Source organism: Bombus affinis, chromosome 16, assembly GCF_024516045.1.
Source record: "Bombus affinis isolate iyBomAffi1 chromosome 16, iyBomAffi1.2, whole genome shotgun sequence".
Lineage (NCBI taxonomy): Eukaryota > Metazoa > Arthropoda > Insecta > Hymenoptera > Apidae > Bombus > Bombus affinis.
Window position 1 is genome coordinate 96457 of NC_066359.1, and position 55124 is coordinate 151580.

The following is a 55124-nucleotide window of genomic DNA, read 5'->3' on the forward strand; positions in this document are numbered from 1 at the left end:
TTTATTTAAGGTCGAAATTCTGACCCCTCACACTTTGCTTTCAATCGATACTTATCTAAAAAAAAAGTTGCGATACAACCTTCAATGTGCGTCATCATCTGGAATCGTATGTATTGCATAAATGTAAGTTAAATCGGTAAAAATAGCTCAATCCAAGGTACATGTGTCTACATTAATTCTATTCTATCCATACGTAATAATATAGTGTCAGGAGTGGGATGTTAGACGCTCTACGTCAGTTGCAAATGTTCATTATCCAAGTATACCAATTCTCATTGCTGAGTTACACACGTACGAAGAGGAAGTGCAGAGGTACTTGGATCCGGGAAATATTTCCGTAGAAATAAAAACTGGACTCCAAAGTGTTTCATCGTTTCGAAGAAGTAAAGTCGCGTTCAACAGTAAGTAGTAATATTCAAATATTTTATTTTTTGACAAGAAAATTAAAGATTCAGAATTTTTTTGTAAAGTAAATATGAGATGGAAAAGTTCGGACCAATATTCTCTCGAATTGTTAATAAATGTATTAACGTTATCGATTCAAGCTCTTGAATTCTGGAATCATTTATAATTAATAATTAAGTGAAATAATAATAATAATTAATAATTAAGTGAAAAGGATAATTGATGAATTTGTTAGTCGATTATGTTAAATGTAGGAATAGTCCTACATATAGATATAGATCTACAATAATCATAAGAACTTTGAATTGTCTAAATTGTGTATTATTATGCTTAAAATAAAGTAAATTTTATCTTTACTCGTCGACACCTTATGCTGCAGCGAAATCTTAGAACTTTGTATTATAATGTTTGGAAACCAGATCGATTTCTTTGTGTGTTAAAGGTTTTAAGATTGCCGCCCTCTCTTGAATCACGCTCTCAGCTGTTCAACTCTCAGTTGTGAGTCTTTTACTATAGAGGAAGAGACGGTGCGGTTCGGACAATCAGGTTTAAAATTTAATTAATAAACGGTGGTCTGTCACCATCGCATGACATCTCTTTGAAAACTTCAAGATTTATGACAGAATATTTGCTATTGAACGATGAAAAAAGGAAATGAAAGAGGCTAAATATTTATTAATCGTTTTAATATATGAAATATCAAATTAGTTTTTTGCTTAATTTTTCATTCAAGATACAACTTTTTACCAACCTTTTCTACGATCCTATAAAATAATACAATCTCAAAATGATCTGATGTATTCATCTGCGTATATAAAAATGGTTTATTAGTTAGTTATTCAGAACTACCACAGATAAAATCTATTTCCATGTTTAATTGACCCCGACTATGTGAAGCTCATTAAATTTTTTCCTTCATTAAATATCTTATCTCAGATGCAAATGTCAGAAGTATATTGAAAATTAGAAACGAGCAATTTTTAATTTAATTACAATGCTGTTCCCAAATATAAATTTGGCTAGACTATTTTGAAACGAGGTTGTACAACAATAGAAGATATTTTGGAATCACTATGCACTCCAATTTGCTTGAATAAGTATATCATTTTTCTTGGAATTATTTCATTCTTAAGTTGTAACGAGAAATAATCTTTTATTTTTACTTCGTATTTTGTAATTTACTAATCTCTCAAATAGCTTCGAATTACAATATATTATGTCAATATCAGAAATAACGACCACCTTTATCATCCTACAAAAATTTGAAAATAATCTAATTCGTTCACATAAATGGTTCATTGATTAATCATTGTTTGCATTATATTGTATAAATCATTTTCTTATGAACTATCGGATTAAAATCTTGAAAATATATTAAAAACTAGAAATGTGCAGCATTTTATTGAATTGATGGTGTGCATTATTGGTTTTGCCATTATTTGAATGAAACATTTGAAAAATAGCTATTTAATTAACATGTTTTATTTGATTACAAGTTATGTAATATTTAACATAATATCTAATACTTTAATTAATATTAAAAATTTCATTCGTATGTTATTTGATTTCAGGAAGTAGATTAAAATAATTGATTCAGTTGAAAATAATTTACTTTATCTTGATATGAAATAAGATCATTTTCTCTATGTCATCTCTATGATAAAAATAATTAAATAATTGAAACGATTCATTATTTGAAATTGTTACTCTTTATTTCTTTAAACTAGGTATATAATAAAGCCAGCAGAAGTGTACGGATAAGAAATGTACAGATCCAAATGGCTTTTATTCTGAATGAAAATTTGATTATCATTATAATTATGTTTCTATTCTGTTTCTATTCACTTACAATGATTTGTACACAAATAGTATAATATTATAACAATAATAATATATAATAATCTGTAACAAATAGCTTTTCTCCAATAATAATATAAAAAATGAACTGAATTATAATTCATATATTATAAATTCTACTTATATATACTTATAAAAACATACTTATAAATTCTATACGCTAGCCTTTTATATTTTCTTATGAATTTTGTTTAATAAACAGATGTACTATTCGGTAATTATTCAGATTTTATCTTGAAATATACTGTCAAGATCAACATGCTGAGTAATTTTGCCCAATATATATGTATAACCTGTTTGGTCTTAGTTTCAGAGATATACACAAAACTATTTTCAATACTACATACATAATATATATTGTATTTTGCAGACCATGTTTGGGTTAGGTTTGGGCTATACCATTTAATTTGACCATGGCAACATAAACACAGGTATTTCTCTTCCAGTCCATTTTCCACATTGGTTTCAAACAAAATTCGATATTGTATCAAGACCAAACTCATTTTATTTCTCACCAATCACCTTGCCATGAAGTTATATGAATTCTGAGATATACATAAAATAGCAACTATGAAAAATTGGTAGATTTTTTTATTTGCCGGAAAATAATTCGTGACATCTTGAGTTGTATTAAATGCAATAATGAAGTGAATTTTGATCGAGAAAAGTTAATGTTTAGATGTTATAATACATATTATACCAAAAGTCGAAATAGAAAACATAAAGACAAGTGTTATCTAAAAATTAATACCCATAAGGATATTTAGTTTCATAATACACATTTTTCCAATACAAAATAATGCTTCCACCACCTCCACAAAAATCATAATAAACGAATTATGTTTTGCCTCAAATATATTTACCGATTGGGAGAACTTTTGTAGTGAATAATTTGCTTCATGGGTAGAAAAACACTTTGTGCATATGGAAGGTAATAACAAAATTGTCGAAGGGGATGAATGAGCAATGGATTTTTGAAGGAATTCAACACTCAAATGTGCAAGTATTTATTTTACCAATTCCTGACCGAAATTCCAGCTCTTTGTTTGTCATCACTACAGATATTTGGTGGTGAAACATAGAATGATCTTTGTTGATTCAGACAGTGATACTCATACGCAGAAACCAATTTAAACCAATATTCCCGATCACGAAATTCGAAACTAACATTACATTAGTTACATAGTAGAACTTTTATTTTGTCGGCGATATACTTGTGACAACCAAATTATTGCATTTTTAACATAATGATTGAAATATCTCCAGTTACATAGTATTAATAATAAAATGAAGTAATTAACCTGATAATTTTAAATTACCATTACCCTATTTATTAGTAAATCCAAATATAATCCAAATTTAATTGAAATCTAATTGTAAGTTAACCCCATAATAAATACATGTTGTGTATCTCTGTAATTGAGACTGAATAGCGGTTACACTCGAAAGTTTATAGACGAAAGTTACTTAGAATGTTGGCATTGGGAATATATTTCATATTTCGTATATCACAATATTACATCAAAATCGGTGAAGTTCTAAAATGATTTCCTTCTGCAACAATACAAACACTCGACCATACGTAAAGTGAATATCTGTCCACTCGATATTAGAATAGGCAATCCTGCTGTTTTAACTATCAATCATTTAGACGTAAAGTGGTTTACTATGATATCAGCTGGTCCAATATCACAGTGACTTGCTCTACTGTAACGTTTACTTATAGTAAGAAAAAATGTTGACATTGCTCATAATTCTACAGCTACTTATGTGTATATATGTATGTTAAACTTTTTGACTAGTAAAGATTTACTAGCCAAAAGTAAGTTTTTCATTGAAAATTTGAAACAATATAAGTTTAATATTGTTACAAAAGTTTTCATTTATTGGTTAGGAAAATTGCGATTATTGTAATTAAATATTCGAAATTATAAAACTTTTGTTTTCTGAACTTATCTTATGTAATCTCGTCCAATAGTTTCGGAATCGTCATTCAGAGAATCTATCAAACGTTATTAATTTAACATATTCAATATTGAGAATTTCATCAGGTACAACTGAGAAGGCTAGAACTGGCTAAGAATAGTCTCTTGTATCCGTATTACATGAATACTGATATTGTAGATTCTGCCGTGTGTTGTTCTTTCGGATGAAACATAATATGATTTCAAAATTAAATTTTAAGGTTGCTTGAAAATCAATTTATTTTTTAAATAGCAATAAATATTTTGTACAAACATTAAATTCATTCATTTGTTGCTAGAGATTTATTTTCCACTTTAGGAAATAAATTATTCGTTATTTCATGATACTTATTTGTTATTTAATTTTGATGCAAATTCGTGATTTGTAAAAATTATTCTCTACGATTAATATCTGACAGGGATGGATAGGATTTAATTTATTAAGTAATAATTTATCCACAAAACTGAAAAGAAGTGATCGCACATCGCTCGAACGTAGTGCACGTATCAAGCTAAAATCAACTAATAAGAATAAAATGTGCACAGTGGCTTACGAAAGTGTTCGAATACCCTTCAAAATATAATAATTTTTTAAAAAATGAACCTGAATTTTTTTTGAGAGATTAGTTAATTAGGTGGCGTATAGAAAGAAATGTTGGAAAAGAATGTAATCGAACAGAATTGCGAAGAAAAAAGTAAAAAACACTTTTTACAAATTTTTTATCTGGGCATGTAATGGAAATTTAAACAACACGTTCTAAAGAGTTATGTCATTTGTCGAAAAATTCATCGAAGTTGGTTAACGTTGCTACAAACGATTAAACACGACGAAAATCGTAGTTTTCCACGACCTTTTTTAACGAGACTTTTTCGGCCTATAACTGTGATAAATCTACATTTTTGTTCATCTTTCGATAACTGTTGCTGTTTTTGCACCAACTGATTTCGATCAAATTTTCAGTACGTATATAAATGATATAATTCTTCAAAATATGTTGTATAATTTTCATTACAGAGGCAGATAAAAAAATTGTAACAAATTTCATTTACTATTCTCTTTCTGATTTCGAACAACTGCAATTTATTCATAATTTCTTTGCAAGTCTTCAGTTAATTAATCCTTCTGATCTCTCAAAAAAATTCAAATCATTTGGCCTAGTTTCAAAAAATTATTCTGTTTTGAAAGGTGTTTAAATACTTTCGTGAGTTACTGTATATTTTTAACAAATGATATCTTACTATGCAAAACTAAAAGAAATAAAAAAAACGGGATGCATGCGCTTTACTCAGAAATATAGGGTAGACATTCTGATATTTTTAAATAATTGATATAGTTACCAAATTTGCAAGTAAGTAACATTTAGAAATACCGTAGAATGAAACACATATATCTTGTCTTTTTTTTAAATCATTTTTTTAGTTTTGCGTAGTCGGATATCATTTTATTTTAATATTTATTTTATTTAATCCTTCTTGATACCTTCGAAAACCTATAAGTGAATCTGTTATAATGAAAAAGAAAATAAACACTTTCCCTCCCGGAGATCAGAAATATCGCCTGTCATTTTGTTTTCCTCAATATGTTGTGTAACCTACAACACTTCCGTGACAGGTACGAATCTCTTGAGACCTGTAAATCGAATTTGAAACCACAATCGGTGAAGTTGCGTTTAAGTTGTAGGGGCACACACATACAAACATATATATATATATATAATGATCATCAGAATTACTAAAAATTAGGATTTCCGATGATTTCTATCCTATATAATAAATTTATTGATAGATGGACCTATTTACAGTGGTTTAAACAGAAAATGATGATTATCTAATATAAACTTAATGCAGTAATATAATATAACTACGATAGCAAAATGGGTAACTCACAACTCACAATAATTAACAACCCATAAAAACTCGACAATTAATGATTAACCAATTCGCAATTCGCACGCAACTCTCTCTCGGCTCAACTCTCTCGACTCAACTGATGACTTGCAACTAACTAACTCCTCGCAACTAGACTCTCAATTAACACCAGGTTTACGGGTGTTTCGTATATGCCTATCTCTACGGGACCCGTCAAATTGACGGGTAAACGAAAATACGCATTTTTCATTAAAAAATCGATTTATTCAAATTAAGTCTCAAAGGAAAAATATTAGATTTCACGTTTAAATAAATTATTAATAAATAAAAAGTCTCTTTTTTAAATTATCACTAAAAAAATAACAATAACGTTAACGGTACAGGGTAATAATATCTATTGAACACATTTTTTGCAAATATACTGAATGTTGTTTGTGCATTTTCCGCATACGATCTTTTTGCAATATAAACAATAATTATTACTTATATTTTTTTTGCAATAATCCATTTGGCAACTTTTTCGCACCTCTGACGTTGAAGGTGACAGAAATGAAGCGTCTGATCTTTGGCAAATGTTGTCCTTGCTTCCTCCAGTTAATTCCTTGGCTAAACAAAAAATGAATTCCTTTCTGGATATTTCCGATCTGGTACACTCTTTATATAGTATCCAAGCGTTTATCGCTGCCAAATCGAAAATATTGAAAAATACTTGAAGGGGCCATCGAAAACTCCATGCTTTCACGCTATATTTGCGTGCCATTTGGTCAACACCATGCTTTGTTTTATTGTCAAAAGGAATTGTTTCTTGAACACGTTTATAATTATCTTCTATTCGTACACCTGTATGTTTGATGCTTAGAAGGAGGACTTTTACTTTAGGTTTACTTTTATACACAGGAAGTGTGCAGTTTTCTGATTTATATAAATTTGAGGAAAACAATGTCATTTTGTCCTTTTTTCTCTTGAGCATTGAGTTTCATCTTTCCCCATATAAGGGAAACCATTCAAAATATATTTTGTTTGGACGTCAACTGCTAACCAAAACTTAATGCCAAATTTATGCGGCTTATTCGGTATATATTACGTAAACCTGCATCGGGCTTTCGTTGGAAATAATTGTTCATCTATTGAGATATTTTCATATGGCTTGTAACAGGCCTGTTTGTAATCTGTTGTAAATTTATCTGTTTGTAATCTTTCGGAGGCTTTCAATGATCTCGCTTCATATGCGTCCCAGGTATATATAATTCCTAGAAAACTACGCAACTCAGCAACTGTGATCGTCCAGTCCTTTTTCAAAACTCGATGCGCCTCGGTTTCAGTGCAATCGTTTCCGTGTTCCATTATGTGTCTGTCAATTATCAATTCGAAAGCACTAGTTACATAACCCGACATAATATTTTTCTTAGCATAGCCAGTAGGCTCTGCGATATCCTTGAATATCATACGAACGGGCGTCCTATCCCTAGATTCGCCTGTTTTCAGTTTTATGCACTATGTCCCGTCAATTGCAATTTCAATTTCACCTATTACATTTTGGGATATGCTTGGAATGCTCGTCCTTTCATCCTCGGAGTCAGAACTAAAAAGAATACGCATCCTTTTCTTGTTACGACACACTTTCAAGAAGTGTTCCTCTTCACTCTACGAAGATCCTTCTATCTCTTCACTTTCAATGTATTCAAAGCTTTCACTGTCAGCTTCGCTTTGGCCTAATTCATACTGATTTTCTTCGGATGTATCCTCAGAACAATCTTCATTGATGTTGACATTTTGTTCAATATCTTATTATGTCTCTTGAATTTACTTATGATTGCTAGAAAAGGGGGATTGTTCAAAATAAGAAAATACTGTGCCCAAATTCAATTATCCTATTGTAAATACTTACAATAAGTGGAGACAATAATGGGAAATGTCTACGATAACTGAAACTTTTGCACACTATCTTTGAAAAACGGATTGTTTATGAAATCAGCTAAGCCGTCAATTTGAGGGGTCTCGTAGAGATAGATATACTACATACAGATTTCAAAAATTAGAAAGCCTAAGAAAAAATAATGTTGTGCATAAATTCTTTAGATGAAATGATTAATTTACGATGCAAAATGGTTAAAATTAATGCTATGGTTTTTGAGATATTTCATTTCGAAGTTCGAAATCCATCAAATTGATGGGTCCCGTAAAACTAGTGTTAATGTTATTGTTATTTTTTTAGTGATAATTTAAAAAAGAGACTTTTTATTTATTAATAATTTATTTAAACGTGACGCCTAATATTGTTCCTTTCAGATTTAATTTGAATAAATCGATTTTTTAAAGAAAAATGCGTATTTTCGTTTACCCATCAATTTGACGGGTCCTCGTAGAGATAGGTATATACAAAACGCCCGTAAACCTAGTGTTAACAACGACGATTAATCGTTCTTTTCCCTCAAGCATCTTTTGTCGTCTTTTCATACCCCCACCACGCATGCGTTCCGTAACCGCCTGCGATTATGGTCACGTACACTTTCTTCCAAGTAACTATTTAACTGAAGGACTGAGGATATCCATGGATGATCCATTAGGCCCATTGAAATTTCTCGATCCTTTCGGCCTGTCGGTCGAACACGCTTTCTCGCAACATTGTATATATTTCGTCGGGTCTTTCTTAAATAATCTTTCCACCATACTACATATATGCATATGCATACATTAAAGCACAGCACTATAATCGCATTAGCTGCAATTATTTCGGTACTTATATGTTCTCAGTGATTTACAACAATTTTTTCGAACGTGAAATAATATTTCGGTGCTGTTGTTATAATAATTAATCATTTGCTCTGTTAAAATTATATATTATCTTGCACATATTTTTTTGAAAATATTTAATTTAGTACATTTGAAGAAGCAATGTCAGTAATTGTTTTTCTTTCTTTTCAGTAAATTGGCAACAAAGACGAAGCCTGTATCTTCTTCCTAAGTTTTTGATAATCAGCAAGTAGAAAAAATATTCCAACATGAACAACCTGGGTCATACGCCGCTCACTGTACCAAATTACTCGTATATCTTCGACTTCGAAAAAAACTTCGATTTCTGGGATACTCAAATGTGGTTTAAGGACCAGTTTCCGAACTGTTTTTATTACTGTGGTATCTATGTCGCTCTAATTTTTGCTGGGAAACATTACATGTCAAATAGGCCAAAATACGAATTGAGAGGCATGCTTATTTTGTGGAGTGCACTGCTTGCAATATACTCCATTTTTGGGTTTCTTAGAATCATGCCGGGTATGTTTCATGTATTAAGGCATCATGGATTTTACCACAGCATCTGTATACCTAGGTAATATCAGTTTTATATTCTACTTCTTAAAATATTTTCAACAGAATATGTAATAACTTGAAAATTATTTATTAATTAAATATCATCTATGAAATATAAATTATGTAAATATAAATTCTCATATTTGAAAACATTATCCAAATAAAAATTAAATTTTGAATATTTATTCAAAGCATTATGCATGAAATGAATTTATAAAAAAAGTTTTAAAGAATGTAACTTGCATTTATTAATTCATCATTCGATTGAATTTGTTTTCGTTATTAAATTCTCATACCAGAATGATGCAATTATTAGAGTTTGGTCGTATTTACATATGCAAAATGTAGCAAATTATGTAGGTGGGTCCAGACTTTAAGACAATGATAATTATATGTCATGAACACCACAGCGACATACTACTCTCTCGGTTTAGCGAAGATTGACACAAGAAAGTTGCCGCAAAATTGACCTAGACTTTGAAATTCATGCTCAAAAGGACAAATATTTTTTGCTTGGGTACTATTTTACTTGTCATGAGGATCAACTTTACAAAATAAGCATGGTCGCATTTTAATCGTTCATTTGGAGAATGATGATGTTCTACTTGTTCTTACTGACATTATTAACAATATGTTTATTTCACAGGTAGAAAGTAGTGTAATATTAATGAGAAAACAGGAATTTAAGGTAGCAACTTCGTGGTTTCACATTATTCTAAAATTACAGCGTGAAAAATGCCTTTCAAACGAGAGATGAATGGTGCAGAAGAGAGTACGACTTCATATCGTTATTTTGCTGGTAGTCACGTAAAGGCCACATGAAGATTAATTACGTTTCTTTAAAATAAAATCACATTTCTTTATGCATTAATCGATGCATTACAGGAGATATGCGTTACATTTGTCTCTTTGTTTGGAAAGTGTAGTTTATTAAAATATGTCTTGAACTAATCGTTTTTTGGCATGAGCAAGTTAATATTTTCATATAGTATATAACGTGGTGTATCGACCAACGTATAAAGAAATTTAATTTTATAAAAAAAAAAAAACATATTTGATCTTTATGTGTACTATACGTGTTCTACTGCAGAATACTAATAACACCAAATAGTACCCTATTCGACATCATGTAACTGCTGTATGAAGAGATTTTCTCATGCATTAAGTAATTTTAAAATAATGCGAGATCATAAAGTTGGCTTTCTTGTATTTATGATGCGCTATCTCACGTGCTAAGTAATAATAACTCCCTGTTTCCTTAATATCACGTTATTTACTTCTTCCCTAATTATAATATGAATGAAATGTAGACATAATGTAGCCAATGTAGTAGCCAATAGAACTTTATCATTTTTCAAGAGAACGGTTGATTTGCGACATTGGTACTTTTGCAAGGCTAGCATCTGTGATAAAAAAAATTGACTTTTGACCTCGACTTGTTTATGGTCAAAATCGAGGTCAGAACTGCGGTAACTTTTTTACGTCAACTACCATTAAACTGAGAATATAGAATCACGGTGTGGTGATCCTAACAGATAATTTTGACTCACCCTAAACAAAACAATTGATTGAGGCCTTTTTAGCAACTTATACAGTGCACACAAAAAGTTACGAAACTAATGTTATTAAAAATACAACTTTTAAAATAAATGAAATTTTATTATTACTCAACGTATATTTCTTCCTTTTCTATATAAATTTCAGATCGGTCATTCAACCGAAAATTTGGAAGGCATATATGTAGTCCCTTTTTGAAATTATAATATATTCAGAGTAACTGTCACATTCGTCTGAAATGATTCTATATCGTCAAAATGCTATCCTTTCAGTATCACCTTCAGTTTTGCCATGATCGATTTTTAAGCAAAAAAGTTGTGGTACAGGAGAAACCATTCTCGTAATGGATATATGTTTTGCCTGACTTTTTTTCTTTCTCTTTCTTTTTTAAAGGTGATCAAGTACTTCAATGTAAAATGATCTAGTTGTAGTCTGGCTGAGGGGAGCGGGGGGGGGGGGTGGTCACAAATTCACAATAAATCAATCCTCTTGAATCAAAAAATGCGATCGACATTATTTTCGCTTTTGACTTTGTAGCCCTCATTTACATCGGTCGCATATTTAGAATGCCCTTCAGTTGTATGATGGGCTGCCTGGGATTATTTTCCCGTTTCCTAAGTTGATGATGCCACGGAAAGGGTAGCGTTTGGATACTGTAGAAACAATTCTGAAAAATGTGACAAGAAAGGGATGTATGTTGAATAATAGATAATAAAACTTCATTTACTTTAAAAACTGTTTTTTTTAATAATATTAGTCCGAAACTTTTTATATGTAAATGCATACAGAATTTAATTTTATGCTAAAAGTATCTGTATATGCCCAATTCGCCATGCGATAGCATACGTATCTAACAAGGGATTCGTAATATATTTGACACATATTTTCTTTACACGGGAAAATCCATGTCGAAGGAGCAAAAATATCTTACAAAATTGAGATTGAAAACATATTTCACGGAATATTCCAGAAATTATTACGTTTAGAAGGATAGTTTAAACGTAAGAATTGTCTTCAAGCAAGGAAATCAGTTAAACAGTTTTAATCTGTAATTTAATTTTATCTGTAAATTTTCTTTAATACTGGAAATTCGCGTCTTTTTGTTAATTTTTATTGCAAAATATTGTTCGATGCTCTGGAAAATTGAGGAACTTTAAAGAAATGTATAAAATATGCATGAAATAAATACAGCCACTTCCAACACAAAAGTAAATTGTTTGTAATATGAAAAATACGCAACATCAGACAGATATTAAGAAACATACTATGTAACTTCAATTTATATATCATGTTCATAACATATAACGATATTTCCAAAATATTATATCATAATAGAAATGTAATTATATTCTTTCCAGCCATCTTACTCAAGATCCAGTTTTCGGTTTTTGGTCGTGGACCTTTGCCCTATCGAAGCTGGTAGAATTTGGCGACACAGCCTTCATTGTATTACGAAAGCAACCATTGATTTTTCTACATTGGTACCATCACGTAACAGTCCTTCTTTATACATGGTTCTCTTATGCAGAGGCCACAGGAAATGGCAAGTGGTTTGGCTTGGTAAACTCTTTCGTTCATGCCTGGATGTACTCCTATTATGCTCTGAAAGCAATGCGATTCAATATACCAAAATGGGTCGCCATGTTTGTTACTACGCTACAGCTATCACAAATGGTTGTGGGTTGCATTTTAACTGCATCAGCTTACTACTATGTACACAGTGCCCAAGTTGAATGTCACGTTACACCTTTGAACATCAAACTTGCTATGTTGATGTACCTCAGCTATTTCATTTTATTTGCCAGATTCTTCCAGCAGGCTTATTTATCTAACAAACACATAAACAAAATTGGAAAGAAGGATTAGCCTAATAAATCTGCAAGTTATAATAAGCTGAAGTTTATGTAGAGCAGGTGAACAATTTTTTAAATCTTTTTTACGGATGATTTTCAGTGACATGTCTTAAGAAAAACTTTATCAAAATCTCATGTGATGGATATGGACGTCAAGAAATAATTTGATGAATATAGTTTTCTCAAGCTTTTGTGAAGACAAAGTTGTAAAAATTGATTGTGAAAGAATGAAAATGGAAAAATAGAATTAAAGTAAATCTCGCACACTAAATCAGGAATAAATTTTTAATATCTTAACGATATTATCGTTAACTATAGTACGAATGAATTAATAAAACTCGCCCTGGAAACACACATATCCCTAGTTTCTTTACTTATGAAACGATTTCCAAAGAAATTTTTTGGTCTCTTTTATTTGTAATGTTTCCTTCCGATAACGTGACAAAACCTTACTGGAACAAGAACGGAAGCGATATAATATTTGAAAATGTAATGTGTAAATATTCGGGTAATATTAACGTATCTAATATTGAATAGTTTAATAGTAAAAAAATATATTAAACACAGATTCGCCGGCAAACCTGATATACTTTTATAATAATGAATTATAGGGTTGACATATTTATTGTCATACGTATAAAACTATGAAACTATATGTCGAAGATGAAAGAACACCGGAACCGTCCCTTTGGAATTTTGGGAAAATCCTGTAACATTGTAATCTAGATTCTATCATAGCTGTAATTAAACAATTGTAGTCATTCAGTCCGATTGTAATTATTCGAAACTTGTGATAGTGAGCTTGGGCTCGAGGTGACAACCAGTCGCCGAACGTAGCCGCGGTCAAGGGATGAACGTTTTGCCTAACAAAGACATGGAGTAATTCTATAGCTCTTCTTAAAAGAAATAGTTGTAGCGGCACGCGACAGTAAACATTCCAACGGTTTCTGTCTCGTGGCTCGCCACACGCAGACTCTATCCTTCGGGTAAGATGATTGTCAGACGTCAACGCATCTCCACAGTATATGTTTAGCTAGCCTGAGTACCCGTTATAGATCTTAAGTTTCAGTTATCTAAATTCCATCAAACAGACAAGCCTTTGACGAGTCTTTGTCCCAACTAAGGGAAGATAGGAGAAATCTATTTTTCCACGAACAACGCTTCCCGCTAGCAACTATCCTTCAATGGCGGCTCAATCCTTCTTTAACCACCAACATGGAAATTGACCAATTAACAACAATGTCAATTTTCCTTACTTTCCGAACGAAGGCTTTCCTTGACGAAGGAGGACTTGGACTTTGGAAGAAAGCGCATTTGGTTATCCCGTTGACCGCGGATTCGTTATTGAATCTAGGATCATTGTTATTAGCTTCTCGAGTATCTAATTATCGCGATTTCTTGTCAAATTCTGTAATAATCATATTTGCACTAGTAAATATCTCCTCTATTGCATAACGACAACGTCTAATCCAAATGAGGATTCGTTTAATGCTCCTAACCCTAACCCTAATCTTAACGCCAACCCGACATCAGAAGTGGGATCAGTGCCGGTTATAACAGTGCTAGAGCTTATGACCATCGTGCGCGAGTTAATTCAGTCGCTAGTGCAAAAATCGGGTGTGAAACCTAACAATTTTTCGTTACCACATTTTAACCCTTAAAATCGCGTGCTCCGACCCCGCTGCATGGGACGCAGCTGTCAATCCGATTATGGAGGGAAATCCTTTACAAAGCAGTGCCCTAAAAGGAAACTATAATTTCAATAATAAGCGTCGAGTCGACTTCTACGTAGTAGAAGCGTCAACTGGTAGATTAAGTCATCCTGGTGAGTCGTTTCCATTTTACTCCGATTCTGGAGCGGAGTGTCCACTAATTACAGAATCTGTAGCCTCGAGATTTTCTGGCAAAAGAACGATTGACATAGTAGTAAAGCGAGGAGTAGAAAATACCTGTATTAAACGTACACCTTTCATTTTGTCCATTGTGTGTATGATGATTGTGTGTGTAATGATTTTTACATTGGAGATAATTTTTCATGCCCTTGCTAGTTATTTAAAATATGATATCGCGATTAGTCGTGAAATTTTAAGTCAAGGTTTTTACGTAACAGTAACGTCAATTTCCCTCACCCTCCGAACGAAGACTTTTTTCTACGAATCCGATGATCTCGGATAAAAAAAAAGTGACAAAAAGTGAAAAATAGTGAAAAATAGTGCTCGTATTACTCTCGCTATAAACAAAAATAAAAACAAATAAAAAAATAGAAGACAAAGATAATGAAATCGAAATCAAGGAGGCGGAACCCGCCATAAACCCAACAAAACGAGGGATTAAAAGAAAAATATCAAATCAAAAGATAACCAAAGACAGTAACAGCAGCATAAGACTTTCCGCACAAAAAACGCGGAAACTCAACCCTCCACCAAACCTGGTAAACAGGAACAAAAAAACATATAATAACCAAGAAAGCATAACCCAAGAAGAAAACGATACACAAGAAGCGTACTGCGAAAAAAACGAAAACATGAAGCAAACAAGAAGCTGTCCGCCAACGGCAATACCAACAAAAAATAAATTTGAAGTCCTGCAAGCATAAGAATCCAGTTTATCTCAACTGCAGGACCATCCAAAATCAATATTAACGAAAAAAACAGAAATTCAAAATACGATTGTGGAAAGCATTAAAAAAAGAATGAAATATTACGAAACAAAGCAAACAGGCAGTGTATTTTCGAGCTATCGCGGGGAGACGCGGTCGTTAGAATACGCGTCAACGGGAGTCGTAAATTCCCGTTACGATTAGAATAATCGACACCACGAATAGTTCGATCCCCGTATTTCGGTTAGGATAATAGGGGTAGTTGTTGTGGTATAACACTGTGATTCACAGAGTTATAAAAAAAATATATTTCCAAGACTTTATACAATCACACAAAGTAGTAACGCCGTTGTTTGAGATACAGATAACGAGGAGAAGGATTATTCTTGGATGAGAGCGAGAGCCATAGGAGAGCTGTCGGACTTCAGAATACTGTGAGAGCCATAGGAGACTCTAGGCCGTGTAGGCACTCTGAGAGTTGCAGGAGAACTCTGAGAGATATAGGAACGGTGAGAGTTGTAGGAAATGCAGGAACTCTAGGCACCGTGAGAGCCGAAGAAATACTCTAAAGTTTATTCTGATGTCAGTACGGAGGAAAGCTCGGTATGGGTGTGCCCTTTGAACGAAGAACGCGGATTCGTTGCTTACATTTTTAGTTAGGAAAGTGAGGGCAATAATCCGCGATGTCGATTGGTTAGGACCAATGTTAGGAAGGAAGAGAGGAGGAAGAAACCTCCTACCAACTTGGGTTCTAGGCGACATTGTTTATAGGGAAACTCAGATTTTCCGTTAGGTAGATCTCCGCTTTTTTCGTTAGGCTACTACCCGCTTTCTTCGTAATTCTTAAGAGCACGTAATAAACCCAAGGACCTTTCTAAAAACCGGCCGAAAACACTTCGAGAATTAGAAAGTCTTTTCGGGCAGCAGATTGACTTAAACCATGTGTGCGAACAATGCAGTTAGGATTTCAACTTTATGGTGGGTCCTTAGGCCTATGGAGGTTTCGAAGGACGGCACGTAGACCGTTGGTTATCAAGCCGCGCGGGATGGCGTGCAGATGTGTTGCGCGGCAGAACAGGCAGGCTACGCCTCTGGTTGCAACACCAGAAATCAGAAACAAAAGCAAAGACGTACGGACAATCATCCCTCCCACCGCACCAATAAAACAGGCAACATCATAAGCGCAGCCCAAGCAAACAGACAAACCCAAAGGCCTATCACCACCGACAAGGGGACTTATCACAGAAGGGACAGGCACATAAGGGACTGCCCACCAGCCACGCCGTTGAAGACCATGCGGACGCTCCCGCAACGGCAAAAGGGGACAGCCCCCCGCCCAATTAACGTAACCCGACAAGATCAGAAAGATACTATCGCTCTCATGGAAAATTCTCTTAAAATCAAGAATTTCCACATTAAAAGGATACACACAGGTAAGCACGTACTACACCTACAAAGTTTAAACGATTATATCAAAGCGAAAAAAATATTGACCGCAGCCAACACAGTATACTACACGTACACACGCAAATCGCTAAAACTCCACACTTATTTACTAAAAGGGCTAAGCAATAGCTTTACAGAAGCAGAAATACTGGAAGACCTAAAAGCCCTAAAAATAGAAGAAATTCAATTCACAAAAGTGTCACGATTCACGACAAGAAAATCAAACGAGAACAATATATTGCTCCCAATCTACATAATTCAAGTATCCCCCGATAGCAATGTTGGGAAACTGTTAAAAATAAATCGACTGAACTACCTCAAAGTATCGTGGGAAAAAATAAAAAAGAACGACATTACCCAATGCCACAAATGCCAGCGAATAGGCCACACAGCGCAAAACTATAGGCAAGACGCAGTAAGCAAAGAAAAAATCTACTGCGTAAATTGCAAAAACTTCGGGCATCCCGCATCATACAAAGGATGTCCAAAACTCGCTGAGATACGTAAAAAGTTCAACGAAAAAATCATCGAAGCGAAAAAAACAAAAACCGAACGGATCTCCTAAATAAGTCGTAAATACGTCCCCGAGCTAAAGTTCGCGGACGTAGTAAAACAAGGAACAAGCGTAAGCCAGGCAATCGAGAAACCTCCACAATTAACAAATATAGCTCCGCGCGTAAATCAAAACCCCAACCCAACGGTAAACATACCCCAACTAAGCATAATAAACGTCATTGAAGACTTCAAAAAAATCATACTAAAAGCACTAAACAATCAACAAACACAACTAAATGAGATGAAAAAAAGCATTAAAAACGCATGAAGAAAGAATCGACTCCAACTTCAGCATTACCGAAAATATAAACGACGAATAGTCAAATCCCATTCATCCACAAATTACAGCAAAAGACAAATCAGATAAAAGTTAAACATCTGAAAATAATTTCAATAAATGCTAATTCTCTAATTTCAGACCAAAAAAGATACAGCATGCTAACCCTAATAAAGAAAGATACCCCCGACATAGTACTTATCTCAGAAACAAAACTGAACAATAGACACAAAGTACACTTCAAAAACTACTCTATAATAAGGCATGGCAGATCAAACGCTACCCAAGGAGGAGGAACTGCAATCCTCATAAAAAGCCCTCTGAAGTTCAAAACAATCCAAAACGACAAAATAACAAGTTTCAAAATCCTAGAAACAACGATCATAAAAATAAAAATAAACAATAAGGAAAACTTGCTTACCACTGCAGCCTACGCAGCCTACGGAAACCAGAAACAATTTAACGACAAATTCGACGATCTCTTGGAACTATTACGGCTCGACAAACAGGAATACTACCATACTATAGCCGCTGACCTTAATGCTAAACATACAAGCTGGAAAAACGAACTAAACAACGCGAGAGAAAACTTCATTAGAAACTGGCTAGACAATAAAAGCATACACTACAAAACAAACCTTTACAGCTCCGAGCTACCCTTTTACCCAAATGGACACTCATACCTGAACATATGCCTAGCAGACGCCCGATTAAAATTCCAAAATTTACGACCAAATAGCACTCTCAGAACTCTAGACTACGACAGCGACCATAACGCCATAGTATTTCAGATAAGCAAGAACACATCTGACTGCCTAACACTCGAAACACAGACCGAAACACCCAGGTACAACTACAAAAAGACAGACTGGAGAAAGTTCCAAAACCTACTCGAACAGAACTGCAACTTGAAAATCTATAACAATGTCAACCTAGCAGACAGACAAATCGACTCAGTCATATACGAAATAGAAAAACATATACAAATCGCCCTACAAGAATCCGTACCGACGCTAAAAGAAAAAGATTCCTGCGAGCTTTATGTAAACTATAAAATAAAAAAACTACAACGAGATAAAAGCTACATACTATCCAAATTAAACAACCTAAGATACAACTACTCTTACGACAAAAGAGAAGACATAGAATTCCTAAAGTACCTGTTATACAAAATAAAATCACAGCTAAAACAAGAATTCGCAAACTCTGTAAATCAATACTGGACAAACAAAATAAAAAATATCTCCAAAAAAGACTCTGCTAGCATGTTCCCGCATATAAATCAAATTTACAGACCAAAGGAATAAAACTCCATCCCGCCCCTCAAACTGCTCCCAGAAAAAGTCACCCTCATCCAAGAAGCAGGTATACACAGAGGGCAATTTCATAATATCAAAAACAACGGAAAAACTAGATATTATCGGCACCCACTTTTCCAAAACACATACACAAAACGATCACATGGGCCAAGAACAATTAAACAGAATTATCATCGCCGAAATAAACTGAAAAATAAAATAAAACAAGACATTACGCTAAACAAAACAATATGCACATTCTCAAACGAAAACACATCGGACAACCCCAAACAGCCAGATCCAGAAATAAACTACTTTACAAACTACAACCAACTAAGTATAATCTTCTCCACGCTCAACAACAAAAAGTCCTCCGACTTCGATGGCATCCCAAACGTCTCGCTCAAACGCTTACCAAACAAAATAAAATGGTACTACACAGTACTCTTCAACAATGCGCTAAATAACACGTACTTCCCCAGAAAATGGAAAAAAGCCAAACTTATAGCTATTACAAAAAAGGATAAAGACAGTTCATCACCTGCAAACCTACGACCTATAAGCCTCCTCCCTAACATAAGCAAAGTATACGAAATGGTCATAAACAACCCCTTAGCCACCTTCTGCTCAAAAAATAAGGTAATCCCGGAAAATCAATTCTGCTTCCAGTACAAGCATTCCACAATCCACGCAATAAATAAACTTACGTCGGACATCTGCTGGGCACTTAACGAAAAGCAACGAGTAGCTGCCTGCCTAATAGACCTCGAAAAAGCTTTGGACACAGTCTGTATCCCAGGGGTTATTAACAAAACGATTAAAAAGAACTTTCCAGAATACCTAATTAAAGTAGTCTGGGACATGATAACAAACTGTAGAGATGTGTGTGTGGCGTTATGTTGTCGTCGGTGATAGTAGTAGTTGCCGGCTGTAGATGTCGCTGCTGCGGCACTGCTAATTATTCTTTTATTTTGATGCGTGGCAGAAAATAGGATCACGGGCGCCGGGAATCGAACCCGGGTCGCGAACGGGTCCCCTAGGTTCGAAACCTAGAGCGTTAACTACTTCGCTACCGTGTCCGTTGCTTAGTTAGTGTCGTGTAGCGGTATTTGTTGTCGAGTGCCGCTACAATACCCCGTTAGCAGAGATAACGTTATAATCTTAGTGTAGTAAAGCGTTAGCCGATTGTTGTCAAGAGCCCGTGCTGACGTTGCGCGATGTCTTTGATGTGACTGTGGATCCTGTCGGTATGGTACGTGCGTTGTAGGCCTCTGTTCCTCGCAGAAGTCGTCTCGTGCCCAGTCACCTGTTTATTTGCGCGCCGATTGGAGGTGAGGTGTTGAGGTTTTACTGAAAGAATGGCCGCTGCTCCGTGTTCGTCGTAGCGGAAGGTCCAGCTTGCCACAGACTTACATTCGCGATGATGGAAGGCTCGGTAGTGCTATCATGGTCACACCTCTGTTTTGCTGTCGATCACGTCGGGCACGACGATCACGTCGGGGTCACCAATGTAGAGGTGTGTGTGTGGCGTTATGTTGTCGTCGGTGATAGTAGTAGTTGCCGGCTGTAGATGTCGCTGCTGGGGCACTGCTAATTATTCTTTTATTTTCATGCGTGGCAGAAAAATAGGATCACGGGCGCCGGTAATCGAACCCGGGTCCCGAACGTTCGAAATTTAGAGCGCTAAGCACTTCGCTACCGTGTTTTTTTTAATCTTTGTTTATTAATTCCAGGTTTTTTACATATTTTTTTTTACATGATTTTTTTTCCAGAATAAACGCTGAATTCTGATTGTAGGGTGGTACAGGCAAAGTACCGATACGCGACGGTACGACATAGCCATGCATTATTACATTTTTTTTTTTTTAAGATTATTATTGTAACTTAAATTTAAGCCGCTGTTGCACTGTACTTATGTGCGATATTTTAATTTATGTCCTGAAAGTCTGGACGCAAAATCGGGCTAGCCTATTAGGGAGGGGATGGGGAGGGTGGACTGGGAGGGGAGCGTTGCCGTTCTGTGGCTCTTTATCTTGTTGTTTTTGTTATGGGTTCCGTATCCACCAATATTTTTTTGTGTTTTTTCTGTGTTTGTCTTCTGTATCCTTTTTTGGGAGGGCCATGTTGTATCTCCACCTAGTGTCTGCAATACGACCATCTAGGTTTTCCGCGTATTGTATAGATTTCATTCCTATTTTTCTTTGTATATGATAAATTATAGGGATGTTATTTTGGTCTTTGGAGATAGTTTCTTTCGTCTAGGTATAGAAAAGCTTCGGGGGGGATGTAGCCTGTTAACAGAGTATTTTTGTAATATGCGTCGTTTGGGAATAAGCAGCCGAAGATTAAGCTATTTTCTTTTATCTTCACAGCTTGCGCCAAGTGGTTTCTTGTTAGTTTTAAGATGTGACAGATATTTTTTCATTTTTTATGTATTTTTTTTTTATCCGCTGTGTTCTGATCTGTAAATGCTCAGGCAAGCTCTGATGCATTTTCTTTCGAATATGCGAATTTTTTCCATTAGTGAAGCTAGTATGTTGTACCAAATTGGGCAGCCGTAGGTTATAATAGGTCTTATTAGCGTTTGGTAGCACATGATTTTTACTTTGCTATTGAGATGTCTGGAGTAAAACAATCTTTTTGTTTTCCAGAATGCTTTGCTGGCTTTGGAGAGTTGGATTTCGATGTGTTGCTTATAGTTTAGTTTTTCATCTATATTTACTCCTAGGTATTTTACGCAATTTTTGTGTGGTATGAGGTCCTCTTCGTTTGCTTTTTCTTTTAGATGGAATTTTTTGCAGTGTTCCCTTTCTGTTGGGTCGATTTTGCTTGTCATGGGTCTAAATAGTATGGTTTCGCATTTGTTTGCATTGATTTTTAGTTTCCATGTATAATAGTAATCGCTGATTTTGTTAAAGAGTTCTTGAGGTTCCGTTCTTATCGTTTCGGTTTTGCGGCCTGTTACGTAGATGATTAGGTCATCCGCGAAGGCTATGGAGCGTTTATGGGTGGATGTGTTGGGGTTAAAGAGGTTTAGTAAGTCGTTATTGTAGATATTGAAGAGTAGCGGGGAATTTACTGTTCCTTGTTGCAGGCCGTTTTTTATGGAGAATTCTTTGCTTGATGTGTGTGAGCCGTCGGTCATTATAAATGTTTTGTTTGTTATCATGTCCCAGACTATTTTAATTAGGTATTCAGGGAAGTTCTTTTTAATCATTTTATAAATGAGCCCTGGAATCCAGACTTGAAAGCTTTTTTGAGGTCTATTAGGCAGGCGGCTACTCGTTGATTTGAGTTAAGTACCCAGCAGATGTCCGACGTAAGTTTATTTATTGCGTGGATTGTGGAATGCTTGTGCTGGAAGCAGAATTGATTTTCCGGGATTACCTTATTTTTTGAGCAGAAGGCGGCTAAGGGGTTGTTTATGACCATTTCGTATACTTTGCTTATGTTAGGGAGGAGGCTTATAGGTCGTAGGTTTGCAGGTGATGAACCGTCTTTATCCTTTTTTGTAATAGCTATAAGTTTGGCTTTTTTCCATTTTCTGGGGAAGTACGTGTTATTTAGCGCATTGTTGAAGAGTACTGTGTAGTACCATTTTATTTTGTTTGGTAAGCGTTTGAGCGAGACGTTTGGGATGCCATCGAAGTCGGAGGACTTTTTGTTGTTGAGCGTGGAGAAGATTATACTTAGTTGGTTGTAGTTTGTAAAGTAGTTTATTTCTGGATCTGGCTGTTTGGGGTTGTCCGATGTGTTTTCGTTTGAGAATGTGCATATTGTTTTGTTTAGCGTAATGTCTTGTTTTATTTTATTTTTCAGTTTATTTCGGCGATGATAATTCTGTTTAATTGTTCTTGGCCCATGTGATCGTTTTGTGTATGTGTTTTGGAAAAGTGGGTGCCGATAATATCTAGTTTTTCTGTTGTTTTTGATATTATGAAGTTGCTCTCTGTGTCTTTGTTGGTGTTGTGTATCTCGATGCCTGCTTCTTGGATGAGGGAGGCTTTTTCTGGTGGCAGTTTGAGGGGCGGGATGGAGTTTTGTTCCTTTGGTCTGAAAATTTGATTTATATGCGGGAACATGCTAGCAGAGTCTTTTTTGGAGATATTTTTTATTTTGTTTGTCCAGTATTGATTTATAGAGTTTGCGAATTCTTGGTTTAGCTGTGATTTTATTTTGTATAACAGGTACTTTAGGAATTCTATGTCTTCTCCTTTGTCGTAAGAGTAGTTGTATCTTAGGTTGTTTAATTTGGATAGTATGTAGCTTTTATCTCATTGTAGTTATTTTACTTTATAGTTTACACAGGGCTCGCAGGAATCTTTTTCTTTTAGCGTCGGTACGGATTCTTGTAGGGCGATTTGTATATGTTTTTCTATTTCGTATATGAATGTGTCGATTTGTCTGTCTGTTAGGTTGACATTGTTATAGATTTTTAGGTCGCAGTTCTGTTCGAGTAGGTTTATTTTTATTTATTTATTGAAATTCACAATTTGTCCAATTTGGACATTTGGTGGAATTTTTTAACGGTTAATTTAGCATGTTGGTGGCTACCCCCAGCGGGGTACCATCCTCGTGTTTCTTAGGTTATGTCCTTTATTAGGTCTGCTGGGTGCTTCCTTTTTAGTCTTCTGTCCATATTTATGGTTTTGTATGTTTCCGCAGCTAGCCGGTTTATGTGTGTTGCTATTCTTGATTTGTATTTCTCGGAGTATCTGCTAATTTCTTCCTTGACCGTTGGCATTCCCAGGTCCCTTCGTATATCTTCGTTTCTGACGTACCAAGGTACGTTTACTATTGTTCTGGGGATTTTAGCCTGTATTACCTCTATTTTGTTTATATGGCTCATTGCTGCCGTCCCCCATAGTGGTATTCCGTACGTCCAGATTGGTTTTATGATCGGTTTATATATTTTTACTTTATTTTCTGTGCTTAGTTTGGATTTTCGGCTTGTTAGCCAATGCATTTGTCTCCTTGTTTTCTGTATTTTTTCTACTATTGATTTGATGTATAGTTTCCAGGTGAGTTTTTGATCTAAATGGAGTCCTAGGTATTTGACATGCTTTGTTTGCGTTATATGCGTGCCGTTCAATAGGATGTTTGGTGGTATCTTTTTCCGTAGCGTGAATGTAATATGGTTGCATTTATTGGGGTTTGCTTTTAATTGTTTTTCTTGTAGCCAATTTTCTATTTTTACGATATGTTCTTGCAGTATTTTGACTGCCGTTTCTGGGTTAGTATGCCTGACTAGTATAGCTGTGTCGTCCGCGAATGTCAATACTGTGCTGTTGGTAGTTGTTGGTATGTTCGCCGTGTATAATGTGTATAGTGTTGGGCCTAGGACGCTTCCTTGTGGTACCCCGGCCTTGATGTCTTTAACTTGAGAATGTGTGTCCTTGATTTTTATTACGAAGGTTCTGCTGCTTAGGTAGGATTTTATTAAGTGGTGTATTTGCTCCGGGAATTGTTTCCTAATTGTTTGTAGTAGACTTTCATGGTTAATTTTATCGAATCAGTTCGCTGTCGAGTGCCGAAGCGTGCAGACGTGCCTCTAGTGCCCAGTGAAGTTCGAAAGCAACACGTGTCGCCCAACCGTCGAAAGTGAACACAACGTGCTCCTATCTTCCCAAGTGTTTCCTATCCGCCAGAGAGAAGAAAAGCCTACGCACCTAACCCCAACCCGATCCCTGCCGCATAGCCTCACGACTAGTTATTCATATTGAAATAGCTAGCTCGATGATGGCCCAACAATCACGACCAGGCTCGCCTGTCCAAACCCATCACTACTCCGCGCTACTCCCCCCGTGGCAGAAATTCTGCAGATCCCCCCGTGCCAACGACGCCAATAAGGCGAAAAAACGCAAAACCGAACCAGCAGACACAAACTCGAACGAACAGCCACCAACGCAAATTATACCCACAACAGGTTCGCAATTTTGGAATCCACCAACGATGCCATGGAAACCGCAGGCTCGCCACCTAACCACCACGCACAGAGACGCCCCCCTCCACCACCAATATTTATTAATGATGTCATCGACATCCAGACAATGACCAAGTCTTTAGAGAGAGATATATCCAAGGAGGACTATAACCTGAAGATAACCAACAATCAAGTAAAAATCCTGCCGACGAATCCAGAAGCTTACAGGAAGCTCACCAAGACACTCAGGGCCCTGAACGCCAACTTCCACACCTACCAACTCAAAGAAGAAAGACCTTTTCGGGTGGTGCTACGAAACATCCACCACTCCGCAGACATCGACGAACTAAAAATAGAACTATCGAAACTCGGCCACGAAGTCACCAATGTCAGCAACATAAGGCATAGAGTCACAAAAGACCCGCTATCCCTATTTTTCATCGATTTAAAACAGAAACCAAACAACAAGGAAATCTACAATATCAGTCGCCTAATGAACGCCATCGTTAAATTCGAACCACCGCAAACCAAAAAGGAGATAGTCCAATGCAAAAGGTGCCAAAGATATGGGCACACGCAGAAATACTGCAACCACACCTTCCGCTGCGTCAAATGTGCAGGTACACACCCCACCGACCAGTGCAGGAAATCACCGGAAACCCCAGCGAAGTGCATCCACTGTCAAGGTGATCATCCTGCCAACTACAAAGGCTGCTCAGCCTACAAAACTCTGTACTCAAGCAAATGCCCCAAACTTAGAACAAAAGAGGAAAATTACCAAACACCCAGCTCGCCGAAATCCACCGTTATCCCAATCCCCCCAACCAATCAAACACCCAGCCCTATCAAACTCACCACTCCCGCAAACTCCTATGCCCAAGCGGTACAAGGCACTCAAAATACACCAAATAGCCACAGGAATCCTCCCCAAAATAGTGCCCCCCACCTCACCTAACACAGACAACGTCTCTAGACTTGAAAAGCTAATAGAGAAACAATCAGAGCAAATAAACAATTTGCTATCGCTATTAACAATCATAATGGAAAAATTAATACGCCCAGACACAAAATAAAACCAAGACGCATAGCTCTGTGGAACGCCAATGGTCTAGCGCAACGCAAACTTGAGCTAGAACTCTTCCTAAAACACCAGCTAATCGACATAATGCTCATATCTGAAACCCACTTCACCGACAAAAACTACCTGAACATAAACGGATACAAGTTCTACCATACCCAACACCCCAGCGGAAAGGCCCACGGCGGCACCGGAATCATAATCAAAGCAAACATCAAGCACTACGAACTTCCACCATTCCAGAAAGACTACCTCCAAGCAACAAACGTAGCAATAGAAGACTATCATGGTACAATCACCACCTCAGCTGTATACTGCCCTCCCAGACACTCCATCGCCAAAGAATACTTCGACCACTTCCTGGACACCCTGGGCAACAGATATATAGCCGGAGGAGACTATAACGCTAAACACACCCAATGGGGCAGCAGACTGGTTACAGTAAGAGGCAAAAACCTCCTCAACAGCATAATAACCAACAACCTCAACTACCTTACCACATACGAACCCACACACTGGCCCACCGACACAAACAAAATTCCCGATCTCCTTGATTTCTTCATAACCAAAAATATCTCGCCAAGACACATCCAAATCAATTCCTCGGCCGATCTCTCCTCTGATCATTCCCCCGTGATAGTAACAGTCAGTTCAACCATCATCGAGAATACACCTAATGGCTCCATTCAGAACCAACACACCAACTGGCAGCTCTTTAGAGAAGTCTTTACCCGCACAACTTCAGCCTCAACCTCACTAAAAACCAATGACGAAATCGAAGCAGCCACGGAATACCTAAATGCGAGCATAATAAACGCTATCCGCGTCTCCACACCGGCAAAAACGTCCATCAGCAATCACGAATACCCCCAGTACATATTAAAAAAAATTTTTTTTTTTTTTTTTTTTTTTTATTTAGTAGAATATTTACAATCAATTCTCGTTGAGAATTTTCAGTAACTTAGTTTGGCGTGATACAATGACATGGATTATAATAGTTTTATATTGTTGATTCTAGTAGGACTAATGGTTTAATCTAGTGGGTATTTTCTTTTTAGTCTGCGGATCTGGTCCGTCGTGTCCAGTAGTTGGGTGACTAGTGGGTTGTGGTGGTTGTTGACTCTTGTGCTATATCTGCTTCTGGACTTGTGTATTTCATCTTTGACTGTAGGTATCTTGAGGTCTCGGTGGATTGTTTCGTTGGTAACATACCAGGGTGCATTTAATAGGGATCTTAGCGTTTTCGATTGGAAGCGTTGGAGTATTTCAATGTTGGAGTTACTTGCTGTTCCCCATAGTTGGATTCCGTAGGTCCAGACAGGTTTTATTACAGCCTTGTAGAGGGTTATTTTGTTCTGTATGTTTAGTTTGGAGCGTCGGCCCGTGAGCCAATAGAATTTTCTTAGTTTTTCCTTTAGTTGCTTTGTTTTTTCCGAGATATGTTTTTCCCAAGTTAGCCTCCTGTCCAGGGTCATGCCCAGGTATCTTACGGAGTCCTTGCTTGGGATTATTGTGTTGTTAATGGTGACCTGGGGGCAGGTTTGTTTTCGGAGCGTGAAGGTTACATGGGAGGATTTTTTTTCGTTTATTTTAAAACCCCATTTTTGGAACCACTTTTCCATGGAGTCGAGACTTCGCTGGAGAATGGATGAGGCAATTGCCGGGTCTGCGTGGGTAGCTAATAGTGCTGTGTCGTCGGCAAATGTTGCTATTGTTACCTCGTTTGATATGGGTAAGTCGGCAGTGTAGATGGAGAATAGTAGGGGTCCGAGGACACTACCTTGCGGTATGCCGGATTTTATTGGGAATGTTGCGGAAGTGGCGCCTATACATTTAACTATGAATTGTCTGTTGGTTAGGTAGGATTTTAAGATGGAGTAGTATGGGTGGGGTAGGATTTTTTTAAGCTTGTAGAGTAGCCCTTCATGCCATACTTTATCGAATGCCTGTTGGATGTCTAGGAATACGGCTGAGCAGTATTTTTTCTTTTCAAGGGTTTGGCTGATCATGTGGGTTATGCGGTGGATTTGCTCTACTGTTGAGTGTTGTTTTCGGAAGCCGAATTGGTGATCTGGGAGGGTCTTCAATTCTTCTAGGAGTGGAAGGAGGCGATTCGTGAGCATCCTCTCGAATAGTTTAGACAGGGTAGGTAAGAGACTGATTGGGCGATAGGAGCTGGTTTCATATATTGGTTTACCGGGTTTGGGGATGAGTGTGATTAGTGAGATTTTCCACGCCTTAGGAAAGTGTTCAAGGCGGAGGATAGCGTTAAAGATTGATGCGATGAGTGCAATCCCTTTTATGGGAAGTTCCTTGATTGCTTTATTTCCTATTAGGTCGTGACCTGCTGCTTTCTTGGGGTTTAGGCGACTGATTGCTTCTATGATCTCTGCAGAAGTGAAGGGTTCAGTAGCAGGGGACATTTGGAAGGGAATGTGCAGGTATTCGGTAACGTCCGCTGCAGCTATAGAGGAATGGGGTTTGAATACTTCAGTCAAATGTTTGGCAAATAGGTTGGCTTTTTCTATAGGGCTACGCGCCCATCCGCCCTGCGGGCGGCGGATTGGAGGTATTATTTGTGGGGGGCGCGTGAATTTCCTGGAGGCTTTCCATAGTGAGTAGTTTGAGTCGGCTGTGGGGGACAGGCTGGCGAGATATTTGTGAAAACGGTCATTATTGTAGTTCTTTATGGTTTTGGATAGTTTTCTAGTTGCGTTGTTTAGTTTGCGTTTGTCCTCCGGTGTTCTATGGGTCTGCCATATCCTTCTTAGTCTACGTTTTTCTGCTATTTTTTTTAGTATGTACTGGGGGTATTCGTGGTTGCTGGTGGACGTTTTTGCCGGTGTGGAGACGCGGATAGCGTTTATTATGCTCGCATTTAGGTATTCCGTGGCTGCTTCGATTTCATCATTGGTTTTTAGTGAGGTTGAGGCTGAAGTTGTGTGGGTAAAGACTTCTCTAAAGAGCTGCCAGTTGGTGTGTTGGTTATGAATGGAGCCATTAGGTGTATTCTCGATGATAGTTGAACTGACTGTTACTATCACGGGGGAATGATCAGAGGAGAGATCAGCCGAGGAATTGATTTGGACGTGTCTTGACGAGATATTTTTAGTTATGAAGAAATCAAGGAGATCGGGTATTTTGTTTGTGTCGGTGGGCCAGTGTGTGGGTTCGTACGTGGTAAGGTAGTTGAGGTTGTTGGTTAATATGCTGTTGAGGAGGTTTTTGCCTCTTACTGTAACCAGTCTGCTGCCCCATTGGGTGTGTTTAGCGTTGTAGTCTCCTCCGGCTATGAATTTGCTGCCCAGGGTGTCCAGGAAGTGGTCAAAGTCTTCTTTGGCGATGGAGTGTCTGGGAGGGCAGTATACAGCTGAGGTGGTGATTGTACCATGACAGTCTTCTATTGCTACGTTTGTTACTTGGAGGTAGTCTTTCTGGAATGGTTGAAGTTCGTAGTGTTTGATGTTTGACTTGATTATGATTCCGGTGCCGCCGTGAGCCTTTCCGCTGGGGTGTTGGGTGTGGTAGAAGTTGTAGCCGTGTATTTTGAGGTAGTTTTTGTCGGTGAAGTGGGTTTCGGATATGAGCATCACATCGATTTGCTGTTGTTTTAAGAATAGTTCTAGTTCGGCTTTGTGCTGAGCTAGACCGTTGGCGTTCCACAGAGCTATTCGCATTGGTTTTATTTTGCTTCTGTGCTTATGAATTTGTCCATGAAGCGTGTGAGTAGTGACAGCAAGTTGTTAATTTGCTCAGTTTGCTTCTCGATAAGTTTTTCGAGTCTGGTAAAGTTGTCAGTGCTTGGTGGGGTGGGAATTCTATTTTCTGTGTGTACACTGTGTGTTTTCGAGTTGTACACGTTTCCTTGCGTTGCCTGCGCATAGGATACTGTTGGTGTGGTGACTTTTTGGGGTTTAGGTTCATGTATGTTTATGTCCTTGGGTCTCAGTTTTGGATACTTTATATTATGTAGCGATTTGTAGGCTGAGCATCCTTTGTAGTTCGCAGGATGCTCTCCTTGACAGTGGATACACTTGGCGGCGGTTTCCGGGGATTTAGTGCATTGGTCAGTGGGGTGGTTACCTGCACATTTTACGCACCGGAAGTTGTGATTGCAGTACTTCTGCGTGTGACCGTACCTTTGACACCTCTTGCATTGTATTATTTCTTTCTTTACAAGAGGTGGCTCGAACTTAACTATGGAGTTCATCAGCCGATTGATATTGTAGATTTCTTTATTGTTTGTTTTTTGTTTTAGGTCTATAAAAAATAAGGATAGTGGGTTTTTTGTGATTCTATGCCTAATGTTACTGATGTTAGTTACTTCGTGGCCGTGATTTGACAGTTCGCATTTTAGTTCGTCTAGATCGACTGAGTGATGGATATTGCGCAGCACCACTCGAAATGGTCTTTCTTGTTTGAGCTGGTATGTGTGGAATTTGGCGTTTAACGTTTTTAATAGCTTGGTTAACTTTCTATAGGCGTCTGGGTGGGACGGCAGTATTTTCACTTGGTTGTTGTTAATCTTTAGCTTGTAGTCTTCTTTGCTGATGTCTTTTTCGATAGTTTTAATCATTGACTGTATGTCGATTACGTCGTTAATGAATATCGGTGGGGGAGGGGGAATTCTTTGAGTATGGAGATTATTTACCTCTTCGGTTGTAATCATGGAGTCTTCCGTGGACTCCAGAATTGAGAATCTATTGTAGGTAGTCACTTGGCTGGCTGATGGTTTGGTTTGAATCTTGTTTACATTTGTCTTGGTCGGTTCGAGCTTTCGTTTTTTCGTGTGGTGGTCATTTACCAGGATAGTTGCGTTGCCCTCTTGCCACGGGGGAGGAAACATGGCGGTGTTATAATTTTGCTCCGGGGAGCCTGTTGGAAATGATAGAGCCATCATCGAGCTAGTTAGTTCAGTGTGAAAGAACTAGTCGAGAGGCTGTTAACCCCTGGCTAGGTTAGTTGGATTTGCTTTCGTCAGCTGGGCGTCACGTGGAGTTTTGTGAACTTCACAGGGCACTGGACACACGTCTGCACGTCTCGGCACTCAGCAGCAACTGGATGGTACTTGCTACTTTGTGGACTTTGCCGGGCACGTCTGCACGCCTCGGCGCTCACGAACGAACTTATTAAAAAAAATAGCAGAAAAACGTAGACTAAGAAGGATATGGCAGACCCATAGAACACCGGAGGACAAACGCAAACTAAACAACGCAACTAGAAAACTATCCAAAACCATAAAGAACTACAATAACGACCGTTTTCACAAATATCTCGCCAGCCTGTCCCCCACAGCCGACTCAAACTACTCACTATGGAAAGCCTCCAGGAAACTCACGCGCCCCCCACAAATAATACCTCCAATCCGCCGCCCGCAGGGTGGATGGGCGCGTAGCCCTATAGAAAAAGCCAACATATTTGCTGAACACCTGACTGAAGTATTCCAACCCCATTCCTCCATAGCTGCAGCGGACGTCACCGAATACCTGCACACTCCCTTCCAAATGTCCCCTCCTATTCAACCCTTCACTTCTGCAGAGATCATAGAAGCAATCAGTCGCCTAAACCCCAAGAAAGCAGCAGGTCACGACCTAATAGGAAATAAAGCAATCAAGGAACTCCCCATAAAAGGGATCGCACTCATCGCATCAATCTTCAACGCCATCCTCCGCCTAGAACACTTTCCTAAGGCGTGGAAAATCTCACTAATCACCCTCATCCCCAAACCCGGTAAACCAATATATGAAGCCAGCTCCTATCGCCCAATCAGTCTCTTACCTACCCTGTCTAAACTATTCGAGAGGATGCTCACGAATCGTCTCCTTCCACTCCTAGAAGAATTGAAAACTCTCCCAGATCACCAATTCGGCTTCCGAAAACAACACTCAACAGTAGAGCAAATCCACCGCATAACCCACATGATCAGCCAAACCCTTGAAAAGAAAAAATACTGCTCAGCCGTATTCCTAGACATCCAACAGGCATTCGATAAAGTATGGCATGAAGGGCTACTCTACAAGCTTAAAAAAATCCTACCCCACCCATACTACTCCATCTTAAAATCCTACCTTACCAACAGACAATTCATAGTTAAATGTCTAGGCGCCACTTCCGCAACATTCCCAATAGAATCCGGCATACCGCAAGGTAGTGTCCTCGGACCCCTACTATTCTCCATCTACACTGCCGACTTACCCATATCAAACGAGGTAACAATAGCAACATTTGCCGACGACACAGCACTATTAGCTACCCACGCAGACCCGGCAATTGCCTCATACACTCTCCAGCGAAGTCTCGACTCCATGGAAAAGTGGTTCCAAAAATGGGGTTTTAAAATAAACGAAAAAAAATCCTCCCATGTAACCTTCACGCTCCGAAAACAAACCTGCCCCCAGGTCACCATTAACAACACAATAATCCCAAGCAAGGACTCCGTAAGATACCTGGGCATGACCCTGGACAGGAGGCTAACTTGGAAAAAACATATCTCGGAAAAAACAAAGCAACTAAAGGAAAAACTAAGAAAATTCTATTGGCTCACGGGCCGACGCTCCAAACTAAACATACAGAACAAAATAACCCTCTACAAAGCCGTAATAAAACCTGTCTGGACCTACGGAATCCAACTATGGGGAACAGCAAGTAACTCCAACATTGAAATACTCCAACGCTTCCAATCGAAAACGCTAAGATCCCTATTAAATGCACCCTGGTATGTTACCAACGAAACAATCCACCGAGACCTCAAGATACCTACAGTCAAAGATGAAATACACAAGTCCAGAAGCAGATATAGCACAAGAGTCAACAACCACCACAACCCACTAGTCACCCAACTACTGGACACGACGGACCAGATCCGCAGACTAAAAAGAAAATACCCACTAGATTAAACCCTTAGTCCTACTAGAATCAACAATATAAAGCTATTATAATCCATGTCATTGTATCACGCCAAATTAAGTTACTGAAAATTCTCAACGAGAATTGATTGTAAATATTCTAATAAATAAATAATAAAAGTTTCCATTTGTCATACTCGTTTATATACTCGATACCTAAATTCTTCACGGCTTTTTGCTTCTTGTCTCATTATTTGTCAATATTCAATGAAAGTTCCTTATCTCTACCCAAATGTTTAATTTCACAAATCGATAAATTGGCATTATTCATACTGGAATTATTAAGAAAACTGCACGACACGAAGCGATACTAAAAGTGAGCGACTAAGACGTAATACAAGTTTTCATAACACACAGCCTTTTTCCACTTCTTCGCCACTGTTTATTCTCTTTTTCTGTGAAGTTCCTGGCCTCCTAATGCTGTTGTCGAGTAATAGAAACATTGCCAAAGCGTCTTTACACAACATAATAACACAACAAAATAACACAACATAATCATAACATCGTAACACGTATGCTTACTATTACTGCAATCAAATATTGCTCACCATCTATGAACTGTTGCTGGAAGTATAATTAGGCGAGAGCACAGAGCGGTTTAGTTGTTGTTAAAGGATTAAATTTGATGTTACAATAAGGAGAAAACGATCGCTAAGAAAGCGAACCTCCATTATTTCTTGTTCCTGCGCATTCTCTTCCCACGTGTAACTAAATTTTTCTTTTTTTTTTATGACTGACATCTTAGAGCGTGCTTACCTAAAATCTAATTACAATAAATTTTTTTATTTGAAATTGCACACAACTGACAGTTATTAGCGAATCACTATGAAATTACTTGCGTTTTTATAAACATTGAGGCTCTCTATTTCATCCGCTAATTTTTATTTTTAATGTATTAAATATTTCTATATCGTACTCCAAAATTCGTTAACAACTACTTCTATAAATTGACAGCTATTACCTAATTTTTAATCGCTCTGCTATGAATACGTCGAATATAGAAATAAAGACCAGGAGAGCAATTGAAATGCAACAAGATACCTCACAGAATTTATATTTGGACAAAGTAGTTTAAAAAGTAGAATTTAATTTACTCCTGGTACTGCAGTGCCTGAGCCCCTTCGGATTGATCGACAAATAACGGAAGTTATTTCTGTTAGAGACGAAACTGATCGCTCGAAGTATTTTCCAGTGTTGTCTGTGATTTATTCCGGTAATGATGCAATTATTTATAAATCATACATATCGTAAAATCTCAACCATTACATATCGTTTGTATGATTTAGAAATTATTGCGCTGAAAATTTGATATAAATCGGTTTATGTAGAAGCAAGCGACAAACATTGGAAGATGTAAAGATCTTTAGGTTTATTATTATAGGTATAAGCCGCGAAAATCAAGGATTGTCATTTTTTTACCGTTACAATTATAACTTACAAGTCATGACAATGTTAACCTATTTTGATGAAATTTTCGGCTTGTACATATATAACTGATATAAATCTACAAAACGTATCTTATATTTTTATTGCAAGCTGCAATAAAAAAAATTGTAAAATAACGTTTACTACTACTAACTTCCCAACAAAAAATTACCCGTTTGGTCAAATTTTAAAAAGTTATTCTGTTTTAGGAGTTGCCCGAATACTTTCGTAACATATGTTGTATATGTACATATATAACCTTATTTCTTTTAATATCCTAGTAATGTAGTTTTGTTTCATTATATAGGCAACGGGAAACAAAAGTATTGTTTAGGTTAGCGTATTTTTATGATATTTTTGTAAGAGATAATGGCGAAGGAAAATAGTGTTAGATAATAAATTCAATTTTTGAGATGATAATTTATTCTTTTTAAATATCTTGTTTGTTACTGATCAGATATACAATAATTCGTTGAAAAGCTTATGACATTCTAATTTGTGCTGCCCACGATAACTTGAACAACTGATTAAGTGCTAATGTACTTATAAATGATTAGTATCGTTAGTTACTCCAAAAATCGTCCGGAGGAGGTATGTATTCTGCCATTTTCGTAGTACCAGTTTTGGGATCGATTATTTCACAGTATTTCAAGGTACAGATTATATTTCCATTTCCTTGACAAAAACAAGTATTGCATCCATCAAAGTAACTTTTACCCGGTATACAATTTCTTTTTTCTTCTGAAAAAAGTTTGTCAATGTAATTAGTAGAAATTATAATATAGAGTAGCGAACAAAAGTTTACGGCGATGATTTGTAAATCGGATTACAAACATCTTATACGCATATTGTTCTTCTACTTGGTTTGTCTCTTTGTAATAACATAGCTGTATGTTTGATCTTCGTAACCTCAGACCGTCAGTTGTTAAATACAGACAATGTAGGAGTTACAACAGTTAGTTACCGCTTAGCTCTTGTAAACAGTGGACATTAGTTTAAGATGATCTGTGTAAAACGTGAATATGAGTACAGTTTTTGAACATTTTGATTCCGGAATGTCAAAATCATTGTTTAGTGTATTCTTTTATTGTTTAAAATTCATTTAGGTAAGAACAGATTATGAGTAAATCAAAGAATTTACTTGAAAACGAAAGGGAACAAATCGTAAGGCTGCGAAAGCAAAGTAAAACCTTCACCGAAATAGCAAATATCATTATTCTGACTTGTTCATTAACAAGTCAGAAACGGCTTGTAAGCATGCTTGGTATAAATTTTTAAAGGCAGGCATGTATTGCGATCAACCGAAAAATGGAAAACAATGCCGAAAATGGATCGCCGATTGAGCGATAAGGATCGTTTTCGTAGTGCAAATAATATTGCTGCGGAGATAAACTATAAAAACGATACACAAATTAGTGGATTACTGTTAGGAGAAGATTAGAAGACTTTAACTTAAGAGGTCGAGAACCTCAAAAGAAACCACTGCTGAGTTCTAGGAATCGAAAAAGACGACTTGGATTTGCTAAAACGCATAAGTATTGGACAAGTGAAAATTGGCAAAAGGTATTGTTTTCGGACGAATTGAAATTCAATCGCGTCTCTTCTGACGGGATACGGTATAGACGTCGAATTGGAGAAAATTTGAAAACATAGTGCGTTTTAAAAACTCTTAAACATGGTGGCGGAAACGTTATGGTATGGGCGTGTCTTTCTCGAGGCGGCCCTGGTCCGATATGTCGTATCAATGGAATTATGGACCGTTTTCAATACATGGACATACTCAAGATCACAATGTTGCCTTTCGCACGCAAATATATGAGTGATGATTTTATTTTTCAAAATGATAATGATCCGAAGTACACGGCTCGGGCTGTGAAACAGTTTTTTAAAGAAGAAAATATTACCGTGTTGCCGTGGCCGTCGCAATCACCAGACATTAAGCCAATCGAGAATTTGTGGAGCATCATAAAAAAGACAGTACAAGATTATAAACCGAAAAATTTAAATAAACTTTACTCTACAATTGAAACAGCTTGGAGTGATATTACGGTAGATCAATGTAAAAAATTAATAGATTCTATGCCAAGAAAACGTACTGAAGTAATAAGAAATAACGGATATTGGGCAAAATATTGAATTTAAATAAATATTGTTTATATTTTCTTAGCAAAAATTAATATTTTTTGTGTAGTCTTAAACTTTTGACCGACGAAATATTATACAGATTTCGTTCCTTTTTTATAACTTAGCTACTGAGCAAAATATCAAAATGAAATTTTTTTTGTAAGTGTACAAACAAATGTCTAATTAGTTAATACCAAAGGTAGAACACTGTATTTATATTTTTTTATGGAAAGTAAATCAATTATTTATTTCTTCTATTTCGTCTTAAACTTTTGTCCGCTACTGTATTATTAAGATAAATGGCAATTAGAAAACTGTAAACATCGCAGAGAAAACTTACCATAAACAGCAGCACCAAGCGACTCGACGATGAGTAAGAGGAACAGAAAAGTGAAGAATTTGAGAGACATGTTTCTCGCGTGTTACTGTACGTCTTTCTGTGAACTATTCCATTGATGCCACACTTTATATACGTTTATAATCTCTGATTCTGTTACAACTTCATCCGAATGTTTCACATTTTCTAGGAATCTGTTTACTGAACATCAAATTTATTTATGCACATTCTGAAAGATGTTTATAAATAACAGCATATGTTACGAAAGATTTTTAAGACTCCAGTCAGCAACTGCCGATCCTCGTAATCGGAGATCAAAGGTTAAACCATTAATATGTCGATAAAACTGTCTCTTCGGACAAGCTAGATTAATTTTCGGTAGAATTCTTGCGACAACGTACCTATATGTGTAACTTGCTCTCTAACGATCTTACGAAGTGTGTAGTCCCATACAGAGAACGTAGTCCATCGAAACAGGTCACACGTATTATGAAATCCAAGGCTCCCTTGCACCATTTAATTAAAATTATTAGTAAAACTTTACTAGTTTCAAACCTTTGTGTTAGCATTAATAAATATCCTTGCATTATACATAATTTGTTAGTTATTACAATAATAGGTTTCGTAATAAAATAAATAAGTTTTACAAATAACGGTATATTCCAAAATCCGCATTTCACTAAATATAACTTATTTTATATCAATCCATTCGTTTCAATGCATAAACTATGGAAGTATCTAAATTACTTTGCGGAAAGGAAAAATGAAAATTATCACTTCTAAAGAATGGAATTGAAATAGGAGTTGGATAGTGTTAGATAAATTTCCAGTTTGGCATACGCAACTGGCAATAGCTGAAAATCAATATCCTACATTACATTGGTTAAGAAACTTTTAATATGTTTGCCATCGTTAAAAAATCAAATATAAGTGTAATGAAAATTTTCAGTAACAATAACATTCTGCATAACAATTTTAATATTTCCGCTATCTCCGCTTTAAAACAAATCAGTTTATATATGAAGTGGTATGTCGTGATAGGTGTAGAAGGAATGCTCAGATGTTTCAACAAAAAACGTTTATTAACTTAACAACTGTCCAATAACAACTAGCAACAAACAACAATTAACACAAGTAACAATTAACAATTAACAGTTAGCAACGCTTGGTAACGATCAATGCTTGACGCAGGTTATAGGAAGTAGAGCGCTCGTTTCTTCATTTTCTATTGACAGAATAGCCAGAGATGAAAATCTCTCTTGACTTATCGATGATCGCAGATAATTTTTTATTAGTTTTAATCGCGAGAAACTACGTTTTGCTGAAGCCACGGTTACTGGCGTCGTTAACATAATTTGTAATGCGATTAAGAAATTTGGATATGCTTCCGAGAGGTTGTTCTTTACAATGTAATTCATCGAATCTAAAGCCGAATAATTGGTTTGCGTTATTGATCGTAACATATTAATTTCTTCAAACATTTCAGTTCCCTCGAAATTTCCTTCCAAATGTAAGTGAAGATCTTGACAACACTTTAATAAATATTCATCATCTAAATTCCCAATCTCATTCATATATAGAAAACCAAAAATATTTTGGTGATCTGCATATAATTCAAATGTACTTTTAAAGGATACTAACGGAGTATCTATTATTTTCAAAAAGTAATGTACACGAAATTATTCTTTGTCGTTGATCACCGATGATTCATCCTGTTCTTCATATTCGAATAATTTCTATTTTTTGCCCCTGTATGGTGTTATGTCCGTTTCCTTTGCAACTTCATTTGCTGCAATCATAGCTTTGCTAAATCCTTCATTTCTATATTACGCAAAGAATACGGTAAGACCTTTCAAATATTTCGTGGCTAAATCGATTCGCATCTTTTGATTTTGCAATACTTTGCTGACGATGTTAGTTTTTGATAATATTTCGTACCAAATAATAAAGCTGGCAATAAATTCAAATTCATTTATCTTGCGCACTATAGACAAAATCTCAATTTTCAATTTATTGTCAGATGCGTGGTTGCCAATTTCGATCAAGGCGTTTCGAAATTTGCGAACATAAAATCAAATAGCCTTTACACTATCAAAACGGCATTTCTATCTAGTTTCTAATAACGGTTTAAGTGTAATTTTTTCAACATATTTTTTAAACCATCGCGATGTCGATACTGCAAATATCGTGTAAATCTTTTATAAAACACCAAAAAAATGTAGTGCTTGGGTCGATGATTTTGCTATATCTCCCAATAACAAATTCAAATTGTGACTACCGTATGGCACGTAAAACGCTTTAGGATCTACACGTAATATACGTGTAAATGCTTGTACTCCTTGATATTCCCCTCATATTGACACCATTACCGTATCCTTGTCCGCGACAGTCGGATACTTTTATTCCCAACTGATCCAGAATGAGCATGATAGTTTCAGATAGTCCTTTTCCTATCGTATCATGAACTATTGGATTGGCAACTAAGTGATTGCGAATTTTGTCAATACCACCTAATGACAAAATCCGCAATCACTTAGTTGCCAACTCAATATCTCAAATTTGATAAAATGTTCCTTGATTTCAATCTCCTCGTCTGTTATGTTGACATAATTAAGAACAACCGATAATTGCTGTTGATGGCTCACATCTGGTGTACAATCCAATAAAATGGAATAATTTTTTTGCTCTCCTTATTGCATCGATAATTACTTTTTTTTACTTTATTTGCCATTGTACTTATTAATTCGTTTTGAATTGAATGCGATAAATAATGATGCCCTTTTATGGCTGTACTGTTTAAATGATCATTTAGAACAGAATCAAATTTTGTAATTAATTGTATTAAATCCAAAAAATTACCATTGTGCGGTGAGTACAAAGTATCGAAACTTTTTCGGAAAGCTAAATTATGTTGCACCAAATATAAAGTAACAGCAGTTATTCTTTGGAAAACTTGTTCGTATTGTGCCGTTTTAAATCTTAAAAATTTTTCGCACTCTTTATCAAGTAGATTGCCAGTGCGAAAATTTTGTTCAGTTTAAAGCCACTTGTTTATAGCTCGTAAATGTAACGCAGATCGTTCGTGCATTTTGATTCGCTTTGTTAAATGGGGCCAATCGCAAAATCCGTCTAAAATATCAGTAGTGGAAAATAATTTACAAGCGAAACCTTGTCTTTAGATTTAGAATAAATTAGCCTTCCTCGTGTTGTCCTTTGTCCATTCGTCAGTATTTTCGTAAAATATGTTGCAGAAAAATTCCTGTTATTTTCGTTCTTAGGGAAGTTAAATTGAGTAACTTGTACAGGACCATGCTGAACTATTAAATTTACCGTTTGTTGTGTTCTGTCAATTGGCCACGTGCTAGGATCTGTTTTCTTCTTTTTGTGCTTCAATTTCCATATTTTCAATATCTTTTTCTTCATAAGTTGCACAATCGCTCGTTTTCTATTGTTTCTATTTTCGTTCAATTCAGTTTCGTTGGTGTCTTCTTCATTTTCCTTCACAGGTATATTCAACTCTTGGTTTTCCTCTTCCAGGGGGGTCTGATTCATCGCCGTATGTACTTCACCTTCGTTTAATTGTCTTACATGACTAGTAGTTTCAATTACATACTTCAAAATGTTGTTTGTTTACTGTTTAATATAATCGTCTCACTGTTTCTTCCGTTTTACTTTTTCAGCTCCACTTAAGTATTTCACTCCATGATCTCTATCCTTGCTAGTGTCACGACCGGTATATTTCAAATCCGATGGACCGATGATGAAGATAGAGATGTGGCGGCCTTGGCGACAATGTATATCGCCGAAGTGCCTAATGAGTCATCTGTATCCCAACGGTCCTTCCACCAAATGTTCTAGAAGCGTGACAACGGTCACGTACGCCTACAGGGTAATGGGGATATTGAGGGATGACAAACAAAGAAGAAACAGATGCTACCGAAAGTCAAATTGTAAGAGCTTCAGTCTTGGAAAGTCACGGCTGGAGCTCAGAACAAAATCGCAATCAGTGTAAATTCAGAATACAAGAAATAAGTTCTCTTGTTTTTTTGTTACCTTAATTTTTTCTTTTCGTTCGAGCCCCTTTTTTTTATTTTACGTGACACTAGCCATAGCGGTTCTTAAAAAAACATACTTCTGTGCATAAAATTTTGTCTGTAATAAAAACGGATAAAATCGCGCGCCAAAAAACATTTATCGAAATTTCCACTTTATCCAAGAATCCACTTTATCGAAATTTTAACATTTGGGGCGAAATTAATTTAATAATAACGAATTCAAATTCTCAATTAGTTATATGTACTGAATTTCATTTTTAGGACTGGCATACGTTTTTTCTGCGACGCGATTTCAGTTAGGATTGATTTTAACTTAAAAGAGGGGAAATGATTGAAAAAAAATACTTACCAATAATCAAACGTTTTAAAAATGTATATGTCACGGTTTACGCCACAATGTAACTTTGAAAAATATCCGTTGTCTTAAATTTACCGAAACGTAACTATCACCGTCCTTGCCACGCGTTGAGATTGACTAACGCTCATCATCATACAGCATATGAGCTCAGCATAATATATATGAACCATAAGACGGCAACTGACACACAACCTCTAATAAATGTCAGTTGCTATGCCCAGTTCCTATGCAAGTTCATAGGAGCTGCAACTCGTCGATAGGCTTCCAAAAATTGTAGAGTCTTATCTCCATTTTTTTAAAGCAGTTTTTTAAACAAATCCCAGTAATATTTTTTCGCATCTATAATTCGCTTTTAAGGGGTAAAAAATTCAATGAAGGTACAAAATCTGTAATCATGTAGTATTGTGGGCAAAAGGCCTAGGATATCGGCCGAACCGTATACAAAGTGGCGAGAGCCGCGGCGCTGTCGAGTACATCAATGTGTCGTCGGTCCTTTCAAGTGGATAGTTTTGTGGAAGTTCGCTGTCGAGTGCCGAAGCGTGCAGACGTGTCTCTAGTGCCCAGTGAAGTTCGAAAGTAACACGTGTCAACCGTCGAAAGTGAACACAGCGTGCTCTTATCCTCCCAAGTGTTTCCTATCCGTCAGGGAGAAGAAAAGCCTACGCACCTAACCCCAACCCGAACCTTGCCTCATAGCCTCACGACTAGTTATTCATATTGAAATAGCTAGCTCGATGATGGCCCAGCAATCACGACCAGGCTCGCCTGTGCAAACTCACAACTACCCCGCGCTACCCCCTCCGTGGCAAAAGTGCAGCAGCAGATCCCCCCGTGCCAACGATGCCAATAAGGCAAAAAAACGCAAAATTGAACCATCAAACACAAACTCGAACGAACAGCCATCAACACAAATTAACACTCACAACAAGTTCGCAGTATTGGAATCCACCAACGACGCCATGGAAACCGCAGGCTCGCCACTTAACCACCACGCACAGAGACGCCCTCCTCCCCCACCAATATTTATTAATGATGTCATCGACATCCAGACAATGATCAAGTCCTTAGAGAGAGATATCTCCAAAGAGGACTACAACCTGAAGATAACCAACAACCAAGTCAAAATCCTGCCGACGAACCCAGAAGCCTACAGGAAGCTTACCAAGATACTTAGGGCCCTGAACGCCAATTTCCACATCTATCAACTCAAAGAAGAAAGACCTTTCCGGGTGGTACTATGAAACATCCACCACTCCGCAGACATCGACGAGCTAAAAATCGAACTATCGAAACTCGGTCACGAAGTCATCAATATGCAACATAAGGCATAGAGTCTCGAAAGACCCGTTATCCCTATTTTTTATCGATTTAAAACAGAAACCCAACAATAAGGAAATCTACAACATCAGACGCCTAATGAACGCTATCGTAAAATTCGAACCACCGCAAATCAAAAAGGAGATAGTGCAATGCAAAAGGTGCCAAAGATACGGGCACACGCAGAAATACTGCAACCATACCTTCCGCTGCGTCAAATGTGCAGGTACACACACCACCGACCAGTGCAGTAAATCACTGGAAACCCCAGCGAAGTGCATCCACTGTCAAGGTGACCATCCTGCCAACTACAAAGGCTGCTCAGCCTACAAAACACTGTACTCAAACAAGTACCCAAAACTTAGAACAAAAGAGGTAACCTACCAAACACCCAGCTCGCCGAAATTCACCTTTACCCCAATCCCCCCAACCAATCAAACACCCAGCCCTACCAAATTCACCGCTCCCTCAACTTCCTATGCCCAAGCGGTACAAGGCACTCAAAATATACCAAATAGCCACAGGGATCCTCCTCAAAATAGTGCCCCCAACTCACCTAATACAGACAACGTCTCTAGGCTTGAAAAGCTAATAGAGAAACAATCAGAGCAAATAAACAATTTGCTATCGCTACTAACACTCATCATGGATAAATTAATACGCCCCGACGCAAAATAAAACCAAGACGCATAGCTCTGTGGAATGCCAACGGTCTAGCTCAGCACAAATTTGAACTAGAACTATTCTTAAAACAACAGCAAATCGACGTGATGCTCATATCAGAAACCCACTTCACCGACAAAAACTATCTCAAAATACACGGCTACAACTTCTACCACACCCAACACCCCAGCGGAAAGGCCCACGGCGGCACCGGAATCATAATCAAATCAAGCATTAAGTACTACGAACTTCCACCATTCCAGAAAGACTACCTCCAAGCAACAAACGTAGCAATAGAAGACTGTCATGGTACAATCACCACTTCAGCTGTATACTGCCCTCCCAGACACTCCATCGCCAAAGAAGACTTTGATAACTTCCTGGACACCCTGGGCAATAGATCCATAGCTGGAGGAGACTACAATGCCAAACACACCCAATGGGGCAGCAGACTGGTTACAGTAAGAGGCAAAAACCTCTTCAACAGCATAATAACCAACAACCTCAACTACCTTACCACATACGAACCCACATACTGGCCCACCGACACAAACAAAATACCCGATTTTCTTGATTTCCTCATAACTAAAAATATCTCGTCAAGACACGTCCAAATCAATTCCTCGGCTGATCTCTCCTCTGATCATTCCCCCGTGATAGTAACAGTCAGTTCAACTATCATCGAGAATACACCTAATGGCTCCATTCATAACCAACACACCAACTCGCAGCTCTTTAGAGAAGTCTTTACCCAAACAACTGCCTCAACTTCACTAAAAACCAATGAAGAAATCGAAGTAGCCACGGAATACCTAAACACGAGCATAATAAACGCTATCCGCTTCTCCACACCGGCAAAAACGTCCATCAGCAATCACGAATACCCCCAGTACATATTTAAAAAAATAGCAAAAAACGTAGACTAAGAAGGATATGGCAGACCCATAGAACACCGGAGGACAAACGCAAACTACACAACGCAATTAGAAAACTATCCAAAACCGTAAAAAACTACAATAATGACCGTTTTCACAAATATCTCGCCAGCTTGTCCCCCACAGCCGACTCCAACTACTCACTATGGAAGGCTTCCAGGAAACTCACGCGCCCCCCACAAATATTCGCTCCAATCCGCCGTCCGCAGGGTGGATGGGCGCGTAGCCCTATAGAAAAAGCCAACCTATTTGCCAAACACTTGACTGAAGTATTCAAACCCCATTCCTCCATAGCTGCAGCGGACGTTACCGAATACCTGCACACTCCCTTCCAAATGCCCCCTCCTATTGAACCCTTCACTTCTGCAGAGATCATAGAAGCAATCAGTCGCCTAAACCCCAAGAAAGCAGCAAGTCACGACCTAGGAATAGGAAATAAAGCAATCAAGGAACTCCCCATAAAAGGGATCGCACTCATCGCATCAATCTTTAACGCCATCCTCCGCCTTGAACACTTTCCTAAGGCGTGGAAAATCTCACTGATCACCCTCATCCCTAAACTCGGTAAACCAATATATGAAACCAGCTCCTATCGCCCAATCAGTCTTTTACCTACCCCGTCTAAACTATTCGAGAGGATGCTCCCGAATCGTCTCCTTCCACTCCTAGAAGAATTGAAAACACTCCCAGATCACCAATTCGGCTTCCGAAAACAACACTCAGCAGTAGAGCAAATCCACCGCATAACCCACATGATCAGCCAAACCCTTGAAAAGAAAAAATACTGCTCAGCGGTATTCCTAGACATCCAACAGGCATTCGACAAAGTATGGCATGAAGGGCTACTCTACAAGCTTAAAAAAATCCTACCCCACCCATACTACTCCATCTTAAAATCCTACCTTACCAACAGACAATTCATAGTTAAATGTCTAGGCGCCACTTCCGCAACATTCCCAATAGAATCCGGCATACCGCAAGGTAGTGTCCTCGGACCCCTACTATTCTCCATCTACACTGCCGACTTACCCATATCAAACGAGGTAACAATAGCAACATTTGCCGACGACACAGCACTATTAGCTACCCACGCAGACCCGGCAATTGCCTCATACACTCTCCAGCGAAGTCTCGACTCCATGGAAAAGTGGTTCCAAAAATGGGGTTTTAAAATAAACGAAAAAAAATCCTCCCATGTAACCTTCACGCTCCGAAAACAAACCTGCCCCCAGGTCACCATTAACAACACAATAATCCCAAGCAAGGACTCCGTAAGATACCTGGGCATGACCCTGGACAGGAGGCTAACTTGGAAAAAACATATCTCGGAAAAAACAAAGCAACTAAAGGAAAAACTAAGAAAATTCTATTGGCTCACGGGCCGACGCTCCAAACTAAACATACAGAACAAAATAACCCTCTACAAAGCTGTAATAAAACCTGTCTGGACCTACGGAATCCAACTATGGGGAACAGCAAGTAACTCCAACATTGAAATACTCCAACGCTTCCAATCGAAAACGCTAAGATCCCTATTAAATGCACCCTGGTATGTTACCAACGAAACAATCCACCGTGACCTCAAGATACCTACAGTCAAAGATGAAATACACAAATCCAGAAGCAGTTATAACACAAGAGTCAACAACCACCACAACCCACTAGTCACCCAACTACTGGACACGACGGACCAGATCCGCAGACTAAAAAAAAAATACCCTCTAGATTAAATCCTTAGTTTCTACCAGAACCAACAATATAAAACTATTAAAATCCATGTCATTGTATCACGCCAAATTATGTTACTGAAAATTCTCAACGAGAATTGATTGTAAATATTCTAATAAATAAAAAGAAAGTTTTGTGGAAAGAGCCTGCGTGACCCTGGCCACGGTGTTTCGGGACACGTGTTCGATGGGACGAGAAAAGACAAAGAGAAGCTAAGGGCAGTGTTAATTGAGACGCCGGCGAGAACGAATACAAAAGGTGTGCCGCGTGGGTTGAGAAGCGAGAGCGTGCGAGTGCAGAAGCCGAAGATTAGAGTTGTAGACTTGTAGAGTTGCTAGCGTTGTAGAGAGATCGAGTTGTTAGAGTTATGGAGTTGCCAGAGTGATTTGAATGGAATAAGACTTTTGTGTTTTAGTTCAAGTTGAACATTTATCGTTCTCTGTCCAATTAATTTCTGTTATTTTTATTTATCTTAAATAAATAGTATTAGGAGAATTTTACAAATCTAAATTATCCTAATCCTATCCTTTTTCCGATATTACAATCATGTATGACTTTTGCAAAAAAACTATTGATGTAATTTAATTTCTCCAAAAAGTACATTTCTCTGAAAGCGACTTGATTTTTTTTTATCTAAAGTAGTTTCCAGGATATGAAGACTTTATGAAGTTACATTGAACTTTGATAATTTTTGTCACCTCTTTAAACTGAATCATCGCTACTAAAGAGATGTCTTGCATCTGTTAATGATAAAAGTTAATCAAAATCGGTGTTTTTTAATTAATTATTTTAAGTAATTTTCGTAGATCGCGGGGCCTCAAACGCGGGACCAGGTTTTGGCGAACGCGCTGAACCTACCTTGCGCCGGCCCTGATGAATAATCTACTATTCTGAAAAAATCGGGAAACAAAGATTATCAGAGGTTATATGACACTTTTGCTGACAGAATAATTTTATATATATACGGTTCATCGCTGTGAGCTGTGGTGAATAGCCGATAACATATAATTATTAACGCTCTTGATTAAATGAAGATTACTTTCACGGAATGTGATTTTCTCATTACTTTATGTTGAAGTGCTCACCACTTCTAAGAAAACTCCACATCTGGTCTTTGTAGTTTTCTCAAGCACTGAAGCCATCGACAGCGTATAGACAATAGACTGGGACGAAGGCAGACCATAGACAGTAGACAGGCAACGATGGCTTCGGAGCTTTCAGTTATAAGGTAACACTGCTAGCGTGTGGATCGGGACCAGCTCAAATTATATTCCTACTTGTACTTACACTTCTATATTAACTTATATTTTCTACTTTACAATTTATCCACGCGTTCCTCTGTTCATACATCTAATAATCTCAACACTTTAAATGGATAAATTTACATATGGTTTTAAAATAAATTCTCTTTAATTCTATCGATAGCAATCAGTGGATTTAAAATCATTTTCTCATGGTTAATTTGTTATAATCAACATCATAGTTATTATCGTTGCATTTTTGTTCCTTTTTTCTTTTCTCTTACAAATAATGTGACAATTTTACATACATACAGCGCATATAGCATTTCCGTTCTCTTTGAATCTGCGTCTTCTTTTCTTTCCATATTTTTATTTGGGTCACACTGTTATCATACTAGTACCACACATACTAGTACCCCAAAAATCTATCTCTAAATTAAATAAAAAAAAAAGAAAACATAAATGAGATGCCAATTACAGGAGGGTTATATGATTTGAGTCAAGCTAAATAATTTAGCTTACAATTCACCAAATTTGGTTATGAAACATTTTTAAGATATTTATAACGTCGATTAACTTCCTTACCATTTCTTTGAAATTTTATCGATACGTTATTTGATGTATTATTTGTATTATTAGCACTGTGAAGAGACATGACCGTCGTGATAAAATTTGAACCCAATCTAAGAATGTACATGGAAATTTAGAATGCATGTGCATTCTAGCACGTGCATACCCTGACAGTCGAGGCGTCAGCAACCATATCGGGCATCCTTTCACGCTATGAGCGTGGTCAACAGAACGGTTGGTTGCCTTCACCGTTACATGTACGCGCGCGCGTATGTGGAATCGTGTACGTAAATTGAAGAAAATAAAACAGATGAGTCTGGCTATGAAGAGACAATCCAAAGCAAATCCGAACCGAGTGTATTATTAAATTCATATCTACCTTTCCAGACACCTCTACCGAAGTAGCAAGTCATTTATGGCAAACATACATTCAGTGAGAAAATTAGTATTCAGAATGAGCATTCACCTTAAGGATATCATATTAATATAATAAAATCTATGTATTAATAATAGGTATAATCCCACTCAGTACTGCAGTTTATTAATGTAGTATTGGAAAGGATAGGATTAGGATAATTTAGATTTGTAAAATTCTCCTAATACTGTAGTATCGCGGAAATATTAGGTATACAATTTCTTTGATACTATTTATTTTATTTTAAATTAGTTATACAGATATTAATGAGACAGACAACGATGGTTGTTTAATATGGAACTAATAGTAACAATCTTATTCTAACTTGGCTACTCACGCAACTTCACAACGCTAACAAATCTACTCTTAACAACGCAACTCGACAACGCTAACTGTAACAACTCTACTCTTCGACTCCTCGATTAATTCTGACCTCTCGACCCACTCTCACTTCTCGATTAACCGCTCCTTGGATTCGAATCGTTCCCCTCCATTAGCGCTATTTTTCCCTTTCTCTAATTCCATCCTGTTAACGCTTCGCAAGAACTAGGTGACTTTGGTCACACAGGCTTTTTCTATGTAAACTAATAACCGAAGGACAGGCGACCTTGTTTTGCTTAGTTTCTAACTAGGTTTTTTCCTCACGATACTACAATACTATTTATTTAAGATAAATAAAGATAACAGAGATTAATTGGACAGAGAACGATAAATGTTCAACTTGAACTAAACGCAAAAATCTTATTCTACTCAAATCACTCTCGCAACTCTATAACTCTAACAACTCAATCCCTCAACAACGCTAGCAACTCAGGCAACTCCGCAACTCTCACTGACTCCCTTAACTCTACAACTCTACTCTTCGGCTTCTCGACTAGCTCTGATCTCTCGATAAAACGTTCTCGATCAACGTTATTTTGTCCTTTTCCTAATCCGGTCCTGTTTTCGTGCCGTAAGGACTAGGTGACTTTAGTCAATAGGTTTTTCTTCCTATGTAAACTAACAGCCGAAGGACAGACGACATTGTTTTGGTTAGTTTCTAACCAGGTTTTTTCCTCACGATACTACATTAATATAATGAGTAATCTACTGTTTAAATACTCTTGTGATCTCTGCGAAATTTATACCTACCCTATATTGTAATATTTAGTATATTGTCCGAAATGTCCCTAGTGGTTGATCGAGATGAAATTTGGTGTTTGTTATTTGAGATGTGAAATGATTTCAAACATAAAATCTTAGATTCAGGAAATCATGTGTTTTGCAAATACAAGTCCCTATATACAGGGCGTTCGTCTACAGATGTAAAAAAATTTAAGGAGTGTAAGCAGATTTAACAAATGACAAAGCGTCGTACAGGATGGTTTACGTCCAGGTAAGCAGGTAAGCTGCTGTCCATCGTTCGATTTGAGGATCGTTGTACACGCCGCTGCTTAGTGACCTACTTTCGTTCTTGTAAGAAGATTACGTCGCGATTGGTTTTTAATTGTCAATAACTGAAAAAATACCGAAAATGCAATTTCTTATTCCTGATTTTCACCTTATTTTGACTTCATGAATCATCCCTTAAATTTTTGTATACCTATAGCCGAACACCCTGTATAAGAAAACAAAATCCATTTCATTTTAAGAATTTTGCTACTGTATTAGTTGCATTACTTAGTGAAAATAGGAGGGCTTGAACACCAAGTCATAAAGTAAACAAGTGACGTCATATAACTTCTTAAGAAAGCTAAACCTTAAATATTTTTTAGGCGATCTGTAGACTGGGACTAGATACTAAGAACAAAATAATAGAACTCAGAGAGATCAATTTTGTCACTGTGCGTAAGTCGACCTTCTTAACATTTAATGTCTACATAAATGCACTTTATACAAATTTTGTCTTTTTTTTAAACTTTAAACCTTAACTCTTAACGGCTGTATCTATGTCAATGTGGTTTCAAGTGTCTATAAGATTTCGTTTATTTCGTGTAAACACCATCCTCTTTTATCAGTTGAATTTAATTTATTTAATCTATACCAACTAAGTATAACTACTTGCATTGACTGTCCCTGTTTTATTCTTACAAATATTAAATTTTTAAAAATGTTGAATCTTGCTGTTGTTTAGTTCATAGTCGAAATAGTCTCATATGTCGACATAATCGATACAGTATAGCATTGGAGCTTATTTGGAATGGAATGGAGAAGATAGGAAAGGAGGAGGACAAAGTTAGAGAAATTCCTGAAAAACAAAAAGGGCGTTGGACGAAGAGATGGTGGGCTAAGGGGGAGAAAAGAAAGCATTTAAGAAAAGTGTTTTGGTTGAAAGATCGCTGCTGAAGTCGGAGCAGTGAGAATGAGCGGCACAGGAAATGGAAGGAATGATAGAGGAACTTAGAGAGCAGTTAGGGAGGGCATTAGAGAAAATGAAGGAGCAAGGGAAAATAATCAGAGGAGGAATGAAGAAAAAGGAAAAGAAAAAAAGGTAAGAAAGCAGAGTAGAATGTTAAGAGAGGAAGTAAAACTGTTCAAAGGAGAACTAGATTTAAAGAAGACGACAAGGAGAATGGAGATGAAAGCGATTTTCTATAGAGTGAGTGACCTAGAAATTCAGGAAAACAGAAAAGAAGATAGAGAAAACATAGAAAAACTATAAAGAATATATGCGTTTGAAGGAAGCGAGACTAAATATAATTATAAAGGATGGAAAATGGAAGAGCGAGAGGAGAAAAAGAGAAGAGCTGTTAGGAGAAGATAGGGGTGGATACAGAAGTTGAAGAGGTAAAAGCAATAGGGAAACGGGAGAATTTGCAGCAAAAAGGTAACATAATGATGAAAAAGAAAGAGCTGAAAGGCAGGAAGGAAAGCTAGAAAATACTTTAACATAGGGAGAAAGAAGGATACAGTGGTCAAGATAGAGGTGAGCAAGAAAAGTAAGGTGTATGGAATCTAATAAATAGGGAAAGAGATATGAAAAGGAGATCAGGGGAAAAGGTTGCCGTAGAGGAATGGAGGCGATACTTCATGATTATAACAGGAAGAGTGGATGGAACGGCAATATGACAGAAATGAAGGAGGATAAGGAGGAGGAAGGAAATAGAGGAGGTAGTAAGAAGATCAAAAAGAAAGAAGTCAGAAGGATAGGATGGAATTCCGAGGTTATGCGGGAGTGGGATTAATGCAGCGGGTCTGGGAATTGATACATACGGTCTGGAAAGGAGAGGGAAGCGAAACGGGCTGGTGGTCAATACCCCAAGGTAGATAAAGGATTTAATTAATTAATTATAAACAAATTAACTTACTAATTACAAGGAAATTAATTGGAAGCTACCAGAAAATTATTTTTAAAGGGAGAAAATTATTTTAGCAGACTTACCTTCTGCTTACCTACTTGCCTATAACTCATTGTTGTTCCACCAAGTATTAGGATACTGTCAACTATTTCATAGATTTGTATTATTTTAAAGTGACTGTCGTTCGTGGAACCCGTCATGGAATTTATAATTCTTAGTACTATTGAGATATGTATAATTTTTGTGCTGGACTAGGTCGAATGCGTAGTGGAGATGTTTGGATGTGGATATCGGTGTGTGGAGATATGTGTGTGCGCGACGACTGAGAAACAGACGGATGTAAACAGTTCAGTTGGTTACCAGTCTACAAAAGGTCGGGTATGGAAGAAAGTGCTGAGACGCGTGCAAGTGTGTATCGATGAATATTCTAGAAATCGTTTATAAAATAAATATGTGTCATATATAATATAATATAATATATATATAATATAATATAATATAATATAATATAATATAATATAATAAATATCAATGCCCAATGTAAATTTAATGTTTCCATAACAATATTTCGACCATCAAGATCCACAATTCTCAACAAGTACAATAAATGCTAGGTTCTGTTTTTGTATTCTATCGGCAACATTGTGAGTGACACGAAAATGATAATGGTCCTCTAGATCTCTAGGAATTCGGGCCAAAAAAATACATTGCATGATTTCAAATACACGGAAGAGAGCGTGGTTGCTTACTTTAGTCAACGAATATATAGCAATAGAATCACGATATCATTCTTAGGAATTATAAACGTAAAGTATATTTAGCTAGCCATCGAATTCACACTGATGATTGATCACAACGCGTTAAAAGTCAGAAATATGAAACGAGATTTATTTCTGAGAACATATCGATGTTGAATTTATTTACATAATTTAGATTATATTAACAAGTATCGCAAAGTAAAATGCATTGAATATGCGGACTATTTGAACTAAAACGCTCGTAGAGATAAAACTTATCACGTAAGTGTTGTTTGTGTGGCATTACGGTTAAAAATCGTGCTAAAAAAACTGAACTTTCGACCACTCGCGGAGAGACGCGATCGCGAAGATGCACGTCAGTGGGAGTCATAAATTCCCGTTACGATTAGATAATCGGCGCCACGGAATGATCGATCCCCTATTTCGATTAAGATAATAGAGGTAGTTAAATTGAATATGACACTGATATAACAAGTTACAAATCACAGTTTATTCCAAAATTTTGTAAAGAAGATAGTTACGCTGGTGCGTATGTATGGGTTAAGTAAGTGACTGATCAAGGGTGTAAACCCGGTCAAAAGGATGTTGATTGTTTGAAAGATGGAAAATCAGTGAAGTTCGGAAACGATGCCGTGGCGGAGGAAAGTGGATGGGCGCGTCCAGCGCACGGGACTCTCGAATTTGTTGATGCCAATTTTGGCTAGATAGTCAACTGTTGAGTGCCGAAGCGTGCAGACGTGTGTCTAGCCCTTAGAGTGCTGTGGGCGCATATAGGCGTCTGGCGAAAGTTATCGGTGTGAACTAAGGACATATATATACGTTTTCTGTAAGTGCTCGGCATGGACTAAGGACGCATGTATGCGTTTTTCAATTTTTCCGAACACCTACGCAGAAGTAATACTATTACGTTTGTGTGAAATAAATATAAATGCATTCCTTACGGCAGTAAACAAATGCCAATAGTGCCTCGTTATTGTTGAAGTGGTCACCACTTGTAAGAAAACTCTACATCTGGTTTCTTTAGTTTTCTCAAGCACTGAATTTTTCACACACAACTAAATTATTAACTTGTGTTATATTTACTAAATTTAGTTTTCTAGTTTATTGTTTTCTAGTTTATTACCCAAATTCTAGTTAACTGTAAATTTCAATGTTTATAATAAATAATGAAAAATAACTAAAAAATAACGCTCTTGAATCATTTAATCTCGTGCAAAAGAATTACTATAACTTATTACGATTTGCGCTTTGAATAGTCAATCAATGGAGTTCAGTCTAACGAAAAAGTATTCCGTCCACAGCGATCGTCAGCGCTAGCTGCGCGCCGTCCGTACGGACGGCATAGGCTGCGAGTATTCAGCACTCAAAGGGCTAGTGCTCTATGACGCCGTGATCTAGTGTCGCCCATCCGTTAATTGTGAATCGAAACAGACATAATCCAAGCGTTTCCTATCTTGTTAATGAAAAATTTTAACGCTCCTAATCTCTATCCCAATCATAGCCTCATAGCCTCTCGGCTAGTTATTCAACTTGAATTAACTACCTCGATGGTAGCCCAAGAATCGCGACTAGGCTCTCTTGAGCAAAACCATAATTGCACCGCGCTACCTCCTCCGTGGAAAAAGAGCAATACATGCCTTCATACTATTGACACGAAAAACATTAAAAAGTGTAAACTAGAAACAGTTAAAACAAACGCAAACGCTAATCAGAACGAACAGTCAATAAGCTGTGTAACCACGTACAATAGATACTCAATACTAGAATCCACAAACAACTCCATGGATGTTGCGCATTCACCAACTAACCAACATACGCAAAAAATTCCCCTTCCACACCTATATTCGTTGATGATGTCATCGATATACAAACGATGGTAAAGTCCATTGAGAAAAAAATCAACAAAGAACAATACAAATTAAAAATAAATAATAACCAAGTCAATGTTCTGTCGGCTAACCCAGACCAATATAGAAAGATAACAAAACTATTAAAAACCTTGAGTGCTAATTATCACACCTAGCAATTTAAACAAGAATGACCTTTTCGAGTGGTACTACGCAACATCCACCACTCGGCTAACTTAGACGAACTGAAGTTCGAACTCCTTAAACTTGGTCATAGAGTAAATAACATCAGCAACATAACACATAGAATCACAAAAAACTCGCTATTCCTATTCTTCATCGATTTAAAGCAAAAGTCAAATAACAAAGAAACCTATAATATCAATCGTTTAATGAATTCTGTAGTAAAAATTGAACCACCTTTTATAAAGTTAACGGTAATATAAAGGTTTTATAACAATCGCCGCTGCGTTAAATGTGCAGGTATTCATCCTACAGATCAATGCACTAAATCTTCAAAAACTCAAGCGAAGTGCATCTTTTGTCAAGGAAAACATCCTGCGAACTATAAAGGTTGCACATCGTACAAAACCTTGTATAAAAATAAGTACCCCAAACCCAAAGTTAAGGATCTAACCAATCAAGTGCTTAGTCCACAAAAATTCACTACTTCTCCAACCTCTTATGCACAGATAGTTCAAAAAAATCAAAACAATCCGCAAATCCATAGTGACCATTTTCGAAATAGTGTTCCCAGTTCACAAAACACGGATAAATTCTCTAGACTCGAAAGATTAATCGAGGAACAATCAGAACAAATTAATAACTTATTAACATTATAAACACTCATCATGGATAAATTAATACGTCACGACGCAAAATAAAACCAATACGCATAGCTCTTTGGAATGCCAACGGTCTAGCTCAGCACAAATACGAACTGGAAATCTTCTTAAAACAACAGCAAATCGACGTAATACTCATAACTGAAACTCACTTCACCGACAAAAATTACCTGAAAATAAATGGTTATAACTTCTACGACACCCAACATCCCAGTGGAGAGGCTCACGGCTGTACCGGAATTATTATCGAAACCAGCATTAAGCATTATAAGCTTCCATCGTTCCAGAAGGACTACCTCCAAGCTACAAATGTAGCGATAGAAGATTCCCATG

The 55124-nt window shown here is 37.1% G+C and overlaps 1 protein-coding gene across 4 annotated transcripts; it reads left to right on the forward strand.

The window, feature by feature from the left end:
• Positions 1–236: 236 nt before the first annotated feature.
• Positions 237–13168, forward strand: LOC126925660 (elongation of very long chain fatty acids protein 6-like). 4 transcript variants are annotated; one of them, XM_050741457.1, is made up of 5 exons: positions 248–401; positions 848–951; positions 2633–2693; positions 9021–9423; positions 12320–13168. In XM_050741457.1, exons 4-5 carry the CDS (start codon positions 9098–9100, stop codon positions 12825–12827), a joined length of 834 nt encoding a protein of 277 aa, XP_050597414.1. In that variant the 5' UTR covers positions 248–401; positions 848–951; positions 2633–2693; positions 9021–9097; the 3' UTR covers positions 12828–13168. The 4 variants fall into 4 exon arrangements, with proteins under 4 accessions (XP_050597412.1, XP_050597413.1, XP_050597414.1 ...); XM_050741456.1 differs by lacking the exon at positions 848–951 and having other exon boundaries at positions 244–401; XM_050741458.1 differs by lacking the exon at positions 2633–2693.
• The last annotated feature ends 41956 nt before the right edge of the window (positions 13169–55124 follow it).

Coding starts and splice junctions, on each gene's coding strand:
- LOC126925660 (XM_050741455.1), top strand. CDS start 9,098: ATGAACAACCTGGGTCATACGCCGCTCACTGTACCAAATTACTCGTAT. Junction 9,424..12,319: donor CACAGCATCTGTATACCTAG/GTAATATCAGTT, acceptor TATTCTTTCCAG/CCATCTTACTCAAGATCCAG.